Source organism: Euleptes europaea, chromosome 6 (assembly GCF_029931775.1).
Source record: "Euleptes europaea isolate rEulEur1 chromosome 6, rEulEur1.hap1, whole genome shotgun sequence".
Lineage (NCBI taxonomy): Eukaryota > Metazoa > Chordata > Lepidosauria > Squamata > Sphaerodactylidae > Euleptes > Euleptes europaea.
The window spans coordinates 89480421-89549020 of record NC_079317.1 but is presented as its reverse complement, the minus strand read 5'-3'; the positions used below and the strand labels follow the sequence as shown (position 1 = coordinate 89549020).

The window sequence follows — 68600 nt, the reverse complement described above, 5'->3', positions numbered from 1 at the left end:
TAGTCTGCCTAGTAAATGTCGGGATGTGACATCACCCCATGGGTCTTGCACAGGGGACTACCTTTACCTAATAGAGTTGCACTGTACTAAATGATTCACAATGTTATTTGGAAATATTATCGGGCTGTGGTCTATACTACTGTGTATGGCTTGCTGAAACCAGGATTGTACCTGATTCCGTATTTTGCATCATTTAATGTGTCATGTTAATACTTATGCTGTACTTCAGTTCTTAGGCTACTGGTTGGTTCTACAACCCTAACCCTGTTAACATTGTTTATTGAATCCGTTAATTGTGTTGACTCTGTGTAATCTGTCTTGAGTCCAAGTGAGAAAGGCAGAGTATAAATAACCTAATAAATAATAAAAAAATAAATAGTAAAAAGTTAGAAGGAATACCACAGTAGCTGTTGCTAGGCAATCACTGCATTCCAGGCTTCATGTCTGTCAGTAAAAGGTGTGTGTGTGGGGGGGGGAAGGTCCTTTCCAGGGCTGTTAATGACCTTTGAGGGAGGGCTCGTTGGGACCAGGTTTGGCTAGGGTTGCCAGCGTTAGGTTGGAAAATTTCTGAAGATTTTGGGGTGGAGCCTGGGAAGGGTGGCATTTGGGGGAGGGGAAGGGCCTCAGTCAACTATAATGCCATAGAGTCCACCCTCCAAAGCAGCCATTTGCTCCAACAGATCTCCAGTTGCCTGGAGATCATTTGTCATTCTGGGAGATCTCCAGGTCCTGCCCATTCTTGTCCTGCCCATTCACAGCTCCAGTCACCAGATCTTCTGATTTGGCTGACTTTACTCTTAGAATATAAGATGTATACCTTTCTGAGTGCACAGTGTTCTTTAATCAGTGGAACATTTTACCTGCCTTTGTTATTTGATCATATGACTATGTCTTTCTCGCTCTGGATAGGAGGGCATCTTCATCACGGGTTATTTCCGTTCACGTGATCAGGGAGGCAGAAACAAAAACTAGATTGACACTTCCTGTCCCTTGGGGGAAATGACCCCTCCTCCTTCTTCATCTCCATTCTGTTTCCTGCCTTGTTCACTTTTTCCAAGAGCTTTTGCTTACAGCCCAATTCATGTATATTTACTTGGAAGATCCACTTTGATCAGTAGGTCTTACTCCTGAGTAAATATCCATAGAATTGCAGCCTTAGGAAATTAAAAATCTCCTCTCTTTATTGTCCTCCCTCTTTCTTCCCTAGGAGGCTTTTAGTCATTACTTTTTAATGGGAAATAAAAAGGCAATGATCCTGTAAAGCAATGATCTATGCATAGGATAATGACAACTGTACCACCCTTTGTTATTCAACTGCAGCTGAACCGTGGGACAATTTTAACTGCATATGGTTGTTCCCATTTTCCAGTAATAGAGTGTTGACACACATGTTTTAGGACTGTTTTTATGGTTCTTGGAGGATCAGTAATTGCCTGAATGGCTATCAGTAGCCCTCCCAATTTTTCCTGGGGAAAGGTTTCTTATCTCTAGTTGTGACCAAGTCCACTTCTGTGCTCTTTAATTGAACTGGCTTATAACTAAGTTTTACTGGGTTGTATCTTTTGTGTGAAACTGTTGCCCTTATTTAAATGTCTTAGTAGATAAAGTGATCAGTTTAATCCTGACACACTGGAGTTCAGTTGGGTTCAAGAGTCATGTTTTAGTAGTTATAATAAAGCATATAAAGTCTCCACCTTGCCCATAAAGTTTTCCTACTGATTTAACTGTGGGAGCCAAGCACTGTGCACAATCTCTGTACATGTTGACCAGGTCTCTGTATAGAAATAAATTAAGATGTCCATGTATACTGGAACTCTGCGCGAGCAACGAATAGCATGCACCATAGGCTTCTGGAGTGGGGCAGGAGAATACTGTGGCTCAGATTACTATGACAAAGTTCAGAAATGTCAAAGGGTCTTTTCATCTTCTGTGCTAAATAACTATAAACCTAGTGTAGCAGAGTGTACATTAATGAATTTTTAAAAAATAAGAACTGTAATGGGGAAACATTAGCTTTTGCAAAGACAGTACAGTCACGACATGGCTGGTAAAAACATCTCTACTAAATAGCAAGCTATCTTTGGGGATGAGTCATATCCTCTAATTTTCAATACATTTTCTAAGTGATTGGAAATTTGGGTATCTTAACCCATTACCCAGGCCTCACCAAATTGTTTCCCCCTAGCATTTAAAGGTGTGAAGACAGGAGTACCAACATTAACTGATACAGTCCTCTTGCATACTGTAACACAAACCATCTGCTGCCTTAAAATAGGAAGGATACTACGGTATGCTGATAGCAAACTCCATACATATGATTTTCAATGATCGGCCAGGTTTGGAAGAGACGAGCCACCCTGCGTTCTTCCATTCCCTGATGACTCAGGGCAGAAAAGCGAAGCCACACTACAGACATGCGCACTTGAATTCCAGGCTGAAGCTCCCGCCCCACCCGAGCGCGGCTAAAAGTAAAAACAACGTGGTTGTAGCGGCCTCAAGGGGGACCACCCTCTTCTCCTCCGAGACCTGAACTGGCCGAGCCAGGGAACTTCCTTGGCCTCCCACACATCCTGCCGCATCATCCGCCCGGCGCAGGTGCGACCGCGCCCAGGGCTGGCCCGCCCGCCTCTCAGCTGGGCAGCGGGGCTACAGCTGGTATGCGGCGGCACCCTGCCACGTCTCTGCAGCCCGGCTCCTTCTGGCTGTCAGTCAGCCAGTTCCTCACCTCTCTGCTTGGGGTCTTCCCTGCCCTCGCGGACTGATCAGGGTTACAGGGCGTCTGGGTTAGTCCTGGACAGCCCGGGATGGGGGCTGTCCCAGGACAGTGGCGGCGACCCCCCAGAAAACACTTTGCAACCCCCTTGGGGGTCCCGACCCCCAGATTGAAAACCACTGGGCTAGAGGGTTACACCGCATTCTCACACCCCCTGTCTAAATGTTTTTTGAAGGGACTCAATAACTTGTTCTCTCCTATACCTAGAATTGTACCACAATGGTCCCTATCCCTGGTGCTAGCCAAGCTTATGCAGTCACCCTTTGAACCCTTGGCTACTGCGCACCTGTCACTACTTATAGCCAAGGTGGCCTTTTTGATAGCCATTACGTCTACCAGAAGGGTAGGGGAACTAGCGGCCCTTAGGGTGGACAAGCCCTTTCTGAAAATACTCAATGAAAGAGTAGTCCTGCACCCCAGCTTACAGTTTAAACCTAAGGTGGTTTCCAGCTTCCATATGTCTCCGGAACTGGTACTCCCAGTTTTCCACCCGAACCCGACCTCTCCAGCTGAGAAGACCCCTCATACGTTAGACGTCAGAAGGGCCATTTTGTATTACATATATAGGACAAGACATTTCAGGAAGTCCAAGACTCTCTTTATTTGTCACCAAGGCCCCAAAAAGGGGAGACCAGCTTCAGCACAGTCCATTGCTAGATAGGTGGTTATCAGCAGTTAGAACTGCTTACAAGGAAGCGGGCAAGACTTCCCCGCTGGACATTAGGGCCCATTCGACCAGGGCCCAGGGTTCGTCAGCCGCTCTCCACAGAAAGGTTCCTCTCCGTGACATCTGTAAGGGGGCGACGTGGTCAAGCGAGGACAGGTTCATCAGCCCCCTCCCAAAAAAAAACCAGCACTTACTCTTGCGAGTGTGGGTGAGTGGGGAGGCCAAATCACCCCTCCTGCCATTGCTATGGCCTCTCAGACTATATTAGAGTAGCCTCCAGAGAGGTGGTGGGAGAGTGTGAAGGGAGTGTGACCGTCCAGTTGGCGCCTTATTTGTCATGGAGTGTCCTCTTTGTTGGGTCCTGGCTATGCAGCTTTGTAACCTGGAACGCCCACTTTTGCGCCAGCCCAGATCCCAGTTAGGTAACAAAAATAAGGAACATGCATACTGGACGGGGGATACACTTCTGGGGAGCAGTGTGTGTGAACAGGAGCTCGGGGTACTGGGGGACCATGAGTTAACCATAAGTTAAATATGAGTAGCCAGTGTGATGCAGCGACAAAAAAGGCTAATGCAGTCTTGGGGTTCATCAACAGAGGTATACCATCCAAATCACAAGAGGTCATAGTTCCACTGTACACTGCATTGGTCAGACCACACCCAGAGTAGTGTGTACAGTTCTAGCACCCGCCAAGTGGTTTTAGAAATTGGGTGAGGCCAGGTAGGGCTTTTGCCAAGCAAGTTTTGATTGTTTAGGTTTTTTTTGAAGCTGTGGCAATCATTTTGTGACTGTCTCCACCTCCTGCGGCAGCCATTTTGTTGCTATGCCCACTATGCCGTGTCAGAATTCCAGATGTTCCCACATGCTCAAAAAAGTTGGGGACCCCAATCTAATGTGTGACTTGGCCTGTCCATGCTAAGGCTGAAGACATGTTCTTGGAAATCTCTTCCAGGAGCATGGTTGTATCTCTGGAGGCGGTGACTGGGTCACACATAAGCTATCTGAGCAAATCTGTGCAAGGGATCAGTTATGTGGCAAGAATTCTGAAACCTTCTGAATCAGCCCATCTTATCTCAGACTTTGATGCGTATCACTTAAATCACCCTTAAATTGGTTCACAGCGTTAGTTGTAAATTAACCCATATGAATAGTTTCCCTAGAAACTGGCCTAAATAATGAGCAGTAGAAATATATAGCAAGTATTTTTTCATTGTATTTTGAAAGGAGAATTGGCTTACCTTGTTTGATTATTATGTGTGGTACATTACTTAAAATCATAACACTATCCCAGCTGGATCTGAGCTAGAGTCCATCTAGCCCAGCATTTTCTTTCTAGCTGTGGCCATAGTACATAAATTGGTTTGCATAGCTAATTCTGCAGCAGTTTCTTTTACCGATAAGTCTTAACAATTCTAATCCAGTGTGCTTACGGTGGACTTCTAAATGCAGTGGGCACTATATACCCGCCCTAATTTATGTGAGAGTTAATAATAATAATAAAAAAAACATTTAAGTAGCTATTTATTTGTTAAAAGCAGGGTAGAGATGAATTACTCCATGGTTCCTAGTAAAATTATTTTGGTATATAAAAGGGCTTTGGTATATCCAGATATAGTATTAGTAGAACGCCTATAGACTTCCTCCATGCAAAAGAGAACGTATCCAGTTATTTTGAACAAAGCTTCTGCCCTTAATTGTATGAGTCACTTTTGAAAGTGTGACTTATTTCTCACCTCCTGAGTCACATATGTGGTTTGGAAATGTTTGCTCTTTCCGTATGGAATACTAATGTGCCTTGCCCCCCCTTTTTTTTGTAAAGCAGTATGTTCTACTGTATGCTTTTGCCTTAGAAGGGTGTCCATGTATTTAGACTAACAAAACTCTAAAGCAGGGGTGGGGAACGTCAGGCCTGGGGGCCATATAAAGCCCGCAAAATCATTTTGTCTGGCCCTTCGTGGGTCCTGGCAGATCTCTAGCTCAGAAGGATCTAAGACTGGTGATCCGCTCAAAAGTGAGTCGCTCTATGTGGCAGACACTCAGAGCCGTCTCCGGTCATGCCTCTTGGCTAAATGTTTGACCAAATATAGCAGGCTAATTTTTAAGTTGATGATTTTGTATGGCCCGCGAATGATGTTATAAATATTCAAATGGCCCTTGGCAGAAAAAAGGTTCCCCACCCCTGCTCTAAAGTGTTCATTATGGGTCTTTGGGGAGGTGCATTGGTCCCTTCTGGATTGTGGCTGCTGCTTCCTAAATTGAATTCCTGGATACTACTAATTATTTTTCAGGAAACAATTGTTTGACCAAAGCATAATTAGGGATGAAAATATTTTCTCAGATTGCATATGGGATGCAATGTGGCCTACATGACCTTCTGGGTTCCCTTTCCTCCTGTCCCACATAGCCCCTTCCACTGACACCCACACTCCAGAGCAGTGATGCATTGGGCAGGTGAAGCATGCACCTTAGCTGGTGCATGTGTCAGACTAGGAAGGCCTGAGACAAGCTCAGCCAGAGAGAAGCCATGTAGGAGCCTGTCGAGGCCTAGAAACCCTAATTAGCTCATCCTCAGCTGGGATCACCAGCAGGTCTGAAGCATAAACAGAGGGCATTGCAGTCCTGGAGCGAATGCACCTCCTCCTGGTCCAGCCAGGTCTGCCCCATAGAGGGGGTGAGTTACCCCCATTCAAGCTCCGGATATGGGGAAATAGTCGCCCTTGTGGGTGCTTGGTGCTCCTTGACTGGGCTGCCACCTAGCCTCTACCTGCTTCCATCGGCTTGGCGGCCGCATCATATGAGCCAGCTGGCATGCAGGGGGGTGGCACATGGTCCCGATTCTCTCTGCATGCCAACCATGCCCCCATTCCTCCCTACAGGAATGTCACTTGTGGCTGTTTTGGTGGTCCAGCGCTTATAGAGGCCTGGCTGGACCACGTGGCAACCATCCTGTGGCATCCGGAGAGGGTGATAGACAGCATGTGGCAACTCCAGTAGGACATGGTGAAGCGCCACTTGTGTGGCCTGTGGATGGCGATCTCAGGCGTGCCACATGGTGGCTGGCCCATGGCCTTGGAAGCTGTCTGAGGGTACTTGCTGGGGCCATAGGCTGGCTGTTGGATGTCCTAGGGCACCACCACGCAAAAGGTGCTGCAGGGGGTGGTAGTTAGCACACACACACAACAGTGAGGGGCAGCTGGATGACCTGGCCCAACCCCCCCGAGACTCCTCCCCTCCCCATGTGGTTATAGGGCTATGCAAAGTTTATTGTTGCGGGTTTCGTTGTTATGTGTTTGTATTAAAGTTTATTTTTGCTACATGGCTTCTACACTACTTCAACTCCATGGTTGTAGGTCTTGTCTGCCTCTGGGGCTTCGGGGCCCCTGAGGGGCCAGGCCTGAGTGGCAAGGCTGTTGCCCCAGGGACTGGCTGGGGGGGGGGGAGACTTTGTGGTCCAGCTGCTAGTTCTGAATGCGAGCTGGTGGGCAGTGAGTGGACAGATCACCTGGGGGGTCTTATGTGGGGGACAAAGAGGCACAATGGTAGCATGGCTGCAGAGATGTGCATGCAACAAACCCTTGTACACCCGCAGGGTCCTATGTTGTGTGGGTCCAACCCGCAGCTTGGAACAGTCCTGGCTGTTCAGAGGGGCAGGGGGCTGTGGGGCTGTGGAGATCACCTGCTGGACCAGAAGTCTTCTAGAGGGTTTCTGCCATCTGAGAGTTGGTTCTCCTGGGGCAGCCCAACCCAAAAGGAGGTTGGTCGCCATAAATCAGCTGTGACTAGACCACAAAGAAAAGGGGGCTATACCACAGGTTCTGCTGGCATAACATTCTTCTAGTTCTAGGGCGCAATCCCAGGCTGGAATGGCTTAGGGAACCAACTAATTTCTACTAAGCCTATGTACCTGCCCCTTCCCTTGCTAGTACTGGGGTTGTATCAATGCTCAAACTCCAGCAGGGTGCTGGAATGGTGTTTCTCCAGCTTACGATGGCATTGCATCCAGTTGAGTGCCTGAGTGCTCTCCCACCCCCACCCCCACTAAGATTGCACTGAGTATTAATTAAGAGATCCCTAGGATGCACTGTTTTCATTCATGGATTCCCCCCCCCCCAGAATTGCATCATCCATTTTGGAAATGGCTTCTAATCTGGATTTTAGACCCATTCCCTCCACTCCATTACTATGAAAAAGGTTTGATTCGTCTGAGTATGAGGTTGTGTTTAACTTTTGAAATACATTGCTAATTCATATTCACCGAAGAATATTGTGTCTTTTTTCTTCTGTGCTTTAGGAGAAGGTGATAGTAACTGATGATTCAGCTTGGGAAATCCTGGAGCTGTGGTAGATAGAATGACTGAACGCTTGGTAAGTATACAATAACTGCCAACACTGTCTATAGAAACCAAGCAAGACATTGGGTTGGATCCAGGGGGAAAGCTCAAATTGGGGTTTGGTGGAGTAGATCTTTCCCTGCCTTTCCCTTCCTTCAGCAAACTGCTGCTTGTCCCAGAAATCTGAAAACTGGGGAACCTTTGTGAACAAAATGCAACACAATACAGGGGCTACAGTGAGGAGAGGAAATTGGGTAAAAATGCCTTTCCCCCTGCCCTCCACTGGCAGCTTGTGCCAGGGAGATAGAGGCGATTCCACTGATTTCCTCTGCTCCTGTAGCCCATTGGGTTGGATCCAGCCAGCTTTTCTGCTGGTGGGAAACGATGGGGGGGGGGGACCTCTTTCACCATGAAAAAGGCTGTGCTGGGGATCATGGGGCCTGCATGAACAAAGGCGAGGTGGAGTGGGGGCTGTGGCAAGGAGGAACTGAGTGACAGAGCTTGCTGAATCCAACCCATCGTTTTTCCAGAGAGGAGCCTTAATTCTGCTATGATATAAAATCCAGCAGATATTCAAGGTTTCTACTGGTTGTTTCAAGTGAAATCCCATACATTGAGTGTAATATTTTGATACCATGAACACATGAAGCTGCCTGATACTGAATCAGACCCTTGGTCCATCAAAGCCAGTATTGTCTGCTCAGACCGGCAGTGGCTCTCCAGGGTCTCAGGCTGAGGTCTTTCACATCTCCTACTTGCCTAGTCCCTTTAACTGGAGATGCCGGGGATTGAACCTGGGACCTGCTGCATGCCAAGCAGATGCTCTACCATTGAGCCACGGCAACTACCATGATTACTTAGTCCATCACACATTGTGATCTCTGCACAAGATGGGTGTGATTTTGTTTTTTCACTGAAGTGAATTTTATTTGAGGTTTTTTTTGAAGGTGTGAAACAGCCTTAGCGGGCTTCCATAGAGTAGACTCTGGTTTCTCTTCAGATCCTACATCCTCAGATCGTATACCGTACCGAGTAGACTCTCTGCCTGTTTCCGCAAGGCATCCTTACTTCTCACAGTCCAGCTACCATACTATTTCCACTAGTACAACAGCTAAATTGTAATGAAGTGTGATGAGAAGATTACTGTCTGACTTTTGCGTAAGGAAAAGTAAAAATAAAATAATTGATCGTCTTTCTTATCATACAATACAGCAAGGGCATGGTGCCAATAAATTATGCACATTAGATGACTAACAAGGCTCCCACACAATCCGTGTAGGCAGGGGATGTGCTGTGTTGCCACATGGGGTGCCACAGGTTCTCACTAAATGCTTTTATTCCCTTAATATTTTTCCTTTAAAAAATTTTTTAGAATTATCTTAAAAGGAGGTTAGTGCATGCTCATGATCAGAAACAATTTTGTTGATGATATCTACAGCCTTGGATTGTCAAGATAAATATCTCTGAAATCAGTAGGATAATCTCATATCTACACATTCTAGTTTAAATCAAGCCGGGGAGCATTCTGTTCATTGCTCCTTAAGAATTTTTCTTAATGTAATAACTAACTTATCTGTTGGTGTGCTATTTTTCTTTCAGTGCAGTGGAGTTTGAAAAAAAAATGCTATATTATGGAGCCCAGTTTTCTCTATTTTCTCTGACATATTCATGCTTATAATGATCTTAGCTAGGGGCATCAAATATAAGGCCCACGGGCCAGATCCAGCCCCTTGAGAGCTCTTATCTGCCTCCCGCAACTCTCAATCTGGGCTGGCGAGGCATGGCCCGACCAAGTGGCATTTATGTCATATCCGGCCCTTGTAACAATTGAGTTCCAGGTTCTTTGCAGGTTCTTCTTCAATTGCAGGTTCTTCTTCAAAAGATTCTTCTTGAAAGGAATCTGTCATCCTTTCATCTCTTTTGTATAGTTCTTCAATGTACTGCTCCCATCTTTTCTTTTTCCTGTTTAGTTAATGTAGCTCCGTGTTGATCTTTCAGCATGCCTGACCATGCTTTAAATTTCCCTTTGATTTCTTTGATCTCGTGGAACAGATTTCTTCTTCCTGTTTTGTTGTTCTCTTCTATTTTGCAATGGTTATTATAATAGTTCTCTTTGTCTCTACGTGCAAGTGACTGGAACGCTGCAGTAAACTTCTGATTCTATTTCGGTCACTTTTTACTTTTGCTTCTCATCTATCTTTAACAATTTTAAGAATTTTGTCAATCATCCATTGAGGTTTTGCATTTCTTTTGACTAAAGGAATAGTCTTTGCACATTCTTCCTTGATAATATCTCTGGTTTCAACCCATAGTTCTTCTTCATATTCACTTGAACTTAGTAATACAAATCTGTTCTTTACATGGTGTTTAAACTCTTCAGGAATGTTGTTTGTATTGAATTTTGGCATTATGAATGTTTTAGTGTTATTCTTCAGCCTTATTCTAATTTTCAGTATTAACAATTCACGGTCTGTGCCACAATCAGCTCCTGGTCTTGTTTTAGCAGAGAGAATAGAGCTTATCCATCTTCTGCTTCCAATAATGTAATGTATTTGATTTCTATATTGGCCATCTGATGGTGTCCACGTATACAATTGTCTGTTTGGTTGCCTGAAATGTGTTTGCAATGAACAACTTGCCATCACAGAATTGGATGAGTTGCTCTCCTGCTTCATTTCATGCTCCTGGCCAAAAATTTCCAACAGTATTTGATTTCACTTTGTTTCCCTCTTTTGTGTTCCAGTCACCTAGGATTATCAGCATGTCTTGTTTAAGTGTGATCAATTTCTTCCTGGACACTGGCATAAAAGCTTTCAATTTCTTCCTCTTCAGCATCTGTAGTTGGGGCATAAACTTGAATGATGGTTATGTTGGCGGGCTTTCCCTAAAGTCTGATTGGTATTATTTGGTCAGACTTTGCATTACAGCTCCTGTTTGCTTGTGCTACATCTTGCCTCAGTATTAGAGCAACTCCGTTTCTTCTGTGTTTGTCATTTCCTGAGTAAAATACTTTATAATTTTCTGATTGAAAGTCTCCTAATCCAGTCCACTTTAGTGCGCTCACTCCCAAGATTGCAGTGCTGAAATGTTCTTTCTCATTTTATGATGTCAAGTTTATCTTTATTCATACTTTCCACATTCCATGTTTTTATTATATGTGTCATCCTTGACAGGTTTGTAATGGCCTATGGCTAAATGCAAATAAAACCATTCATTCATTCAGCTTTAAAACTATTCTTTTAGATCCATTCACATCAACAACTGAATGTCCTTTCAGCTTTAATCCAGTTGCATCATTAAGAATAGCACTACTCGTCCTCTGCACTTCCCCAGTAGCTGAGTGCTATCCGACCTGGGGGTCCTGTTTTCCAGCACTATATCGTTAGTTTTGGATTGTGTCATGATAGGGTTTTCAAGGAATGGGATGATCAGAAGTGGTTTACCATTGCCTTCTTCTGCACAGTACTAGCCAGGGTCATCTGAAGTGTCACTGATGTTGTCTATGTTAGATCCTTCACCTGTATCACTTTCCACTACTGCTGTTGCCCTGTAGCTACCCTTCAAGGATTCCTCCACCCCCATCACCATTGGAACTGTCTGTTCTGCTGATGTGGCTGTTGATCCCTGAAGGGGGTGGATGCTTAGCTGTGACCATTCTGCCTTGAGTGACTAAACTCCTTACAGTATTTCTCTCAGCTTTGCCAGCACACAAAAAAACCCTTACCACATTAAGGTGTGTGTCCAAGGGGGCGGGGGAGGGAGACACTAGATACTGTAATAAACATTTGCAGCAATATCTTAAATATAATCAGTAGCGGTTATTTGAGTAAGTCGTTCTTCCAAATAAATTGATTCAAGATCAGGGTGCCGAAATTGTTTGAAAACTGGTGGTATTAAATACTGGTTATTAATTCTACGTTCTTTTCTTTATTTTATAAGGCCTTTAATGTGTGAAACTTTTGCTGACGCAAAGTATTTATCCGTGAAGATAACATTGCAGCCAAAAGAGTACTGGAGGAAGCTTTGGGAGAATTAACCATGTGACTGAGGAGAATTTGATCTGCTTGTCAGATGGTAAGTAATTGTTAAAAACACATTTTTTGTTATGCTATAAAGAAAATATTTTAGAGGGCTCATTGGCGATAGTCTCTAGATGCTATATGTCGAACTAGGAACATTTTTGGAGCCTTTACCTTTACTTTTGGAGAAAATCCTGTTACTCTACATTCTTAGTGCATGGTTTTGTAATTTTCTACAAATATGTACTTCTATCTATATATCTGTTTCTCAAGTGTGGGTAGATCTACAGATATCTAAATCCACAGACCATGCCCACACCGAGAGAAAAGAGATTTTTCTCCAAATCTCCCAGCTTTGCAGAAAATTTCAAAACGTTAACAAATACATTGTGGGGGAGGTTAATTCCCCCAAACCTAGTAGTGTTGTCTGCACCTGCACAGCTCTTATAATCTTCTTGAGGTGGTAAAAGTGCAGGCAGGTGGGGAAGGAGCTGTTGCTGACATTGAGGCAGTGAAGAGCAGCCAAGGTGTTGAAGAAACGGGGGGCAGAAGATGAGGGACTTCCTTCATTGCCGGCACACTCTGACCCGGAGTGGCTTCTTCTGTCACCAGTGTGGCTTTCCCCATTGTGACTGGGGTGCAGCCATTGCCGTGGACACCGGGAGATTCTCTAGTCTGAAGCCGCTGTGGTGCTGGGGTTGGGAGGCTCTAGGAGATAGGGAAGCTGATCCAGGCCCAGAGCAGCTTCCTGACACCGCAGCTGCCGTAGCTGGTAAGGTAAAGAGGGGAAAGAGGGAAGGATGGGGGGGGGGAGAAGGGAGGGGGTAGAAAAAGGGGGGAGAAATAAAAAGGCAGGTAGGTTGATAGAGGAGAGGAGGGAGAAAGGTGGGGGAGAAATGGGTAAATTAATGGAAAAGGGGAGAGAGGCATTGATAGAGAAGGGGTGGGGGCAAAAGAGGGAGGGGGTAAGTTGATAGATAAGAGGGGGGAGAAAGAGGGGGTAGGTTGCAACAGAAGGGGAGAGGTAGATTGATGGAGAAGAGGAGGGGGTGAAGGAAAGGGGTAGGCTGACTGAGAAGGAGGGGGAAGAAAGAGAAGGAAGTTTGTAGGAGACAGGGGAGAGGAAAGGAAGCAAAAGGGGGGAATGAATACACTCTCCCTACTTGTATGTGACTAATTTCTACAGTAGCCATATTTACATTTGAGCGTAAAGCTCTTATCTAAAAATACTGAGCTTGCAGCATTTCTTCAGTTTAAAGCATTTAAAAAACAAAAAAACAAAGCTAAATATAAAAAGTTCCAGTCGACTTAGAGCAGAAAAAATATTTCTAACTTCTCAATTGTGAACATTGATGGAATTGTACTGAAACCAACTTTTGAATCATGCTAAACTATGAGATCACTATCTATAGTTATATACCTACGAAGTTGTCTGAGTGAATGAAAACAAAGAAGCCCTTTAAAAAAGAATAGATTTCTTATGGCATAAGCAAGATTGCTGTCAACCTTACTGCTCTTGTGAGCTGACCTGGATGGACCAGGATAGCTTAATCGCAGCAGCTAAGTAGGGTCGGCTCTGGTTAGTACTTGAATGGGAGTCAACCAGGAAATCCAGGGTCTCTACTCAGAGGCAGGCAATGGCAAACCACCTCTCTTTGTCTGTTGCTTTGAAAACATTAAGGGGTCACCGCTGTGACTTGGTGGCTCTTCATACACACCGCTGTTGTGAATAGTCATTGTGTTTATCCTTCCATCCATTTGATCTCTGTGTAGAAACGTTATAGCCTGAGCGTTTTGCATTTTGTGGCCTTTTGATTGCCCTTTTTACATTTTTTTTGTTCATACCCATTTCTATATATCTGAAATGCAAGATGTTTAGTTTGTGAGGTTACTATGCAAAGTTCAAATAAGATAAGGATAAAAACATTCACAACAGAGGCGATAACACAATTGTGCTTGATTTGCTAAAATAATTTGAGGGGATAGGTGTTTGAAATCATGCAGAGTTTTTTTGGGGGGGGGAGTTGAGGGAGCGGGAGACAATAATTTCCTGCCACATTTCCAAACATGAGCTTATGAAGTTGTCTTATGGTGAGTGAGACCTTTGGCCTGTTAAGGTCAGTACTGTGTACAGTGATCGGCAGTGGCTCTCCAGGGATTCAGGCAGAGATCTTTCATGTTACCTTCTACCTGATCCTTTAAAGCTGGAGATGCCAGGCATTGAATCTGGGACTCTGCATACAAAGCAGAAGCTGTACCATTTAGCCATGACTCCTCAGCCATCAGAATGTTTTGTTATAAGTCTCTGTGGCAGATTGGGGTGGGGTACAAGGGCATTAATATATATTGCCATGGTCCTTGATTTTGGGATTAACTGAGGACTGCTACTCACACCACATTTCTCCCATCACACCACAAAGCACTGCTGAGAAAGAGACCACGGAAATACTTATTTATTGGCCTGCCAGTGTTTTGTACCATTTACAGGTAGCCACCCCTGAGGTAAATTGTGAGGGAACTTCTGAGGCACATACTCTGCCCACCCTTGGTAAAACCCTTGTCTGTTTTGAATTTACAATAGACAGCAAACTTTATTGTACTGGCAACGGAAAGTAAACTGTGAGTGTTTAAGATCAACTTTATACAAATGTCTGTTGTGGAGAGAGGGGGATATGCAGGTACAGTTTCTTTACAGATTATATAAATATTGTTTTTGAATGGCGAGAACATCAGTAACTGCCAGACTGTTTCTGACTGAACGAGCTGTTAAGTTTTTCCATAGGTCTTCTAACCTTTTAGAGCCCTTTAAATGTAGGAGCCCCGTGGCGCAGAGTGGTAAGCTGCAATACTGCAGTCCAAGCTCTGCTCACGACCTGAGCTCGATCCCGACGGAAGTCAGTTTCAGGTAGCCGGCTCATGGTTGACTCAGCCTTCCATCCTTCCGAGGTCGGAAATGAGGACCCAGCTTGCTGGGGGTAAACCTCTCAAATGATAACAGAAAGCAAAGTATCAGTGCCATGAACAAGACTTCCCTGTTAATAGGGATACTAATCCTACTTGGCCCCCCACCAGTTGAAAAAAGTGTTAATTTTTTAAAAAGGGATCCTGTTAGAGGACTAAATGGTTTGTGGCTATGAAATATATATGGTTCAGGGTGGGACTTTCAGTGATGGGCTACAGAAGAGCTATCCGGGGAGAGCGTGCACAGCTAACTGGAGTTCCCAAGACAGGATTGATCTTTGAGTTTGCTGAAAGGAGTGGTGGGGAAAAGATGTCTTCAGCTAATGTTGTTTTGGCTGGAATCATACTGAGGGGGAAAGGAGCTGTGAGTAAGAAAAGAGAGTATGTAGAAGCAGCTAGGAAAGGGCTGGTGGGATTCATAGACAATTATGATATCTGTCTGAATCTCAAAAGTAGCTGAATGAGATTGTGTGTTGAAGTAGTGAAGGGAGGAGCGTCTACCCAGCGTGGTGTAGTGATTTGGAGCAGTGGACTCTAATCTGGAGAACTGGGTTTGATTCCTACTCCTCTGCGTGAAGCCAGCTGGATGACTTTGGGCTAGTCACAGCTCACTCAGCCCCACCTATCTCACAGGGTGTCAGTTGTGAGGAGGAGAAGGAAAAGGTGATTGTAAGCCGGTTTGATTCTCCCTTACGTGGTAGAAAAAGTCAGCATTTAAAAACCAACTCTTCTTCTTCTACCATAAGTGGTTGTATAATCATGCTGTTCCTGGTTCGATAACCAGATTGGCAAATGCTATAATGCAGTGCATGCAGCTGGCTCCATTTGTGATCAGCTGTTCAGGCACAATTTGATCTTCCTACCACCCAGGCCAGATTGCAAACTGAAGTTAAGTATCACTTGCTTTTGGAATACATTTGTTGAGTAAATAATTCATAAACAGGCATATACCACAATAGCAACAAAAATTAGCTTTAGACATGAGAACTGTTTTAAGGTGCACCATAATTTCTTTATTAAACATCAGCTTTGTTTTAAACATCAGCTTTATTAAACATCAGCTTTCTTTGCCATCTTCTGGGCATGGAGCAGGGGTCACTGGGCATGTGTGGGGGGAGGTAGTTATGAGTTTCCTGCATTGTGCAGGAGGTAGGACTAGATGACCCTGGCGGTCCCTCCCTTCCAACTCTGTGTTTCTATGATTTCCTCTACTTCAGATAAGCATATGGGAGTGATTGCAGTCCTTGTGTGCAGTGGTGCACTCAGCTGCTGTCGAAGATCAGATTCTTGCAAAATAGCTCATTTGTTGATCTTGCTTGAAATGCAGTGCAGGATCAGCTCTTCAGTGCAAAGATTAGATTCCTATCAAATCCGCTGAGTGTGTGCTCTGCTTCAATATGGAAGTGGTCCCAGCCATAGTTTGCAGTACAGAATGTAGCTGTTTTCACAGGCCTTCTCATGATGGCCTTTCTCTGTTACTTCATAAACATTTAATAGGAAGGAGAAACCCATTTATTCAAACATTCATGTTTAGGTCTTCATTCTATGCAATGTACTGGCACAAGGTGAGTTTTGGCTAGATGAAGATAGATGGTTTAAATTTTCACTCAACATACAAAAAGTTTTAATGAAATTTGGATTTTGAGGAGAGTATAAATACCAGTACTTGGGCTATTTGGGTCCCTGATATCATTTTGGGATTTGTAGTTTTCCCCCGGGGATTCTGGAATTATTCGGGTTCCATTATTTCCTATGAGGGACATTTGGAGTGGGGATTTTGGTGCTGCTTTTCAACCAAATTACACCATATTTGCAGGGGATCTAGTGCTGCCAGTCCAGTAAGGACCTCCCCATGTTTCAAGCAAATTGGACCAAGGGGTCCAATACAACTTGATGGCATTTTGCATCTCCATCAAGGGGTCCAATACTATGGGCCCCTGAACAAGGTGACCCCAGCCATCCTGGTGGAGATGCAAAATGCCATCAAGTTGCAACAGACTTACGGTGACCTCATAGGGTTTTCAAGGCAAGAGACATTCAGAGGTGGTTTGCCGTTGCCTTTCTCTGTGTAGTAACCCTGGACTTCACTGATGGTTTCCTATCCAAAAACTACCGTAACCAGGACTGACCCTGCTTAGCTTCCATGATGTGATGAGGGGAGGAGGTAGTTGTGAGTTTCCTGCATTGTGCAGAGGGTTGGAATAGATGACCCTGGTGGTCCCTTCCAACTCTATGATTCTATGAGATTGGGCTAATGTGGTTCATTCAGGTGAGGGCCCATGGTCGCTTTAGCCTCCTTTATTCCCTGTTTCAGCCAGGATTCAGCCAGCATCGAACGCACGTTCGGCGAAACACATGCGTTTGATCCTGGTTGAATCCTGGCTGAAACAGGATATAAAGGAGGCTAAGGCGACCATGCATTTTCGCCCTAATAGCCAAGCATAGAAGAGCAACCATTGGCCAAAAAGCTTCCCAATGCAAACAGAACCAACAAGCCCAACAGAATCAACCTCAAATCACAGAAGCCAAGCAGAACCAATGTGGCAGCCCAACACAACCAATGTCAAACCACAGTATCCAAGCCAAATCAGTCTCACAAGCTAGTACCAAAGCAGCCACCTGGCAAGATATTGACACATGCAGACACACACACACACACACACACACACACCATTGCCCCAAGGAAGATCTCAGGGGTTGGGGGTTTGGGGTACCTGACTTCTCCTCTCTCTGCAGTCTGCAACCTGTACCATCGCTGGCTTGGAGCAGCCTAGAGAGGGAGCTGCAGCTGCCCTTCATCACGGGAGCTCCTGTCCCCCTGACCCCTTTCAAGAAGAAACAAACAGCGATACAGCATGCATGAACTTAATTTTAGGTTCTTCTGTGGGTTCTGCTTATTTTGTCTACTTTCCTAACACCTCTCATTCCAGTTATATTTTTGGTTTCTTCTTTATGGAAGTGGCAACAAAAACTTTTTTGGTACTGTCCTTATTTATTTTCTGCACAGAATTGTGCTGAGAAGTGCTGAACCCCACCAATGTCCTTCCATGCTGTACAGCTGAGGGTTTTGAAAAGTTTCTTTTACTAACACAATTTGGAATGTGGATTTTGTGTAGTGCCAATCAAATTGCTTAACTTTTCTGCTGCTTCTGAGTTTTATGTTTTGTAAAGAGCATTCCCCCAACACAGACTGAGAGGATGCAGTCAAAAGCTTGTGCTCCCTTCACTCACACTCAAAGTCCAGGCCTGGGTGTGAAAAGAGCAGCAAGATGAGCTTCAGGAAGACCAATCGCTTAGCCTTCCAGGGGAGCAGACATAAGTGATGTGGGGCTGACAGCGTCACCTGTCTGGGAAAAACATGTTTCCTCTGCACGCTCATTGGAGGCCCTGAGAGGAGCCTCTGAGCCACAAGAGTCCAGCCAAACCATCTCTTTCCTGGTGCAGTAGCTCAGAGTATTGGTAGAACACAACTTGTAGGGCTGAGATAGATAGTCCTTCACCCTTGTGCTCGCCAAAGCCCGGCTCATGTGCCTCACGCTCCCACGGGGGCTGGCTGCTTTGCTGATGGCCTCCATCTGCATGGAGTGGCTGTGGGGGGGGACCCTGCCTAGAAGGGGAGGCAGTCGGGTTTGTTTTATTTATTTATATCAGTTTATTTTATATTTCCTAGCCTACAAGCAAAGCCTAATCCCCACCCCTCAGTTAAACTGATTTCAACTTTTTAAAGACTAAAAAGGTCAACCTAAACCCTTAAATAAAAAAAAAACACCTCTTGGCTTCAATTGTTTTGAAGCTCAGGTCAGCCTATTAACTTTTTAAAAAGTAAACCCCAGGCTCCAATTATTTTTTAAAACCCATCTGGCTTATTATTTTGGAAGCCTATTTTTGGAGAGCACTGACTGAAACCAATCTGAAATTTATGCTGAGTTTTTTTTAAAAAAAAGTAATCTAGACCCTCACCTACAATTAACTGTCATTAAAACCTAACCTGAAATTTCCTTCAGAACAATTAAATTTTTCAAAACCAACAGGAACTCAGCAAACTTCACAAAACCACTTATCCCAAACAACATAACACAGAACGATTGTTAAAAAACTACAGAAGAACAAGTGTAAAACCAGAACTAGAACAATGCCAGAATATTAAACTTTTAAAAATAGCAACAACCTGGAAAATCCCCCCTCCAATAGCAAAAATCCTTTAAAGATCAAAATGCAAATCAGTTGAATTATAAAACAAACCAAGAGAAGTGACCCCAACAAAACAGCATTTAAAACCCAAAACAGCACAAAGCAAAGCAAAAGAGAAGTATTCTTAAAACAAAACAAAACAGACAGACAGACAGAAAACAAAGGCTCCCTCCCCACTCAACTATAACCCACCATGCAAAAACAAAAAAACACAGAAACTCTTGAAATAATATTTTCAAACAAAATGCAAACCAGTCTTGACATAAAACAAGAAGAGGGTCTTCCCAGGCAGACAGCAGCAGGCAACAGAATTAATCCAAGGCATAGACAGACTGGTGCAGCCAGAGGCACACCGCTCCCAAAAAAATCTCACCCTGAAATGGAGTCAAGCTGCAGTCAGGTGGGCTTTCCCCCCTACCTCTTTGCCAATGTTCAGAATGAGAGAATCGTTGTGATTGGGCAGAGCTCCCCCTAGTGTGTGTGATCCTTTTGGCTGGGAGAGATAACACCTTTGCTCCCTCCTATCGCCTGAGAAACCTGTTAAATAAAAAAAGGCCTGGGGTCCTTAAAATGTCCAAACTTTCCAGAAATATTCAGGACCCATATCCTGGCATTTCTGAGAATCGCAAATATCATACCCAAATATAACTGAAAAATACCAGCAAGGTATTTTTGAGGTATATATTCAGAGAGGATATACCTGAACACGCCTCCTTAGTGGACATGCTAATTCCACTATGAAGATGTTTTAAAAGAGATGCAATATGATCAAACCTGGCAGCTCAGTCAGAAGATGAGCAGCTGCATTTTGCACTAACTGAAGTTTTCATATTGTTTTCCAGGGTAGCTCCATATAGGCCACACTGCAAGTATACATCCTTGTGATTGTAGATGCAGGGATCAGTATGGCCAGGTCATCATTTTTCTAAGTAGTATTTGCAAAAACACTATGAGCCCCCGATGCATACTCTCATCCAAGGAAACAGAACTCTTGTAGTGCTGCCCTGAACTTCTCATTGCTCCAAAATGCTGAGAGCATTTACCAGTTCCGAATGTGGTGTAGAATGTCAAAGACAATTGCAGAAACCAATGCAGTATGTTACAAGAAAAGCAGATGGTGTGGACACACCTTAAGTCTAATTGAAGTCAGTAGCATTTTCAATCTCGCAAATGATTTCACAGCTGCAGTCATAATTTGTACTGATCTAAAAATAACAAATACAACTAAACATTCATGCACAATTATAATACAGTTTATTCTGTCCAGGCAACAGAATCTGAGCGTTCCTGAGAAATTATTATGACGGAGTACTTCAGTGGGACTGAAAAAGAAAAGAAATCAAGCATAAATAGTTTACCATCTTACAGAGTGGACAAGTAATATACTAAAGTGTAACGAAATCAAAAGTATAAATACTGCATGTATTTTAAATATCACAGTGGAACACCCCCCCCCCAGCTGACACACACTCTCCATGCTTTGACAGTTTTGAAGAAATAAAGCCCCCAAACAAGTTGAAATGTCTTGTGGAAAGTTATGAATGCACATTGGAATGTGAACGGCATTCAAAACAAGATTCTGGATAGGCTACATCTTCCCTAGGATATAGCTTCCAATCCAGGTAGCAAACAGTACACAGACCTGTTTATGTATGTGTATCTGTGTAGTAGAATTATGGCAGTGACCTACCCATGCTGGAAAGCTGTTTAGAAAAGAGATAGACAATCACTGTGTAGGTATATTTCAGCAGAGCTCAATGCTTGTTGTGGGCTTTGGAGTTTTCCTCAGCTTTGTGCTTTTTAAACATAAGCTGCTTTTCAAACACGAAAGCTATGTTCATTTAAAAAATAGAATCGCATTTTTAATTTTTTTTCTTTTCAACTATAAAGAAGAAGTGCGGTGCTAGAGAGGAGAAAATAATTAACAAAATTAAATGAGTTATCCAAAATCACTTCTCTTTTAGCTGTTTGTTTGAACAGTGTAAACACAGCATGACCTTCAAGCTTTAAGTCCACTGTTCTTCCTACATTTATTTAGTGTTTTTCTCTTAATGCCATTATCCTGTTTGGAACAATAAGGTCTCCTACCCACATGAACTAGAGAGCTCCGTAGGAGAAAATTAAATCGTTTAAGAGTCAGCAGGCAATTGTGTTGGCATCAGCTATGCACCTGCCTTTTTTTTCTACATAGTGCATTAACCCCTCCCCTCCTCAGTAAAACAAATAGGTATTATGGAATGTTGTGCAAGAACTTTGCAGAGAAAAACAAGAGTTGGTACATGTAGGCTAACTGAGGGGCTGTGGGCGATGGAAAAAAAAAACAAGGGTGGAGTGACAATAGAGAAAGACTTGGGACCCAACCAACAGGACTTGGGCTCCAGCTCATTTTAAATCTCACCCCAATGGTGGTAATGGTGGCAAAGCAACAGTACTTTTCCCCCCACAATTGAGTCTTACACAGTGTCCTGGTGGAGCTGTTCTATATCGTCAGAGGCCTCTTGAAATCTGGCCTGCAGGAGGAGGTGGATTACTTGGTGGTCTGCTGTGACCATTTTGCTCAATGCACTGCAGATAAAATCTCTTTCACACATATCCATTTGTACTCTACATTGGCATTGACAGGGTCAGGGGGTACCTGGTTGCCAACTTATTCAGTTTGGGATGCTTTTCAGTTTATTCAGTCTGAAGATGGTGATAGTACCCTTAGTTGTTTGAAACCAACCACCTGAATGTATGACCTTTGCCCTTTCTGGCTGCTTAAATCTGCCGGGGGGCTGGCTGACAGCCTGAGAGGTAGTTAATGCTTCCTTGAGAGTGGTGGTGGTGGTTGCCCCAGTGTTGAAACTGGCTGTGGTTTGTCCACTACTAAGGAAACCTACCCTGAACCCAGTAGATCTGAATTATTATTGACCAGTCTCAAATGTACCATTCTTGAGCAAGTTGATTAAAAAATTGGCGACTGAACAACTCCAGGATAAAGTGAATTACTTGGATCCTTTCCAGTCTGGCTTCAGGGCTGGCTGGATATGGGACAAACAGCCTTGGTTGCCCCGGTGGATGACCTGTGCTGAGAGATGGATAGGGAGAGTGTGACCCTGTTGATTTTTCAGGACCTCTCAGAGGCTTTCAATACCTCTGGCTGTGGTATCCTTCTGGATCTCCTTTCGGTTTTTGGACAGGGAGACTCCAATTTGTGATGGTTTCAGTCTTACCCGGAAAGTAAGTTTCAAAAAGTGGTATTAGGTGAATGTTCCTTACCTCATTGGCCTTTGGCCTCCAGAGTCCTGCAAAATCCCATCCTACACCTTGTGCTCTTTCACATCTATATGAAACTGCTGGGTGAGGTCATCCAGATATTTGCCTGGGCTGTCACCAATATGTGGATGACACTCACATCTATCTTGTACTTCCAGCTGATCCTAGAGACGCTGTGGAAACTTTGAAGTGGTGCCTGGCAGCAGTAATGTGGTGGATGTGGGCTACGGTAATAAATGGAAACTTAATCCCAACAAGACAGAAGTCCTGCTGATGGACTGACCAGGGATTTGAGCTGTCTCCTGCACTCTGCTTGAAGGAGCAGGTCCATAATTTGGGAGTGCTGTTGGATCTGGGCCTGGATAAGCAGGTAGCAGCTGTGGCCAGGAGTGCCTTTTACCGGCTTCAACAGGTTAACTAGTTGCAGCCTTTCCTGGGAGAAAAGATCTGGCCACTGTGGCGCCATGCCCTGGTAACATCTAGATTAGATTACAGCAATGCTTCTATGTAGGGCTGCCCTTGAAAAGAGTTCAGAAACATCAACTGGTACAGAATGCTGCAGCTAGGATGTTGCTTGGAGTGGGGTATAGGGTTCATATCCAGTCTTGGCTCATCTACATGGGCTCCAGTCTATTTCTGGGCACAATGCTGGGTGCTGATTTTTGCCTTTAAAGCCCTATATAGTTTGGGACTGGCATACCTTAAGGACCACCTACTCCCATACGTACAGAACTACTAGGGTCATCTTCTGAGGCCCTGAGAACCTGACCTTCTGAGGTTAGATGAGTGGAAACTCCAGAGAGGGCCTTCTTGGTTGTAGCACCAAAATTATGGAACTCTCCTCTAGGATATTTGTCCCTTACTTGTGGGCGAAGACATTTTGTTTTGTCTGGAATCCTCTGCCTTACTTTTAATTGCTCTCCTTATGATGCATTGTTTTTAATTATTGGTGGCCTTGATTGGGCAGAAAGGCAGGGTGTAAAGTTTGAGAATAATCAGTAAATAAAAGGTACAGGACTGTCTTTATGGGAAGCATGGTATAACGGTAGTTGGGATTTGAACTGTAATTTCTGTTAAGTGTTTCAGCTCTGTGATTAAGCTAGATCTTTTGCACTACTACCACAGACCTGCTTGGGGAGTCATCACTAGGAGGAGGGGACAGAAAGGGAAAGGGAGGGGATGTTTCTTGACAGAGCACCATTGGTGGATGGCCACTGTTGCAGTGGCTAGGTATCTCTGCTGTAGCCAGCTCTACATCAAAAGCCTTGCCAAGAGAAGTACTAATGAATAAACAGTTGCCAAATCTGAACACATCAAGAAACGTAAGAAACTGTATTCAGTACAGTTAACGTGCCAGGAACAAACTGCGATTTGGAATCCTGGTTTAGGACCCACAGGTAAACTATTTGTTGTACAAACTATATTCAGATATTTTAATCAGGGAGATAAAATACACCTTTGCCATTTGGAAACCATTGTTTCTTTATATTATCTCCTAACAGTAACCTCTTGTCCAGAGTACAGGTTGCACATCAAAACAATCAGATGCTCTGGCAACCTATTTCTTCTAAAAATGAACCATCACTGTTCATAATCCACACAGTGAAATGCTTTGCTATAATCTATGGAACACAAGCTGATTTTCTTCTGAAATTCGTATACTCCAGGAACCAGCATAAATTTGCAAAACGATCTCTAGTGCCCCATCCTTTTCTGAATCCAGTTTGAACATCTGGCATTTCTCATTCTATATATGGTTACAGTCTTTGTTGTAAGATTTTGAGCATCACTTTACTCGCATGAGAAATTAATGTGATGGTCTGATAGATGGTGCAGTCTTTGACATCTCCTTTGCTCAGTACTTGGGAGATTATTGAGGAATTACTATTGTGGATTCTTTAGAAGCAGTGTGGTTAGAGCGATGTACTAGCATCTGGGAGACCAAGGTTGAACTCTCCACTCTGCCATAGAAGCTTGCTGGGTGACTTTAGGCCAGTCACAAACTCTCAGCCTAACCTATCTCATAGGATTGTTGTAATAAGATAAAATGGAGGAAAGGAGAACAAAGTAATCTGCTTTAGGTCCCCTTTAGGGAGAAAGGCAAGGTATAAAATAAAATGAGTGAAAACAAGTAGTTTAAGGAAGTGATGAAAATGGCATACTTTCACTGTAGCAGAGGTATACCCTGGAGCAAGCTACTGTAGATCTTTGGCCCAGTGGCTCCTCACCTTTTGCTTGTTCCAGTTCTGTTCTCTGTGGCATACCTTGAAAATGTGCTGACCATCTATGGGATGAGTTCTCTGTTTCATTGCTATGTTTTGGATTCTTCAGCCAAACACTGCAATCTCTTCTAAAACTGTTCCCAATGCCTGTTGAGTAAGGAGACATTTTAGAGTTGAACCATACCCCTAAAATAGAAATGGCATTTTTCATTTCACGTACACCCTCTGCCAAATGAAATGAAGTGTAGCACATATTGTTTGAGGCCCCCTGCCCCCAAAGAAAGAGCATGCCAAGGACCTGCCCAACTGCAAAAGCAAACCCACTTGAGGCTAGCAGTATTTGTAATGGTGTCAGTGAAGCAGCTCATGATCTAAGAAGTAAGCTCCAAATCTCTTGTAATGTTGCAGAGAAAGCTGAAACATGACTTTTGAATTATATAGGGATGCTGCTTGAGGCAGCAAAAAGTACCTATCAGTTTTGGGGAAACTACAGGCTTTCCTCTGTTTGTCTAGGGAACTTTGGGGTATGCCCTCACATTGTACAGGGTACAGTGACACTCTCAGACAACTGTGGAGTGTCTAGCTCTGCAAAACAATGTAGGATTAATGTTTATAGCCTCTTATGACTGGGAATCTGGCATCCCTCCTCTAAATAATGCTAACTTGTGTTGGAATTAATGGGCCATTTCTTATTGGCAAGTGTTTGAATTGAAATTTCCCTTGAGAACAGTGCTGAAAATAATGGCTTCATTTAATCCTTCTTTTAGGTGATGAACACAAGCAATCAACCATAAGTTACACTATGAACAGGTTGCACAACACTATTTACAAACTGACAAATGGTGAATTATTAATTATTAATAACAGATTACACAATGAGAAATAAAACAGCAGCACCTATACTGCATTTAGCAGTTTAATTCACAATCATAATAAGAGATTTGCGTCCACTAATTGTGAACTGGTGAGATTTAAATTTGAGATCCATTTGTGTGTTTCATTTGAGTAATAATAAAAAGAACATGGAAATAAATGTGATATATAAGACCCAATATAACTGTTTTCATAAGAGTACATTTTGTTCTTTAAGGTCCATTCTGTTTCTCAGAAGACTATAAAAGTATAGTGAAAGCATGAAATGTCATGTTTTCCTTCAGTATTTGCCAGCATTCAAAATAAAGAGTAGGGTAATTGGTTTTGGGGCATGACTTATATTACTAAATGTACAGAGGTTCTGTGCTGGAGAAGATAGATAGAATACCCTTCAAAATGTGATACTATGAACAAAATCTCTCAGTGGTTTGAACTGTGGTATTTTGGATATCCTCATTTTTTTCTGGGTATTTTTTTTTCTTGTTGATGCGCTATGCTTAGATGAACCACTTAGACAGCTATATTCTCCAAATTGAAGGAGGGAGTGGTAAAGTTCTTCTAAAGAAGCCCTCTTTGGATCCAGGGGACTTAAGCAACCAGAAATAGCTTATAGCAGATACCTCCTTCAGGGGCAAGTTGCTTGAGTGGGAAGTGGCAGACAAGCTCATTTGGTTCAGGCTGGTTATCTGGACCCTTTTCAGTCTTCATGTATGGTTTTGGTATGGAAAATGCTTTGACAACTACCTATGGGAAAGAGACATGGGGCATGTCCCTACTAAGAACATAAGGCCATACTGGATCAGACCAAGGTCCATCAAGTCCAGTAGTCTGTTCACACCGTGGCCAGCCAGGAGTACTGATACTCCTGGGCTTCTCAGCAGCCTTCCATTCCATCAACCATGTTACCTTTATGGTTTGACTGGCTAAAATGGGGATGGGGTTACTGCTCTGCAGTGGTTCCCTTCAGCTCTCTCAGATAATTACCGGAAGGATGTACAGTCAATACTGATGTGTTTGTGCTGTGATGTTCTGCAGGGTTTCATCTTATTCTCCATGTTTTTAATGTCTACAAGAAGCTGCTGTAAGAGAACTTGTTTGGGGACTTGGAGTGTGATGTCATAACTATGAAAAAGACACTCAGGTTTATTTACCCTCATAATCTGAGTAAGGTGAAGTAGGAGATATCCTAGACCAGTGTTTGGAGGCAGTAATGACCTGTAGAGGACCACTAAATTGAAATTCAGTCCCGACAAAATGAGGTTCAGTTGGCTGAGTTAAAAAAAGAGCACAGGAATGTGGGACAGCATGTTCTAGATGAACTTACACTCCCTTTGAAGGAATAAGTTCATGCATTTATGGGGCACATTGCAATCTTGAGATGCAGATGTGTAGATCCCCTCTCTGACACATAGTGCCTCACCCAGTTTAGGCTGGAATGTCTTTTTTCAGTTGCATGATTTCACCATAGTATCCATGCTTTGATTGCATCCATGTAAGATTATTGCAGTGTACTCTGCACGGGGCTCCCCTTGAAAACTTTTCAGAAGCTTCAGTTGGTACAAAATGCTTTAGCTAAGTTACTGTGATAGGCTACAGAGAATACACCATGTCAGTTTTGAAAGGACTCAGTTGGCTGCCTGATCTAGGCCCAGTTCATGGTGCTGGCCCTTAAAACCCTAAATGGTTTGGGTTCAATGGTTTGGAAACTTAAAGGATCACTTTCTCCCATTTGTTCCTACATAAAAAAGATCTTCGAGGTGCCTTTCTCCTTGTACCCTACCTGCTGAAGTAATGTGGCCATGAAGAAAAGGTCTTCTTTATCTACACAAACATACACACTTATAGTCTTTGTTGGATTGCATTTTTATGTTTTATAATTGTGAGCTGCCCAGTGACCCTGTAGGGGTTGACTGTACACAATACATATTTTAAAAAATAAATAAATGGGTTGGGGACTGAAGCCCAAATTAAGGTCATCTGAAAGTACATAATTCAACTTGTGCCTTTTTTGCGGGGGGGGGGGTAAGTCAATTCCCTCAGTGGCTACTTTTCCTCTGTGTACTTTCAGAAGTAAAGTTTACCACATGAATTTTTACTTGCCATATAACTGTCAAAAGCACCGAAGCTATGCCAGAAATAAGAGATGGAAACCCTGTTTTCTAGTCTTGCATTGTTTTTAGAGAAATTCCCTCCTTAATTTAGAGGAGACTTTAGACTTAGAAGATGTGATAATATTCTCTTTCAGTGGGTGAAAGAAAAGTGTTTACCAATTCGAGGGGCACTTCTGTTTTCCTTAGGAAAGGTAAGGAAAAGGGAAAGTTGGTATGCCAAGATTTTCACCAATACCTCTTTAAATATCCTGTGCGGTTAAAAAAAGTTCTATCGGGGGCGGGGGGGAGAGAGAAAAAAGTTCTTCCACCCAAAGGGCTCCCAGTGCTAAAGGAATCACTAGCAGATTTCTGCCTCATTTCCTGAGACAGAAGCAAAAGAGTTACCTAATAAATGCTTGTGTAGCAAATGCTGAACCTCCTTCAGGAAGGGGCAATTTGAAGTCAACAAACTTTCTTTGTCTGTCTCCGGGCCCTGATTACAAGAGCAGACATATTAACTGCCTTGAACATATTTTCTGATGAAGACCTCGGGTCGAAACTGGGCGTTAATCCGGACCCTTGTTATACACCTTGGACTGTGAAATTTGTATGACCCCAACTTCATATTGTCAGTGCAATCAACAGGATACAACTCCGTGATGCACTTTAACAACAAGGCACCCAAATGTGGCAACCTTGAAAGGATTACTGATGGACAATGACTCCAAAGACACTGGTTCTAAAAAAACGTTTAACTTTTGTATATAGTTCTATTTGTCTAGCTAACATCACTGTATATATTTATTCACTGTATTTGACTACTGCACATAGAATATAGCACTCTTTGCATAGTATAATTTATGTGTTTTGTTGTCTTATGCTGCTGTGTTTATAAGTTTGTAACTAACATTACAGCAGGCTGATTACTTATTTGCCATAACCTCCTGGTACTAGCTGGAGATCTCCTGCTATTACAACTGATCTGCAGCCAATAGCGATCAGTTCACCTGGAGAAAATGGCCGCTTTGGCAATTGGCCTCTATGGCATTGAAGTCCCTCCCCTCCCCAAACCCTGCCCCCCTCAGGCTCCACCCCCAAAACTCCTGCCGGTGGTAAAAAGGGATCTGGCAACCCTACCTTAGGTACCAGTGCTTCAGTCTAAGTTCAACTGCATAGTCCCAAAGATAGAAGAAAAACTGCCCACCGTAGACAAATAGAATGGGAGGAGAACAGAACTTCAGCCTCTCCATCTCTCTTTCCATACGAAATGACAGGTGCACTGAGTGGGCGCAATGTGAAAATTAATGTGGCAAGGATTGGTGACTCAGCAATGACTGTAAAGTCAAGCAGTCTCCTCAAACATTTTGGCACACAGCTCCAGTTCCGTTGGCCCAGAGATTGCAGTAGGCCATTGTGGGTGGGACTGGGTAGGAGAGAGGGCAAGAGAAAGAAGCTGTTGTTCACATCACAGAGGAGAGTTCTAGTGCAAGTTAACTTGTGAATTTATTCGGAAGCCAACAGCAGAGGAGAAAAGCTGTGTTTGTGCCAAAAATAAATAAGGTTCCTTTGAAAATCTTTTTAAAAAATAATAAATGACTATTTTGACAATTACTGTCCAGTTCTCCATACAACAGTTCACACATGCTTTAGTTGTGGAGGCTTATTTTCACTACAGCAGGAAGGGGGCATAGCTCAGTGGTAGAACACATTCGTTGCATGCCAAAGGTTCAAGCCCTGACATTTTCATTTAAAGGAAGTCTGGTAAGGGGTGCTGGGAAAGACCTTCCTCTACCTCAGATCCTGCAGAGTAGCAGCTAGCTAGAGTCGGGATCACTGAACAAGATGGACTAGTGGTTTTGGACTCTGTGTACCTTCATATATCCATCACATACTGAAGCAGCTAAGGTTAAGGCCCAGATCTACAGTTAAGAACCTAAGAAGATAAGAAAAGCCATGCTGGAACAGACCAAGGCCCATCAAGTCCAGCTGTCCGTTAATGCAGTGGCCAACCAGGTGCCTTTAGGAAGCCACAAACAAGACGACTGCAGCAGCATTATCCTGCCTGTGTTCCACAGCACCTAATATAATAGGCATGCTCCTCTGATACAAGAGAGAATAGGTATGCATCATGACTAGTATTCATTTTGACTAAAAGCCATCCCTATCCTCCATGGACATATCCACCCTCCTCTTAAAGCCTTCCAAGTTGGCAGCGATCACCCTATCCTGGGGTAGGGAGTTCCACAAGTTGTTTTATCTGTGGTCCATTATTATGAACTATATACTTGGTTTTATGTCTAGGATTTTTTGGTGAGTTTGTTAGTTTGTTTACCTAGTGGCCTTACTCCATGACTTGCAGTCAGATCCTGTCAGTGATTACTCAGAAGCAAGTTCTGCTGAATTTAATGGGGCTCAATCTCCAAGAGATATTATATACAGGACACTGGTCTGCAATACTGTGCAGGCCTACCTGGAAACAAATCCTACAGTAGGATGTACTTGTGATTAAGTACGCATATGATTTGGCTGTTAGTAGGCTTAAAATTGCAACTTTCTTGGAATTTCCCAGATCCTAGTCAGTTTCCCAGATCCTAGTCAGACACTCTAATAATATTACTATTAATATGAAGAGCTATGCCTTCTTATTTATGAATTCTGCTCAGTCTGTGCAAAACTACAAGAGCACAATTGGGCTAGGCAACATTTGCATGACAGTTTGGTACTAGGTGGAACTAAGCGCGTTGACTTTTTTGGCTTACTTTGGCACTCTGCCACGTGTGTTGGATCCACTGATTCATCAGCAAAAGGATCCCATCCCACCCCAGGAGAGTTGATTCTCTGGTACCATGGAATCTGTGTGGACACATGGAACAAGGGGCTGAAGTATGGATGAAAAATGGGATGAAATCACTCGTCCTGCCTGTTCTGTCAGTAGCATTGTGAGTCTTCATGAAAGTCAAGCTTCCTGGGGTTGGAAGGGCTCACAAATTGCACCCTGAAGTAGCTGGAGGACAGCTAGGAAAGGTAGGGGAACGCAGGAAAGATCCTTGCACTCATAAAATGGTGGATCCAGCCCACTGCTGGTAAAGGCTCAAAAGCAAAGCACATTATTTCATCCTAATTAATATAGCCAAATGGAGAGAACAGAAAACTGAATAACATAGAAGGCTATCAACCTAAAGCACTAAGCAGTGCAAGATCATAATTGGGAGTGAAATAATTTTCCATTTTTTAAATTTAAATGGCAGCTCATTAGTGAATAACACAACCCAGACTCTGTTCATAAATGAAAAGGTGGGTAATAATGTATCCACCCCACACACTTTTTCAGTAGAAGGCAGAAAGAAATGCAGTACTTTAGTGTGACATTCATATCTCCCAATCTGTTTACTGAGGTGGTTGCTGACAGGTGTACAACTGCATTTTCTATTCATTTACCTATATAATTCCTGCAGCCTCAGCAAGAGTTGTAAGGTGTGCATTGCTGTTGATCTTCTTTCGTTTGCATATTTGGTCTTCCCAAGTCAGCAGTAATGGAACCATTGGATGAAGATGATGGACAGCAGGAACCACGAAAGAGGACCGAAAAATCTCAGAAGGGCTCTGAGGAGACTCAGAGTAACTGGCTGGCCTGGTGGAACGGACTGAGTACAGGAGGTGTCGTTTACCTGTTCGCCCTCTCACAGATATTGGTAAGGATTCAGACTTAACTCAGATGGAGATAGTTTTTTTTTTTTAAAGAAAGGACAACATTGCTTTTGTTTTTTTTAGATTCATACATTTTAGGGGCCAGATTTCCCCACGTCATATATGCTGATATATCTGAAATTAAGTCAAAAGCTGTGCCATTTTACAACCAGGTAACAATCTGTTTGTCTTTCTATTCTAGTTAATGTCTGCAGCGTGCAAAATATCCGACTCTTTAAAACCCAGTGATAAATATGGTTTTTAATTTATTTTTTAAAAAACACCTTCAATGGGCTGTGAAGGTTTGGAAATAAAATGAAAAATCAGTGTAATGACAAAAAAAACCTTCATTATTAATTATTTGATTGACTGCACAGGTTTTCTCCTTTATGTTTTGGAACGATGGCTGTGAGATACTCCCGGCAGTTCAGAATGCTTTTGATGTATTGTCTAAGGTGCTTACTCCATTTGGACAGTTGGTTGCAGATTCCAGCAAGGTACGTTGACTGACTACTCTGTGCTTTAATGGCAATGCTGATATGTTCTTGAATAAAATGCACACAATAGATGCAACGTGTAGCATAGGGCTTACAGTATACTACAGCTGCTAAGAAATGCTGTATTAAGGAGTGGTCGCCTCCATGTGCCACAAAAATAGGCTCAGATTCTGTATGTTATATATGTATGTTATATATTTTCAGCCATCTGGAAAACAGCAAATTTACAGCATATATGAACTGTAGTTGCAATGCATTTTTCACTGTTTACTAGTGAAAGGCTTGTGAGATTTCATGGGTGGGAGCAAAGGGAGGGCCATTGCCTATCACTATTCACTCTAGCCCTTGCCCTTCCCTTTCTTCCTCTTCCCCACAGCGCCTGGCTCATCTCTTGTCTTCCACCACTCCTTCCTCTGACACTACCCAGGGCTGGGAAATTCCTGGCCCTTCTCACCACTCCTCCAGTGTGTCATCACATCTCCAATCTGCTGCTTGCTGGGCCTCTTGCCATTGCAATCACAGATGGGTCATCTCATGTCTCCATGCTATAAAAAGAGTCTTGGCAATGGGAATGCATGTTTAGAGGAGCTGGTTTTCCTTGCCCTTTTTTATCAGCACAGAGAAAGGGCACAGCAGGCCAAACAGCAACACAATGAAGTGTCAGCAGAATGAGAGGGATTCCCCCCCAGACTCCTGAGGGGGAAAGAAACAATGGTATCTTGATGCTCTCCCTCATTCAGCCTTTCATTTCTTTCACACGGAGCCCTCAAAGCATGATGCAAGTGATGTGATATGGCAGGAACGAAAGGGAATGTTGGCAACTGATGTTCATGTCACTCCTCCATTAACAAAGTGGCTGTCCCATGTGTAGACGTACTTAGAATCAAAATGAGAGGAGGAAAGGAAAAGTCTTATTTAACTAATGAGGTGGGTCATTGTCAGGGCTCACCTGCTGTCCTATTGCCTGCTCCGTGTTGCCTGCTCCGCATTGCTTCCTCCCCTGTCCTTACCCTTGCCCGGCAGTCTCCTTGTTGTCTTTCTCTTTGCTTTCGCCCAGCCCTTCTCGTCCTGCTTTGTTTAGCCTCAGACTTTCCGAGTTTAGGGACCGCTCGTCCCTCTCCGCCACTCGGGGTGTCCTTGGAGACAGACCACCTAGTCACCGTGGCCGTATCCTCCTCGGCCAGCAAACTAACTCTCCCTTTTACCCTTTTCCTTGCAGAATCTGTCCCACCCACCAATTAACATCAGTTGCCCGTTTCCCCCCTTTCAGGTGTTGTACAGTCACACCTGTTGGCTTATCTTCTATTCCTGATTCTCCTCTACCCTCCTGATTAACCCCTTGTCTTCCCCTAACCCCGTCGGCTGTCTCTTCCCCTATCTTACTGACTGCCTTTCCTCTGTCTTGAACTCCCTTGTCTTCCCGTCCATCTACTTTCCCCGGCAATTCGCCCCTTCCTCCTCGCGACTCCCTTCCCCGGGAGCCCAGGACGTCCTTGGCTCCCGAAGTGCCGGGAGCGGCACAGTCATAGATACTGTGAGAAAAAAAATCCTTACATTAAAAAAATCCTCTTTCTGCTTAAACCTGAAGCTCCACTGAGCCTGCAGCCTGGGTATGCATGCTGCCTCTGAAAATTTGGCAGCAGAGGGATGCCAGCATTAGCAGTTAGGTGTAAGGAAAGGTATTTTCTTCCCTTCAGCTCTGGGCCTAAATTGAAAGGACTGGTATCATCAGATTTGTACCCTCAGGCATATATTCTCATGTTCCCCTCCCCAAGCATTCTTTAAACTGAACTAGGGAATGAAAGGATGAAAAAAAAAATCCTCTTTGACCTTCTACAACATAGAGTATTTTTTTCTGGGACTCCTGTTGAATAGAGACAATGTGAAAACGAACCATTGGTGAATATTAAGTACACAGTAGAGAACTTGGGGGGTTGCTTTTACTACCTAAATTATCTAGCCACCTTACATTTTAAGGTTGCAACCCAAAGTATGCTCACTTGTAAGTAAATATCATTAAAATAAGTAGGACTTACATCTGAGTAGACATGGTCAGGATCAAGCTGTGTGTTTGTTCACTGTTACAATGGATACAGATCTTTAGAATTAATACATTGACTTCAGTGGACTTAAAAGGATGTAACTCTGCTTAGAATTGCACTGTAAGTTCTATTGAATTATGCTTGCTTTACTTCTTGGTACTTGATGCAGTTCAGTCAGGAAATTAATGAACCCAGATCCCCCAATTCATAGTTTGCCTCTTGGCCTTTCCAGTCTGTTTTCTGTTGTGCGTCACCTAGTTAAAGTAAAGCAAAAACGGCTTCCTTTGTTCATTGAACAATGATTATGAAGCACAAATATTACACATCCTTATGTTTGCTTTAGACAAGTGGGATTTTTCTGTGATCTTTTAAATTAGATTTATTATGCATAATCAAAAGCGTCTTGTGCAGCAGGAGGCATTCAAACTATCTACATGTTGTTTGCAGTGAGTCAGTCCAGGTCAAGTTTTGTCCTTCTCAGTTCTGACTTTACATTAATTTGATTAGAAATAAACCTGTACTTTGGATTGAGTAGAGGGCATAGTAGTTCTTAGACAAACACAATGAAGTGCAAATCTATCCAGGTTCACCTCCCAGTTTCCCATTCCATAAAGAATAAATGTTAACAACTGAAAGTCTAGAAACCTGGAAACATTTTTTAAATCTCCTGAGGACTTTTGCAGGCTCCTAACTCAGCAGTTGGACATATTCCCACAAAGAGATTGTCAATGCCATTGTAAGTTATACCCTTCTAAATCCAGTGAAGTTAATAGGCTTAGAAGAGTGCAACTTTTTTCAGGATTGCACAGTACGACACTTTAAAGATTAATGAGGCCCATCCTTTTGCTTTAAGCATGGCTGTCTTTGTAAACTCCCATTCGCTTACTTCTCTGCCTCTCACCATTTGCTGTACTACGACAGCAGGAAAATGCTCAAGTACACATTTTCCTAGCAGGTATCGTTAAGCCTTGGAATCATATGTTAGTGGAGGAGTTGTTATCTCTGAAAATCCAGAGTCTAGGTTAACGTGGTGATTTAAAGCTTGACAGATCCTCAGACTTCACCAGACAAGTACTAGTGTCCCTTCATTCATCATGGAGCACACAGATTAGCTCTGGATCCCCAACTTGTTTCACCCTTAACAACAATCATACATGAGTCCTGGCATGCTTTGGGCATCTGGCGAAGCGTGGATTCGTCTGCAGTGCTGTTCCTCTCCCCCCCCCTTCCCCGTTTTGCAGAGAGTCGAATAAAGGGTCAGATCTTCACGATCTGAGAATGCAAGGCTGGAGAAAAATCGGCTTGGCCTTTCTTTAGAGAGCTGCAGGAGGAATGCACAAGCCTAGGCCTGAAGGTCATTCAGTCTTGCTTGCTTGGCATGCAGAAGGGTCCCAGGTTCAATCCCCGGCAGCTCCAGTTAAAGGAACCAGGCAAGTAGGTGATGTGAAAGACCCCTGCCTGAGACCCTGGAGAGCCGCTGCCAGTCTGAGTAGACAGTACTGACCTTGATGGACCAAGGGTCTGATTCAGTACAAGGCAGCTTCATGTGTGTTCATGAGTTGTGGGTTCTTCTCAGTTCTTGTGGCCAATTCAGATCAAGACCATAGTACACATGGAGAAGAGGCATCAGCCTTTCTCCCTGCATCATTTTTCCAGCCCGAAACAATCCAAGGGGTGCCACTGGGGGAAACCCAGATGTTCCCTGGGGTATACCTGGATTTTCCCAATAGGCTCAATAGTGCCCTACCCCGTACTGTTTCACACTGGAAAAATGGTGTAGGGGAAATGGATGAAGTCTCTTCTCCAGGTGCATCACATTCCCGATCCTAATCAGGCATCACAGGTGGAGTTGCAAACTGCCTGGGAAAAGTGCCCTGTCCCATTCATAGAGGTTTAGGTGATGCGATTTATCTCCATCCCATGAAAAGCTTCAGATGCCCATTTCCATGCATTAAAAAGGTAAAGGTCCCCTGTGCAAGCACCGGGTCATTCCTGACCCATGGGGAGATGTCACATCCCGACGTTTACTAGGCAGACTTTGTTTACGGGGTGGTTTGCCAGTGCCTTCCCCAGTCATCTTCTTTTTACCCCCAGCAAGCTGGGTACTCATTTTACCGACCACAGAGGGATGGAAGGCTGAGTCAACCTTGAGCCGGCTACCTGAAACCAACTTCCGTTGGGATCGAACTCAGGTCGTGAGCAGAGCTTGGACTGCAGTACTGCAGCTTACCACTCTGCGCCACGGGGCTCCTTTCCACGCATTAAGCATGTATTAAAGGAACAGGACATTTTTCTCCAGTCCTGTTGGTAACCCTGTCTGACACAAGATGAGGACTGAGACCAGACCTGTGTGGTCTACAATGTGTAAATAAGCTCTTAGGTGACGGAGACAACCAAGAAGGTCATGTTTGCTGTCTCCACTCTAGTTCTTGGTGAATTTTAACTTGAAAAGATATTTGATAGGGGTTTTTCCAGCAGGATTGATGATAGCAACTGTAAAATTTGGATAAGGATCTGAGTTTCAGTTACTGAACTTACTGCAGTTTAAGAAGTCTGTATATAAAGAATGCATTTATTTCCGACTGAAGGGAAAATTGGAATTAATTTGTTTGCGAAACTGTTAATTTTCCATCAAAGCCAAGAAAATTCTCTAAAGCATCACTCTAGCCCTTTAAATACCTTCTGAGTTAACTATAGGTTTCTGTTGCTCCTTAGGATCTGATCAGAATTGGGGGCATCACAATGTCATACGTCCTGCTGTCTTTGTTTTCCTTTAGCTTGCTGCTCGTGGGAACACTGGTAAGATGACCTCTATATTCAACTACGATTAAGGAATTTGCTAACTAAATTGACACCTTTGAAGTCCCCACAGTGTTCTGCCAGTGCTTTTGATGAAAAAATGCTTTCTAATATCCTGGTACTAGCAATTCACATGAACATAGTTGGAGCTAATAAACATTGTTATTTACATATTGTGGTTAGGCACATTTGAGGACATTGGGCAACTGCAGGGTTTTCTCTGGTATCTTGGCATTAAGTGTACTTAAAAGTCATTCACTAAGGATAGTAATTAGCATTAATACCTCTGTGAATAAAAATGCTGTTGTGGGTTGTGAGATTAGCTTTGCCATGCAATTGCCTCGCTCTTTGCGCAGGCTTTCCTTAGCTAGATATATTGTGCGATCAAATAGTAAACTTATAGAAAGTGGTGCAATTGTGAATATTGTGGTGCAATGAATGCATTTCTAAACTGACAGTGAGCTTTATAAAATCCAAGGCCCTTATACAATTAGCCATTCCAAGCTTTAGAACAAGCCAAATCAGAATAAGCGCAGTGTGGGTTTCTTGTTGTTATGGGCTCTCCTGCCTGTTTTCCCTTCCATCTCGGATTTAATTAAGAACGGCAACAAAGAAACAAAATAGTAGTGGAAAATGTTTCCTTGGTGTGTTGTAGGTGCACAGCACTAGTAGTTTCTTGTTGTGAAGTCGTTTTTGTTAATCAGGTTCACATGAGGTAGCCAAGTCATCAGAAGGCTCTGTGGCAAAAACAAGAGAAGGTCAAGGTTGTTCCTATGCAAAACCATTCTAATAGAAACCACCCTTATCTATAGTAATCCAGTTACTTTTAAAATGTTTTTTGTATTGACAAGAACCCAGATTTGCAATGCTACAGTAATCTAAATAGGTTGCATTTATTAGCAATGCAATTCTACAGAGTTACTCCCTTCTAAGCTCATTGATTCTAGTGCAGGGGCGGGGAACCTTTTTTCTGCCAAGGGACATTTGGATATTTATAACATAATTCACAGGCTATACAAAATTATCAACTTAAAAATTAGCCCACTATATTTGGTCAAACATTTAGCCAAGAGGCACGACCGGAGACTGCTTCGAGTGTCTGCCACGTAGAGCAACTTGCTTTTAAGCTCTGCTGTCCCCAGCTGGGCCCAAGAGATTCAGGCAGGGCAGCAAACACAAGACAGAGTGAGCAACAAGCCTCTCGGGGCTTGTAGGCGAAGGAGCCCGGTCCAGTAATGCCCCCATCCGGCACTTTCCAGCCCTACACGTCTTTTGCAGGACTTAGAGGGGAAAGAACCAGAAGGGAGAGGGGGTACCAACCAAGCCCCAAGCAGGCAGCTGCCCAGATAACACCCCCCGGGTGCGGGCAAGCAGGCAGGCATCCAACCGGTGGTGCACTCGTCCACCTGGTGGCACAGGATGGTCTCTTGCACCAGCCGGGTGTAGTCATCCAGCCCCATGCCGGAGTTGCTCCTGCTCCACATGGCTGGTGCCGGATTCTACAGCTGGCTCCTGCTACCTCCACCTGCAGGGATGAAATGAGGACACACTGGCTAAGAACTCGCCCTGCTCGTGGCTATCGCCCTGCCCCCTTTAACCCCTCCATTGTCGCCACTTCCGCCCCCAGCCCTCTTGTAGTACAGAGGGAATATGTTTCTCCACGGCCCAGGTGGGAAAGGGTTAACACAGTTTCTTGGGCGATCATAGCAGCTCCATAGCTAATTACTCTTTTGCAAGGGGGAAAGAAAGTTGCTTTTCTTAGCAAAACAAACTCACATCCACCTTGAATAGAGGCTATTCCTGTCCGCTGGAGGGGGCAGATCGCCAGTCTTAGATCCTTCTGAGCTAGAGATCTGCCAGGACCCACAAAGGTCCAGACCAAATGATTTCGTGGGCTTTATAAGGCCCCCGGATTTGATATTCTCCACCCCTTTCTAGTGGACTGGAAGGCTGTAACTCTTCTTAGAATTGCACTGTGTAAATGCTTTACATTTCAGATAACAGGCTTCTTATAAGATATGTAAGGCAGAACATTGTATTGGACTGGCCAAAAGATAGCTCTACAAATAAGGGGTTAAGAAGTAGGCTAGCAATCACATGCCGTGCTTCCTCCGCACCTCCTGTACCTGGGCTCAGCGTTGTGTGTCACTGTTGTGACACTAAGGTTGTTTATGCATGGTTGGTTTGTCTCATGATTCTCCGTGATTGTCTCTATTCTCTGTGGAGGTTATACATGATGTTCTCCTTCCTTGGGGCTCAGCTCGCTTCCATTCCGCAGCTTCCCTGGGTTTTCCGATCCCTGTTTTATCCTGGGAGTAATTTTTATTCTGAGCTTATCTCAGTAACTGGAAGGTGCATAGTCAACTCGCGGTCGATCTTTCCATGCCCCCCCACACCCCCATTCTCCTATCCCTCCTCCAACTCCTCCTCCAGCCAGCCTTCAGCCATCCCCTCCGCAATGCCCTGGGAAGCCTCCTGGAGATGGAGGCAGCCATGTTGCCACCTCCTTCTCTGGTCGCCTTTCCCCCCCTCCTGGTCTGATGGCATATCGATAGATCATAAAAAATATTACTGGTAATCAAAAGCACAGAGAGAGGTAGCGGAGGCGAGGATTTTTTGCTCACTCACCCCCCCCCGCCCGGTTGGTAATTTCTCACCCAAATGCACGAGGGGGGGGGGAGAGCGCCCAATCCCAGGCTCTACTGCCTCTCAAACCCAACACAAACCAACTTGCACAAAGAATTCAATGCTGCAAGACCAAGGAAAAAGTCTGGACACTTCCCACAGCAACAATGTTTGAGAAAAATAGTGCTGTTCTTGCACTTTTAAAAATCTCAAACCAGCGTTAAGAGCTCCAGGTTTTCATTTAACCCAGGACCAAATTCTTGAGTCTCAAAATCCACTTAACTTCTTCTTTAATTAGCACACTATAATTGTAGTGATCAGATTTGTATATAGCACAAAACCAGAAATCTATGGGACCACAATTATGTTCTGTGAAATGTTGTACTAAAGGAGTACCTGTTTTTTTCTGGTGAATAGTGCTTTCATGATCAGAGATGCATGTTCTTAGTTTCCTTGAAGTTTGGCCAACATAAATATGATCACAAGGGCATTTTATGATGTAAACTAACCATTTGGAACTGCTTGTGATACAATTGTTAGGGAATTACTTTTGTTTTCATAAGGATTAATTAAATTTTCATACTACTAGTAAGTTTGCAAAAAAAAAAAGTTTCCACAACAGCCTCGTTCCTTTTGGTTTTTATATCCCCCATTTGATTTTTATATTATTATGGGAATTAGGTGCTTTTACCAAAAGAGACCTCATGATTGGAAAACTGTGCACCTCTGTGTGTGTGTAAAAAATTAAACAGAGCTCCGCAGGCATCATATGTTGGAGACAGACAAACGTTTTTAAGAGTATTAAAAGTGGTTTGGAAAAAGCATTGGTTTTTCATAGTATTCACACATATTTACTTTTGTCCCACTTTCACATCTGGTCAAACAGGCAATGCATGTTTTTGAAACAATACAACAACCTATTTATCAGAGGTGAAAGTTGAATAAGTACATGTCTCCAATCTTTGTGTAAATTGGATTCAAGAAATTCGCAACCTGTAACCATGTAACCCAACCTGTAACCCTAAACTGAGGCTGTTGCACTTTGGACATATTATGAGAAGACAAAGAGTCACTGGAAAAAATCATGCTAGGAAAAGTTGAAGGCAGCAGGAAAAGAGGAAGACCCAACAAGAGATGGATTGACTCAATAAAGGAAGCCACAGCCCTCAATTTGCAAGATCTGAGCAAGGCTGTTAAGGATAGGACACATTGGAGGACATTGATTCATAGGGTCACCGTGAGTCGGAAACGACTTGACCGCACTTAACACACACACACACAACCTAATATGTGATTTTTGTGAGCCAGTGCAGCTGACCACTATACAAAGGAGCAAAAGAGAATTCACATTTGGCGACTAAACAAACTTCCCAAGCACGAGGTGCTTCCACTGTGTTTAGAAGCTTAGCCTAGCAGGTTCCATAAAGCCATCTGCCTGAATAAAGTAATATAATAGGCATTTCTCTTATGACAGTCACAAGAAAGAGTTGGCTGTGTAGCATGTTTCTGTTCCCTTTAGAGCTATTTTTATTGTGCAGAGGTATAATGAAGCCATTGATCACCCCAAAAGGGCAAATCTTCTTTCAAAAAAGCAGAGTGGTTTTTAGCTTTAAATGCTGTGTATCTCCCTGTAGGTTTGGTATCTTCTGAAGACTCCTCCAGATCACCCATTCCCTCTCCAAGAGGACAGGAGACAGTCTGTAAGCCGCCAGCCTTCATTTACCTACTCTGAATGGACAGAGGATAAAAATGAAGATGACTTCCTTGATCTGGACCCAGTGCCAGAGACACCCGTTTTTGACTGTGTGATGGATATGAAAGTAGAGACTGATCCAGCAACACTGACAGTGAAATCTGTGGGACTGCAAGAAAGGTAGGATGGTACTTAAAGACATGGAAGTAGTTTAGAAAAGGAACGTATAGGTTTAGGAATTCTGTGGAAGTCAACTTGATAAGAACTTGCTTGGTTTTGTTCCAAGATTGCTTGCTTTTTTCATGTATTCTGTGATCTTATTATTGATGGCTGGATGATTTTGCTGGTCCCTCCACCCCATAATGATAGCAGCTTCCATCCTTTTTGTTATCTGTTCCTTGTGCTTTCTGCTCATAGTCTGTAGGGTTTTTTAAATAGTTATTTTAATGATACTGACAGTTAATTTTGATAGGTATTTTAAGGCTGCTTAATTTATTACCTGATCTTTATAAAGTTGAAAGCAGTTTCAGGTTTCAAATTAGGCCTCCTCCCCTGTTATCCTTTTGATTGCCCTCTCAGGAACCCTGTTTAGGAGAAATTCCTGTGTGCCTTTTTAAAAATTGGATTTTGAACTAACCAACAAAATAATGTTCTGCTGAGAAGCAGTGCTCAATCTGACACCTCAGTTACCTCCAACTGTTGTTTCTAGCAAAATCAAGCAAGGTTTTGATGTGGACAATATTGACTGTTACAATGCTGACAACTGATGCAGCTGTGCAAAGTGTGATATTATAACACAATTTCAGGTTTGACTCATTTTAGGTTTTCATGGTAATTTTTGTACTGATATGTTCTGAAGGCGTTTTGTGTAAATAGAACCCAAATTATAAAAATTATAACAGTAACGTACATTATTAGTGGGACAGAACATATTAAATTTAAATGTTATATATTCAGATAGACTGGATTTCAGGTTGCCACTTTTTTGTATGCATTACCTCAAATAAAAAAGAGCAGTAAGCAGCGAATGTTGGGTTATTTCCCAGTCATTAATAAATGCCTCTGTATGCCACTGTTTTGTGCAGGAGGGGTTCCAATGTTTCACTCACACTGGACATGTGCACTCCAGGCTGTTCTGAGCAAGGGTTTGGTTATATCATGTCTCCAAGGGAAGAATCAGCTCGAGAATACCTCCAGACAGCATCAAATGTTCTCACTGCGGAGGAGCTGCACACAAAAGCATTAGATTCTCTTACACTTCAGACAGAGTTTTTTGTGAGTATTTTAACCTTACAGTTTTGAAGACAAAAAACTATATAGCATTGTTTCACTTCCTGGTCACAGTCCAGGCTACTGTGTTTTGCTGAGCATTTACCATGCGTAAATGAAAAGTGGCATTAGTGGTCTCTCCTTGCTGATAGCAATTGGATTTTCTGACTCATTACCAGTTAACAGATCCTTCCAGCTATTTGTACAGTCACTGACACACGGTAGTGAAGACACTTGTGGTAGCATGCAAAACAAGCAGCTTCTGCTTGTGATGAATGAATCAGATGATGCTGTCCAGGTAAGCAGGAAGCCACTGTAGGAAAAATCAGGGAACAAAAATCCTGGCAATGGTGTGAATATGTTCCGACGGATAGTAGCTCTCTTTACGTACTTCACAATGTGGGTCTGAGGTTATACAACAGCAACGTAACATTCATTTTGCTTAGAATCAGTTTGATTTGATGGGATCTTCTGTCAAGTTCTGACAAGCTGAAAAGATGGATTGAGAGCTAAAAGGAGAAGCGTGACTGGTTGGGGTAGCAGGAGCAGGCACTAAAATATTTTTGGCTAGAAAACCTCCACTCAGCCCAGTACCACTGTCCTTGTGATGATAATGTGTCTTGATTCTGGGATTATTTGAGGACTACTGCCCAGACTACAAAATAACCCATCACACCACCAAGCACAGTGGTGAAAGAGGCCAGAGGAATATTTATTTACTAGTGCTTGGCAGCATTTACCACTAGCCATCTCTGAAATAAATTGTAATGGTATTTCTGAGGTACCCTCTCCTTTGGTAAAGCCTGGTTATAACTTTTTCTCCCTTAATACCAAGGAGGGAAACAGAGATTTAATGAAACAAGAAAAAGGTTATTTTACAGTGAGGGGGAAGTAAACCGTGGATGTTCAGGACCAACTTAATACAAATAAAACTTGCTGAGATATAGTAATATGGGGATACAGTTGCTTTATAGATTAAATATATTGTGTCTGAGTGGAGAGAATGCCAGTAACTAACAGACTACTTTAGACTTTCAAAACTGTCACTTTATCCTCAGGATTCCTAACCTTTGAGATTCTTAGAGTCTTTATAAACCACATATCTCTGTCTGGCCAATAGCTTTCAAATATCACTGAAAGATAATGGGATAAAACTCATGGGAGGTTTTGTCTTGGATTTGCCACTCTAGATGCACATTTCCCCCATCCGAATTCTCAAAACTCTGCACGGGGGCTTATTGTTGAGTTTTGAGAATTTGGAAGGGGGAAATGTGCATTTAGAGAGTGGCAAATCCAAGGCAAAACCTCCCATGCGTTTTCGCCATATGTGCGAGAACTATACATCAGTGTGTGCGCTAAACTAGGCCACCACACTAAGCAGCCCATTTCCAACTGAAGTGACTCCCCCTTCCTTCAAGTGTTCTGGGGGCCCTGATTGGCTGTTGCTGGCTTTTGCTCCAGACCATCAGGGTACAAAGGGGATTGGCATATATAAAGACGGAGACTGACTTGGCTCTGTCTGTCACAAGGAGGTTCAGAGATTTCCTGGGGAGTGTGATTCACTTTAAGACTGGATGGTAGTTGTCTGATTATATCCTTTCCTTTAAAGGCTTTGGTAACATATCATTTTTAAAAATAATAGTTCTCCTTCAAGAGCATTTGAGTGACTTGTTCCATTATATAATATGCCGTAGTGTTAGATTTTGAGAGCAATCCTAAACAGGTCTGCTCAGAATTCTACTCAAGTCTGTTTAATGGGGCTTCCTCCCAGGAAAATGTTCTTAGGATAAATTATTGGACTACACATTCTTAGGCACCACTCACATATTTCACCCTGAAATTGTTGAAGGTGAGCTAGGATAGGTTAGCTGGCAGCAGCTACAGTCAGCTGCAATCTTCCTCACCCACCACACATGGGGTCTACATATAGTGGATATGTAAGAATGCCTTTGTTTTGTAAAATTTGTTTTAATTATGTATCGTGCATGAATTGGACTTCTCACACCATATCCCTGAACATTGTAGTAGTGAATGTATGAGAAGTCTCACTATTTGCCCTAGGGTTTAAATTACCTGCTGCCCCTATAACTAAAGGGCTGCAGCTGTGATCCTAGACACAGAGGCTCATTAAATGCCATGGATTTCCATTGTACTTAAGCAGCCTAACTCTGCAGGAGAGCTAGCCTAGCAGGAGTGCTACATATAATACTATAGCGTAAAACTAAAAGTTAGATTTAATTCTATCCGTGTATTAGTCAAAAAACTATTCTTCGGTTTTTTTACATTTACAACTTCAAAACAAAATTACTAATCCAAAATTAAGGAATCAGACTTACTAAGTAAAAACAAACAAACCCTAATGCCTCAATCATGTGTTACAACTAATCAGGATATAACAGGGTTTTGTTTCATTCAGCCCCTTATGCATCTGTTAATGATTTCTGTTGTATATTTCCAACAGGAAATCCCAATGAACTTTGTTGACCCAAAGGAATATGATATTCCAGGTTTGGTGCGAAAGAATCGCTACAAAACTATTCTCCCAAGTAAGCACCAGATCTGTATTTCAGCCACTGTCGTGGCTGAGATTTACAACAGCATTTTAAAGTGTTTGCTTTTCTTTGACAATTGCAAGATTCTGCAAGAAGTGTTTTAAACATGTCAGAATAGTTATTAGTCGTACTTGATATCCACATGTAAGTTTAATGTATGGCTTCTCCAAAATAGAAAGTAGAGAAACCTCTGAAAAATTCAAGATTTGTCTTTGTGGGCTGTCCATATAAACAATGACATAATTGGCCTGCTGCCCCACAAATCATGCATTACTGTGGTTTATGACAGGGGTTTCCTAATGGCCATTTAGGACCAGTGAGTGACGGGAATCTTATAGCTTGGTCATAAGGCTCCCAGTAATCAATGTAGAGGATGATGGGGAAAGAAAGTGATTCCTGAAATGTATTTTTAATGGAAGCTTCTGTGAACAGAATTGTTGACTCTGTCCTGTTGGCCATTAACCTTGCTATCGTAAGCAGAGTTACATCCTTCTAAGGCTATTGAAGTCAGAGAGTTTAGAAGAATGTTAACTCTGCTTAGGATGGCTTTGTGAAACTTCACCAGTTTCCACTAACTCCCAAAACAGAGTCCCCAGGAAAGGAGCTTTGCAGCCTTTCAGTAGATTTGTTTAAAGAGTAGCAGCATTTTGCTACTCTTGAGCACTGAGGAGTTTAACCCCTGTGAATTGAAATTTGGGTACCGTGGTTAGAGGGTGGAACAGCCCCTAACAGCAGCATGAAGCAAGGCTCCAGTTCTACTGCACAGTCAGCAGGGGAGGTGGGGTGAGATGGCAGTGCAGTAACACCGGAGCAGAAGATACCCCTATATTCTTGTCTCTTTGTTGGCTACGAACAGTGTAGGGGAGGGGGAAAGCGGAATGTGACAGCACCAGGACAGGAGACCTCTTTCACACAACAGCAATGATATTTCCTGGTATGGAACTCCTACATTCCTGAATAACTGAACTTGCATTAAGATAGTCTGGAACAGCTAGCATGCTGCCTTTGCTGAAAAGATAACATTATGGAATTGCTAGAGACAACAAGTAGTGCTATTGGACCCTTGTTGTGACAGTAATAGTTGTGCATACGAGACCATGGATACCTATACAGTTATACATCAAATTAAATAAAGTTCTGACCTTCAGATGATTGTGCAGCTGTACATTAATTACTCCTTAAGATGATTCAGGATTCTGAACATCTGAGGCTGCCTTATGCTCCTTTTAGAGAATGCATTGATCTAGCACAGTATTGTCTGCTTTGAAGGGCAATAGCTCTCCAAGGCCTCAAGCAGAAATCCAGCTTTGCTACCTCAACTGCTTCTTAAATGGAGATGCTAGGACTTGAACTGGGCGCATCCTTTTGTGTACAAAGAATGTGCCTCATCACTGAACTGTGCCTAACATCCTGACCAGATAAAGCATAGAATCGTAGAGTTGGAAGGAACCACCAGGGTCATCTAGTCCGACCCCCTGCACAATTTAGGAATTTCACAACTACCTCCCCCACACACACACCCAGTGATCCCTACTCCATGCCCAGAAGATGGCCAAGATGCCCTCCCTCCCATGAACTGCTAAGGTCATAGAATCAGCATTGCTGACAGATGGCCATCTAGCCTCTGCTTAAATACCTCCGGGGAAGGAGCACTTACCACCTCCCAAGGAAGCTTGTTCCACTGAGGAACTTCTCTAACTGTTAGAAAATTCTTCCTAATGTCTAGATGGAAACTCTTTTGATTTAATTTCATCCTGTTGGTTCTGGTCCAACCTTCTGGGGCAACAGAAAACAACTTGGCACCATCCTGTAGCTGAGGTCCACCCAGAGCAGAGTAAAGCAGCATCATATTGAATTACGACAATAGTCCTCTTAGACCTGTATCGTGTTTTCTGGATAGCAGCCACTTTTCAGGGTTGCAAGGAGATGGCTTTTGCAGTTATGCTAACTAGAGGCTGGACCAGGGATCCTATATAGGCAAAAAGCTTATGCTCTTTGCCACTGAGCTGTGTGGACCTTTCGTTGTTCTTTTACTAGACAGTTATGGCTCCTTTTCACATAGCAGTCTCGATATAGCCTGCGGGCTCGACATAGTCTCAGCTTCAACAAGTTACAAGTCCCTTTTGAGTTATGTACAGGTTTAGGCTAAAATTTGCAGACCTCCCATATGTTTGTTAATGAAGCCCTACCTGCATAAGTGATCCTTATTTATTTAATTTCTCCCTCAATATATATATAATATAACAGATTACGAAGTGGTTATGTGAGTTTTATTTTGTTTAGTCAAGCACTAATCAGATGAGGGTTCGGGGGTCAGAAGAGGGATGACCAGGAATTTTATCAGAAGTATTGTAGTGGTGCATTGTTATAATAAAGACTGGATTTTAAAAAATCACTTTGGTGGGAAAATCTTGCATGTGTACATGGGCAGGTCTTGAAGCCACCATAATGTACCATGATCCTGTTGGCTATGTGGGTAGATCTTTGCAGGACCTGCAGTTTTGTAGGCAGGTTGACAAAGGGGCACCTTGCTGAGCACTTTACGAAACAAGAAAAACAGATATCTGCCTTAACAAGTCTAGACTCTGTAAATGTTTATATTTCACAGAATCAGAGAATACAGTCATAGAATCACAGTGTTTGAAGGGGCCATATAGGCCATCTCTGGTCCAACCCTCTGCTCAATGCAGTAGGGGTTACCGCATTATGTATTCCCTGCGATGTATTAAGAGTTTGAAAATGTTATTAAAAACATCACTTTAAAAGGGCTTTTGGATGCTACGGCTAAAAAATGGTTGGAAGACATCTTCACAGCTAAAGGGGCCAAACAAAGTGCGAACAGTATTTTTTATAACAGTTTCAAACTCTTAATACATCGCTGGAAATACATAGAAAGTGCGAACAGTATTTTTTATAACATTTTCAAACTCTTAATACATCGCTGGGAATACATAATGCGGTAACCCCCAGTATCAGCTCCTAAAGCATCCCTGAGAAGTGTTCGTCCGACCGCTGCTTGAAGACTGCCTGTGAAGGGGAGCTCACCACCTCCCTAGGCAGCCAATTCCACTGCTGAACTACTCTCACTGTAAAAAAATGTTTTTCCTAATGTCCAGCTGATACCTTTTCACCCGTAATTTATACCCATTATTGCGAGTCCTATTGTCTGCTCCCAAAAGGAACAGCTCCCTGCCCTCCTCTAAGTGACAGCCCTTCAAATACTTAAAGAGAGCAATCATGTCCCCCCTCAACCTCCTCTTCTCCAGACTGAAGTCCCTCAGCCTTTTCTCGTTGGGCTTGGTCTCCAGGCCCCTGATTGTCCATTTCAGAACACAACAGAGAGAAGAGGGGATAGCAAGGGTAGGAGGGGGTGATAGTTGTCCAAGGATGCTGTTCTTGAAAGAATGAAGACAGGCTTAAATGACAGATGTAACTTGGATGTTATTTTATTTATTTATTTATTTTTAAAGTTATTTAAGACTTGAACTATAAACCTTTGTCTGTAAGACTAGTTTAGTCCATGTATTTTGTTTTATCTGTCCAAGGGCCGAAAATAAACAGTCTATCTAAGACAGGCTTAATCCCTAGCTGCTGCTGGGACAAACCGCAATTACCCTCTGCCTGCATACATGTCAATGCACCACAATGTCAGTTATATGTCATAACTGGGGGAAAGGGAGAGGCTATATACTGCAACTTGAAGGTCATATATATGGCTTTGTGGACTTGGTTATTTCACTAACGTCGTTTACCCTAAAGCATTTTGTTGCTGCAGCTTCATGCTTAAAAGCAGCAAGTATTTGAATTGAAACTTGCCTGCAAGCAGAATGTTTTGCTGTGAATTTTTTTTAAATATCTAAGGTTGTCTAAAACAGATGTTCACTCCAGTTAGAACGGAAAGGTAAACAGGCACTTAGCTTAATGATCAGTTGCTTTCAGCTCTATACTTAATTGCAGTTAGTGAGAGAAATGATAATAGTCTTTAATTCAGCTAATTTATATTTCTTTTGTGGGAAATATCTTCTCCAGATTTACATATTTGTTGTGGGCAATTTTTTTTTAAAGGAGTGTTGTTGTTGTTGTTTTGGTGCAGAATTTGGTTTTTTTATGTGTGTTTTTCCTCTCTTCCAAACTGCCAGCTTAACCAGATGAGAATGGCTGACTTCAGGTTATCCAAAACCATGAGCTAATGTTCTATGGCAGCAAAATATAGAATTCAGAACTAGATGCCAGAAGTGGTACAAGTTGCACTGATACAGGAAACAGAGCTGACTCCCATCTCTACTGACACATCAGTGTTCAGTCAAAGCCCTGCGCATTGCAGCATTGCTGTGGAAGGGTTTTGTTCTTTTAAAGACTATAATGGATCCTGGAGCACCCTGTTTCCCCACCACTGGCACAGTGTTGCTATCTATTTAGCCAGAGCAAGAGATTTAAGATTTCAAGTGAGTTTAAAGTATCATTGGGTTGGTTCGTATTATTATCCCCCCTTACTTTTCTGCTGTTATGTATAGTGTGCTGAGAAAAGTGAAAATGGATCTCATGTTTCCTTGCAGTACTTGACTTAAGTATTACTTCATGCTTTCCAGATCCTCACAGCAGAGTGTGCCTTACCTCAGATGATCAAGATGATCCCCTGAGCTCTTACATCAATGCCAACTACATCAGGGTAAGAACTAAGCAATCCCGTAGGGGGTGATTCGCAGATTTTTTGAAGTGAGACCTGCTTCTAAACGAAGCTGCCTTATACTGAATCTGACCCTTGGTCCATCAAAGTCAGTATTGGCTTCTCAGACCAGCAGCGGCTCTCCAGGGTCTCAGGCAGAGGTCTTTCACATCACCTACTTGCCTAGTCCCTTTAACTGGAGATGCCTGGGATTGAACCTGGGACCTTCTGCATGCCAAGCAGATGCTCTACCACTGAGCCACAGCCCCTCACCATACTTTTCAGGACCCAGCAGCAAAGTAACTCCGTGCTACTTTTCTCCTCCTCAATGTAAAATGCAGGAATCTCACACCATTTAATTGTTTATATTTTTTTCATGCATAATATTTGTAAATATATAGCACTACGTATTTTATGGCCATTTTGTTTATTATGTAGAGGCAACCTCAAATCTGCCATTAAGGCTCCCAAAGGCGCCTCTTTCTGCCTTGCAGCTCACCTGTCAAAGACTTGCAGCCCACTTTTGGGTCCAGACTTACAGTTCAAGAACCAGTGCTTTGTGGTTTTCTGTGTGGCCCATTGTGTGTGTGTAAAGTGCCATCAAGTCCCTGATGACTTGCGGTGACCCAGAAGGATTTTCAAGGCAAGAGACTACCAGAGGTGGTTTGCCATTGCCTTCCTCTGCCCAACAACCCTGGCATGCCTTGGTGGTCTCCCATCCAATTACTAACCAGGGCTGACCTTCCTTAGCATCTATCTGACAAGATCAGGCTATCCTAGGCCATCCAGGTTAGGGCATGTGGGCAGTTAGGCATCATTAATTTATGAGCAGTGGCAAAATTCCATTAATGACCAGGCATAGACAGACACAAACACACACCCTTATATCTGGAAGTTAAAATGTGTTTTAAATAGTTTTGGAAACCAGCTTTTGACCGTTGAAAATTAATCATCCATACTGACTCTTTCCACACTACTTGGACTCAGCCAAGACCAAAATGAATGTTATGCTAGACTAAATCTTGCAGAACCCTGCCTGGATTAGCCATGCATCTTGCATAGCATAAATTGCTCCTATTGCCATAGCAACTGTTGATGCTGGTAGTAACTGAAGCTGTGCCTTCTGTCCTTGTCCTATGCATATCTCGCTGTGTATGTGCATATGTATGTATGCAAGAGAGAGAGAGAACTCAAGTGCATTTATTTCTATTGTAGCAACATTTGCTGTGTGAATACTGGCCGACTGAGGCTTGTGTGCAATTTAATACTAATGAACCCTTGTTGCTTTGTTGGCAGGGCTATGGAGGAGAAGAAAAGGTGTACGTTGCTACTCAGGGACCCATAGTTAATACTGTCAGTGATTTCTGGAGAATGGTGTGGCAAGAACATTCGCCAATTGTCGTCATGATTACCAATATAGAAGAAATGAATGAGGTAACGCTACATCTGTCCTGTGTTGCACCTGATGTTCCGACAGTGGACATCTGAACCATTGGAAATGATCGAATACAACATACCTCCACTTGTGGAGTTACTCTGCTGTGCAGCTAACTTCAGTAGTCCGTGTTTGGGATATGTTATAAAGGCTTCACAAACAACACATCCTCCAAAGCATAAGCTCTGCTCCACTACTGAAGAGAATAAATACACTCTTCTTAGACATTGCTTGTGAGATACAAGTGGCTTCCCGGTAGATAATGCTTCCAACAGACCATAGAAACTGAATTTTTCTAACATTTTGCCATTCAGAAAGCTGAATTTCTGCTCAAAATGCTCAAACCAGTTACAGGAATGAATACTAATTTGAATGACTACACTAGAGCTCAGGTCAGCCGTTCGTTTTTCTGGGCAACCTTTTTCGCAAGGTAGGAAGGGATAGTGTGCCAGCACCTCAACTCTGCTGTTGGAAGTGCTTATATTGGGCACTTTCACACGTGCTGAATAATGCACTTTCAGTCCACTTTAACGATCATTTGCAAGTGGGTTTTGCCATTTCACACAGTAAAATCCAGCTTCAAAGTGGATTGAAAATGCATTATTTGGCATGTGTGAAAGTGCCCATATAGAAGAGAAAAGGGGAATGAAACCCAACCTAGAAAACAGAAGCTGGGTACCCAAGGTTGGGTGGGATAAATAAATATATAGATAATGAAAATATAATTTATTTAAGGCACTATGTTTAATTATTTAAAAACATTAAAACAGCACAATGGCATTTCCTAAGGTTGCTATACTATGACCACATGCCAGACACGTTTTGGCCTGTTTGGCCTTCTTCAGTGGTCAATTGAAACCCATGTAAAACATACACACATATTTACAGGTATATGTACAAATACAGACAATGTATATCAGACCAGGCATGTATATAGGTTGTATGGTAATCAGGTTGATAATTGCACACATTTTTTATGGGAGACATATACAGCCCAGTATAACAATTTGAGACAATCTTACCAGATGTTTATAATTGGTAATATATCATGCAACCTAATATATCATACAACCTAATAATTTTCATCTTGACATAGCACCTTAAAGAAATTATATTTTCATTATCTGTATATTTTATTTATCCCACCCAACCTTGGGTACCCAGCAGTTGGAAGTGCTCATCCATGAACTCTGTTGCTACTGTCTCTACTTTCTTCACACCTGTTTTAATTCACGGTTGGCACTCTTGGCATCTTTTCGGGGATTGGAATTGGTTCAAGTACCTTACGTTTTTGACTTCTACACTAGAGTCATAGGCATACAGCATAATATTGGGATTGGCTTGCAAAAATGAATATGTAGCACCATTGTTCAACTAGTTGTCTGGATAAACCTTGTAAATAATCTGACTGGAAGAGTTGAGTGGATTATGGTCAGCTGCCATTGTTATTCCAGCTTGTCCCTCCCAACATGCATCTGTGGCTCTATTTAGATGTTACCAAGGAGATAGGGAAGCGGCCCATTTATACACATTCACGTTTCTCTAAAAGACATATTTGGCTAGAAGTCCTCATTCATGCCCAAATGCCTAGCACATTTTAGCAGTCTCTGTATTAACAAAAGATCTGATTAAGTCTAGTTTCCCCCCCCCCCTGTTATCTCTTATTTCACAAATTAAATTGTACTGTGAGACTAAGATGTAAATATAGGCTACAGCTCCTTCTCACTAACACCGAAGTTCTGATATTCCACTTTCCCCCTATTTCAGATTAATATAGGAATATTGCATCTTAAAAATTGTGCCAGTGCATAGCTGAAACCTTTGTTCTGCCACAGTGCTAGAAGAAGAGGCTTTGTGTTTTTGCTATGTACATTAACTCTAACAATGCAAGGATTAGTGGCTTAGTACCCCAGTACTCTTATCAAGTCAAATCGAAATTGACAGACAACCCACAGAAATGTGTGGGTGTCCTTACTCTATTTCAGCTCCTAAGAGCCTGAGCTATAGATAGCTACTAGCACATTTGACTTTTTTACAATGGATGCTGTTGTAGTGGAGGAAGCACAGAACAGTGAAATAACAGTGAAATAATCAGAAATGATAGTGACAAGCTTTCCCATTGGCATAAACTGGTGGTGCAGCATTGGTTTCAAGGAGAAGAAGGAGGTTAGTTTTTATATGCCGACTTTCTCTACCACTTAAGGCAGAATCAAACTGGCTTACAATCACCTTCCCTTCCCCTCCCCACAACAGATACCCTGTGAGGTAAGTGGGGCTGAGAGAGCTCTAAGAGAGCTATGACTAACCCAAGGTCACCCAGCTGGCTTCATGTGTAGGAGTGGGGAAACAAATCCAGTTCACCAGATTAGTGTCCGCCGCTCATGTGGAGGAGTCAAACCCTGTTCTCCAGATCAGAGTCCACCACTTCAAACCACCGCTCTTAACCACTACACCACACTGTCTCTAAAAGCTACACTCAAGAAAAATTTGGATCTTCAAAGTAGATATCCTCTAGCTGAATTTTATCTAACTTCAGATCATTAGGTTTAGGCAGACAAAACAATCTTTTAAACAATCTTGCTTTTAAACAATCTTGCAAGAAACTGGTCCAGCAAGAAACAGGTCTAGATTACTTTGATTTGTGCTGAAGACAGATGCAACCCGTGGAGTGTTTTGCAATAAGTGTTACACTTCTTAGGGCAGAAAAAAAATGCTTTTATGTCTACATGGAGAGGTTTGAACATCACCGGGTTGAGGAAGGGTACATGTGGCTGAAGCGAGTGGTGTCAGAAGGAAGATTCCTCCTGATGTGACTTCTTCCATCACCTGTAATACTGTTGCTGGAAGAACTTAAATGTTTTGTATGATAGATTGTGATGGCCTTTGGCCACAAACAATAACCTTATCACTGTCTCTGCAACAAGTGGCATTTTCCTTTTTATGCATAAAATATAAATTAAGTCTGGATCTGGTAAACAGGGAATTTCAAAAGTAGTTCCTAATGTAAGGGTTTGCTGTTCAAAGAAAAATGTGAAAAATTCTACTGAGAACCTATGGACTGGTCTCAGGAAACAATTTGCATTCATTACTCAGTTGCAGTGTATCAAAGTAACTTTTGCTTTATATTTATTGTTTATATATTTTCTTAGAAATGTACAGAATACTGGCCAGAACATCAGGTGACCTATGAAGGAATTGAAATCACAATTAACAGAGTGATACAAGCTGATGATTACCGGCTAAGGCTTATTACCCTAAAGGTAAAACCACACAGATGTATGTGCAGCTGCATGAAAATCCTATCCAAGGTTGTTCATGTGCCAGTTATGCCCAGTGCGCATAGCACAGTCGATATACATTATTATTTCTGCATTGATTTCTCCTCCCAATTTCCTAACATGTAAGCAATATAATAATTCAAGCATTCAGGCGTTTTTGACAGAGTATGTGAAATCTGAAGGCTTTCTGGTCACTTGTAAACCAAATGTCCTCATATAGCAGAATAATCCATTGAATCAGTCTACGAAAGTGCCTACTGGTCATTTATTACATCTTGCTGGCTCCATAATAGGGGTGTGCATTCGGATACACCTGAGCCAAAAATATACCTGAAAATAGCTTATCGGAATTTGTCGGGTATATTCGGCATCCCAAACATATCTGGGAATTTTTCAGGAAACCAGATTAGGAAGCCAGGAAGATCGGGAAGGCAGCATTTGCAGGCTCCTGGAAACTGGGTTTATTTCCTTTTCTTCCCTTTGTTTTTGAACCTGGGGGGGGGATTTCTATGGGCTTCCCATGATGCTTCTGTCAGTTTCAAGGTTTTTTTTGTCAGTTTCAAGAGGGTTTTATTTTCTTTGCAAGAGTTCTTGGTGTTCCCTTTGCAGTTTTTACAGTGTTGCTCACTCCTCAGTGCTTGGGTTTGTTCTTCTGTGGATTCGCATCAGTTTTGTTGAGCTTGTACTGCCAGAGCGGCACTGGGTTCTGCTGGGCATTGGGTAAATTGCCGTTTGTTCTGTTGGGCTTGCAAAATCCCCTCCCCCAGCATGGGTTTGTTTCTCTGTGATTCTCTGGGTGCACTTGATCTTGTGCTACTGTGGTCTCGCTGGGTTCTCCTGCTGGGCATTCCGTACATTGCGGTTTGTTCTGCTGGGCTTGCAAAAGTGCCCCCCCTTGAGTTTCTACTCCAGAGATTCTCTGGTTTGACATTAGTCTGTTGAGCTTCCACTGCTACAGTGGTAATGGGTTCTGCTGGGCTTGTGTTTCTGTTGCTGTTTCTTTTGGGCTTTGCCGTTGTTTCTGTTGGGCTTACAAAAGTGCCCCCCCCCAAACCTGGAGTTTCCACTGCAGAGATTCTCTGGTTCAATTTTGATTCTGTTTGGCTTGGCACATTGGCTTATGGTTCTTCTGGGATTACTGGGTTCTGCAGTGATTCTGTTGGGCTTGTTCTGTTGATTCTTCCATGGAAGGCATGATTTGACCAGTGATTGCTGCTTAGCAGCTTGGAAGGGATTCCCCCCCCCCAATAGGAAATAACGGAGGATGGCTGGGGGCACCCTGTTCAGGGACCCATAGAATTGGACCCCTTCATCCAATCTACTTGAAATTTGGTGATTATTTAAAGGACATGTACAAGCAGCTCTGCAGTAATTTTGGTAAGTATAAATACAATACCCCCAGCCACCTGGAAAGTTTCCCCATAGGGAACTGCCCTTGCCGCCAGCATAAGTGCGTCTTGTCCCGTGATAAGATGCACTTAGGCTGGCGGCGAGGTCACGCTGCCTCCTGAGAGGATTTCCCCCCCCCCAGGAATGCACGGTAAGTTTTTAAGCAAACTCTTGTGATATCTTAAAGACTAACAATTTTATTGTGGCATAAGTTTTCATGAGCCAGATGTTTGGTGTTATATCCATTTGGTAAAAATATTTCATACATCTGACAGTGGAATCTGTCTTATGCAAGTCTGTGCCATAATACGTTGGTTACAATTTAAATTGCCACAAGACTGTCTTTGTGGTTTTGGCTACAGCAGACTGATGTAATTTGTAAGGTTGCTGAGAAGCCTGGGGGGAAATGTCTTGTGTGGAAACGGGCATCTGAAGCTTTTTATGACCTAGAGCTAAATAACATCACTTGGTAAATAACATCCCATTAAGCCTGCTCTTTTAAAGGGACAAGACTTTTTTTTTTCCTTCAAGCTGTTGGCAACCCTAATTTCCCTTCTGGAATTTGTCATCCTAAATGCTGGAGAGTAAAATAAAATTTAAAAAAGTAAAATAAAAGGCTTTCCCTCTATTGCCTCTGATTCTTTTTCTTAATGGCTCACAGAAGGGTGAAGAAATAAGGAATCTGAAGCACTACTGGTATACATCTTGGCCAGACCAAAAGACCCCTGACCAAGCACCTCCCCTGTTGCAGCTGGTTCAGGAAGTAGAAGAAGCTGTGCAGTCTGCAGAAGACAAAAACGCTCCAGTCATTGTTCACTGCAGGTAGGTTATTTGTGCATCATTCATGATTCTTCATGATTCTCTTTGAAGAGAAAGGAGAGGGAAAGGGGGATATTTACATAATTTCTGTTTTCTTCTAACTTTAGGAACATAAAAAAGCCATGCTGGATCAGGTCAAGGCCCATCAAGCCCAGCACTTTGTTCACACAGTGGCCAACGAGGCCTTAGAACAGGGATGGGGAACCTCAGGCCCTGGGGCCGTATGCGGCCCCCGAGGACATTTTTTGTGGCCCTCGGGAGCTCCGGGGCCCCGCCGTGGAGGCTCAGTACAGGGCGGCCCTCCCTGAGGGTGTTCCTGGGGCCGATCGGCTTCGGGGGGCCTTTTGTGGACTCTGGGGGTGGGAAGGCATGGAGCCTGGGGCCAGGTCACGTGGGGCCGGCAGGTGTGTGTGTGTGGGGGGGAAGGCTTATCTCTCTCCCTCTCTTTCTGTCTCTTTCTTTGTCTGTCTCCCTCTGTCCTTTTCTTTCTCCCCCTCTTTCCATTTCTTTCTCCCTCTCTCCCTTTTCCTCTTTCTCTGTTTTCCTTCCTTCCTCCCTTGCTGATTGACTGCGGGCTGCACCCCCCTGGTGCCTCGTTTGCTTGCCCCCCCCGCTGGCTGCCCTCGCGCTTGGGGGGGAGTGGGGGCGCCCTTTAGGCCTTCTCTGCGTGGCCTCACCTGGGGTTGCCAACCTCCAGGTGGTGGCCGGAGACCTGGCAACCCTAGCCTCTCCCCCCCACCAGGAGTTCTACACCTGGTATGGCCCCCGAAAGATGTTATAAATGTGCAAATGGCCCTTGGCAGGAAAAAGGTTCCCCACCCCTGCCTTAGAATCATAGAACCACAGAGTTGGAAGGGGCCATACAGGCCATGTATCCCAACCCCCTGCTTAATGCAGGATCAGCGTAGAGCGTCCCTGACAAGTGGTTGTCCAACCTCTGTTTAAAGACTGCCAATGAGCGGGAGCTCACCACTTCCCTAGGAAGCTGATTCCTCTGTTGAACAACTCTTACTGTAAAAAAAAAAAAATCCTAATATCCAACTGGTATCTTTCCGCCCGCAATTTAAACCCATTATTGTGAGTCCTATCCCCTGCTGCCAACAGGAACAGCTCCCTGCCCTCCTCTAAGTGACAGCCCTTTAAATACTTAAAGAGAGCAATCATGTCCCCCACCCTCAACCTCCTCTTCTCCAGACTAAACATTCCCAACTCCCTTAGCCTTTTTTCATAGGGCTTCATAGGGCCTTCTTTGAACCTTTCCTAACATTTTGTGCTGAGCTGCATCCCCTGGACAAGTAGTTATCCATTTGGAATGATCTGATTGCCCTGGGTTTTCCTCCTGTAGCCTTAAAGATTCACATATTTGGTATCTCAACCTTTGTATCTGGGCCTTCTTAGGCGTGCTGGATGGTTGCAACATTCAAAACCTGATTTAAACATCTCTCATACTCAGCCTACTAAGTGCTAAGGGAGGAAGAGAACAACAATGAGTTCTTTTTAAATCAAAAATGAGAATGTAATAGGTTGGGTCAATGCATTAGTTACCACATTTCTAACATTTATTTTAAAAGTGTATTTGCCTAGACGAACAGAATGGTTTTTTTTTTTTTTAAAAGATTGCATTTGCATTCTTTGTTTTGCTCATGCAGCTATTATGTCAATTTAAATGTATCTGAGAGAACACCTGTTTTATCCAGACCTCTCAATGTCCAAATGGTCTGGATTATTTTCTCTTTTCTCTCTCCTAATAACAAAAGGTATGCGTTGCAACGTTTATGTTTGTTTGAATGAGGAAAGAGCTGCCCAAAAAGGGAATGAGCAACTGCCCTTAAAATTACTCCCCTGTGAAACAAGATGCAGGAGGTTGGTTCAGTTTTCATTAAGATAATGACTGGAGGTGCCACCCATAAAGGCAATGCAAAATCAAATTCCATGTTGGCCATAATTAGACAAAGAATTGAGAATAAAACTGCTGATATCATACTGCCCTTGTACAAATCTATGGTGAGACCACACTTAAAATACTGTGTACAGTTCTGGTCACCACACCTAAAAAAGGATATTACAGAGATTGAGAAGGTGCAGAAAAGAGCAGCCAAAATGATTAGGGGACTAGAGCAAGTGCCCTATGAGGAGCCGTTAAAATGCTTAGGGCTGTTTAGCTTGGAAAGAAAGTGGCTGAGAGGAGACATGATAGAGGTCTATACAATTTTGCATGGTTTGGAAAGAGTGGACAGGGAGAAGTTTTTCTCCCTCTCCCATAGTACTAGAACACGGGGTCATCTGCTGAAGCTGGAGGGTAAGAGATTCAAAACAGATAAAAGGAAGTATTTTTTCACACAACGCATAGTTAAACTGTGGAAGTCCCTGCCCCAAAATGTGATGATGGCTGCCAACTTGGAAAGCTTTAAGAGGGGAGTAGACATGTTCATGGAGGAAAGGGGTATTCATGGCTACTAGTTAAAATGGATGCTAGTCATGATCCATACCTATTATCTCCAGGATCAGAGGAGCATGCCTGTTGTCTTGGGTGCAGTGGAACACAGGCAGGATGGTGCTGCTGCCGTCGTCTTGTTTGGGGGCTTCCTAGAGACACCTGGTTGGCCACTGTGTGAACAGACTGCTAGACCTGATGGGCCTTGGCCTTATCCAGCAGGGCTTTTCTTATGTTCTTAACTGTGGTTAATAAGAAAAGATTAATAAACATTTCTACGTGAGCTTAGCGATTTTTGAAAAGCCAGTCATATCATGTATCCTGTATACATCCATAGATTTGGATGAAAAGGCTTTGCACAACTAGCATTTATTTTTCCCTAGGGTCCTAGCTGCTAGCCCAAATTATTGAAGCAATGAAAACTCATCTGAGAAGCTGCTAGCTCTGCTTGAGACCTACAGTTTGGGGTTGTCTCTTGGACCAAGGAGTAATTGTTACTCACTACATTTGTTATTTATAAGTGGCATGCTGACATACCAGGCCTGACATAAGGTAGATGGCTCACTGAACATCTTTTTGGCGTACCGCTAACGTTTTCTCCCAAACTAAGGGCTAGTCTTTCATTGGAAAAAAACATACTAGGCTGATGATTGCAGTATTTTTTTCCTTCTTTCTTTCTTTGTCTCACGTAAATGGGAGCTGCATATTCTGGTCAGAAAAAAACTTCTCACTAAACGGCCTTCTGTGTAATGGAATGCTGCTGCCCCCGCACAGAGCACACCACACAAAAGATTCCACACATTTATTGAACAGTCAGACATAGAGTTCTGGAGGCAAGGCTGGTGAATGGGGTTGCCAAGTATCTTGATCACAGGACTCCTGTGGCTTTGGAGTCTAGTGGAAGACTGGAGAATCACAGGTACGGCTGTCCCTATTACTCCATGCAAGTGATAGAGACAACTGTGCTGGTCATATGGCAAGCAGTCTGCCGTGGTGTCACATGAACACATGAAGCTGCCTTCTACTGAATCAGACCCTTGGTCCATCCAAGTCAGTATTGTCTACTCAGACAGGCAGCAGCTCTTCAGGGTCTCAGGCAGAGGTCTTTCATATCACCTACCTGCCTAGTCCCTTTAACTGGAGATGCCGGGGATTGAGCCTGGGGCCTTCTGCATGCCAAGCAGATGCTCTACCACTGAGCCACGCCCCCTCCCAAATTATTAACCATAACCAGGTTAGAACAAGGGAGCTGGTAACCTCACAGCAGAGTAGCTAGATGTAATCTAGTCATTGCAGCCATTGGTAGGGATGGCGGGAGCTTGTGGGGCAGGGCAAGGGTAGGACATAATGTCACATGATGCGTCAGTGTCACATCCAAGCCTCAGCCAATGTTCTGGCAACTCTATGGTATTACCGCGGAGGTTCCAGAGAGTTGGCTGATGCCTAGCCACCATGTCCACCTGCTCCCCCTGCCAACAGTTTCTCCTACTGACTTGGTGGGTGGGTGAGAAGAATGGACTGCTGGGAAAGCGCCCGCCTGAAGCAGGCAAATGGCTTGCCTGGCTCTTTGGGCATGTTGCAGGCTCAGCTGATGGTGGGTTGGCATTGTACTATGAATGGCGATCATTCTGGCCTCTACCTCTGTGGGGGTATTGCTTGTAAAGTTGTAATGAAGGTGCAATCACAACAATTAATAATGTTCCACAGTAGAAGCAAATAGCAACTGGGCTCCACCAAGGCCCCCTTCCTCTTGGGAGTTCCTACATATAGGGATATGGTGTACTATGGAGGCAATATTTACCTATCCCTTGTAGGGAACTGCATTGCGTGTGCCTGCTGAGAATGCTCCATGGGGTTCTGATCCTACAAGTAAATAGGCATGGTAATGTTTGTCTGGCAGTAGAAGAAAAAGAGTTGGTTTTTATACCCTGCTTTTCTCTACCGAAAGGAGTCTCAAAGCATCTTACAATTGCCTTGCCTTCCCCCCCACAGCAGGCACCTTGTGAGGTAGGTGGGGCTGAGAGAGTTCTGAAAGAACTGTGACTAGCCCAAGTTCACCCAGCTGGTTTCATGTGTAGGAGTAGGGCATCAAACCCAGTTCTCCAGATTAGAGCCTGTCGCACTTAACCACTACACCATGCTGGCTCTTGTTGAAAGTGGAACGGCTTTGAAGTTCAAGCACGTCAGTGTTGTGTGTCCCACATGCAGGGGTCGGTGAGTTACCCCAATATAATATTGAGGTGGCAGCATGGTCCTATGCTGTCATCATTTCTACAAGGGTTGGGGCTCTTTTTCTGCAGTGTACATGTTTATGCTAGCGTCTGGGGCAGGGAGGAGTCGAGGCAATACACAGAGTTGGTACAGTGGAGGGGAATGGGGTAGCAACTGAAGCAGCCATAACTTGACAGAAGCTCCCTCCCATACTTACCTGTGTGAAGCACATTGTTCCTGCATCCTCAGTTGGAAGAGTGGAGGCTGTGCTTTAGTGTTTTGTCTCGGTAAGGAGTATGCATAAAATGTATGAGCAGAGCAGTGTTATGGTAAAAAGGTAAAGGTAGTCCCCCGTGCAAGCACCAGGTCATTAATGTCACATCCCGACTTTTACTAGGCAGATTATGCTTACGGGGTGGTTTGCCATTGCCTTCCCCAGTCGTCTACACTTTACCCCCAGCAAGTTGGGTACTTATTTTACCAACCTCAGAAGGATGGAAGGCTGAGCCAACCTTGAGCCGGCTACCTGAAACCGACTTCCGTCGGGATCGAACTCAGGTCATGAGCAGAGCTTGGACTGCAGTACTGCAGCTTACCACTCTGCGCCACGGGGCTCAAGCTGCAGTACTGTTGTCAAAAGTTCTGCTCACGACCTGAGTTCAATCCCAACAGAAGTCGGTTTCAGGTAGCCGGCTCAAGGTTGACTCAGCCTTCCATCCTTCCGAGGTCTGTCAAATGAGGACCCAGCTTGCTGGGGGTAAAGGGAAGACGACTGGGGAAGGCACTGGCGAACCACCCCGTAAAAAAAGTCTGCCTAGGAAATGTCGGGATGTGACGTCACCCCATGGGTCAGGAGTGACCCGGTGCTTTCACAGGGGACCTTTACCTGTACCTTTTTTTACTGCAGCTTACCACTCTGCGCCATGGGGTTTCCTCGTTTATATGGTACAACATTGGTTTTCTTCTTTGCTGCTGCTGTTCACAATGCTCTCTTGTTGTGCAAAGTGCCCTTTTTCGTTACTAAAGAAATGTGAATGCTCCTTCTGGAGACTTTCCCTTCACAATCTCTTGGTCTCTCTTGCTAGTGCAGGGATTGGGAGGACCGGCTGCTTTATCGCCACAAGCATTTGCTGCAAGCAGTTGAAAAATGAGGGTGTTGTTGACATACTACGAACAACCTCCCAGCTACGGCTAGACAGGTAAGAGACATTTCTCCTTCCTTCTAAGAAACAATTCTGGTTAACCCAGCATTCTGTAAGGTTGGTACTGTGGATAAAGATCATTATCATCCAAGTTATTTATATGGAAAGTTTTTAGGGAGTAGGTGCTAGATGAATGGCAGAGAGAGACTTTCCGTTTGTCCTCTGTGTGGCTATGTCATTCTTACCTTTTGAAATGTACTCAAACAAATTTTATTCATTTTTCTTATTGTTCTGACAACTAATATTGAAATCAGATGTATTTAGGAGGACGGTTTTGGAAATTTCCGAGAAAATTATGCAGCGGCATCTTCACTGCAATTTCCCCAGCACTTTCCTTGCCTCAACTTTCCATGGCCACCACCACCCATGCAACCAGAGGGCTTTTTAAAAACATCAGTAATAGGTAGATCACTAGAATTGTAACAATGCATTGCAACTGTCCTAGTTCTGCACGCCCAGCATTTTATTCCTTGGTGGTCTCCCATCCAAGTACCAGCCAGGGCCGACCCTGCTTAGCTTCTGAGATCTGACGAGATCAAACTAGCTTGGGCCATTCAGGCCAGGGCAATGTGTTGTTAGGTAAGGAGAATGACAACTCAGACATCAAATACTTTTAACCAAGTATGTGGAGAGAGAGACTTATAGCTTTGTGAAAGCATTTTAATTGATGTATAGTTATGAGTACAGAGACCTCATGGGGTTCACTTATATGTTTCAGTTGTAACATGAGGTGGCCTCAAGCCTTGATTTGAAGGATATTCATTCTATAGCTACTGTAGCCACAACACCACCTAGTGGTTGTGTGCTTCCTCTTTCTTGGAAAACAGGAATGTTGTGGAAGGAAAGCTGAAGCATGTGTGCTGTTTCCCAATGAGGCAAGATGCAGAAAGAATAGCTAATGAGGTACTTCAGGGGCAGAGGTACTCCTAGCACTACTGCTGTGCCCTAGGGGTTCAGGTCTTCTAATGATGCACCTTTCAAGCCAGTGTATAGTATATATCCCACAGGCTGGTTGTGCACAGATGTTATACCTATGCAGTGTTCACCCGATGCCAACAATGTTTCCGTTGATAGCTCTGAAATCTGAAAAATGCTATCTTTGCCTTTGAGAAGAAATTTAATTACCCGGAGGAAATGGGGAGGGGAGGCTACTCAGTGTCCTATTCCTTTGTCCTAGGGACAGAGTCCAGGCACGTAGCACCCTTTGGCTTCCTCTTTTTCCCCTGGTAGGCCTTGAGAAGGCTTCAGTTACCAGAAGAAGGGTTTTTTTCTCGGACCGTGTTCCTTCTCTTCTGGCTACCATGGTCCTCTCCCTTGTAGCCTGGGGAATGGCTTGGCACTTTTTTCTCTTAATGGGTTTGCAATGGTAATAATGACCAGAAATGATGACTTAGATTCCTTGGGAGTAATGGGCTAGATGCATTTTTCAGTGCCACACTCAGCAGAGCTAAGGGATACATGTCAAATCTGCCTTGAACTGAAATAGTACAAAGGGAAACAAGGCTGCTCTGAATTGCAGTGTGTTCCTCACTTTGCATGTTCCACCTCTAATAACTGGGTCCAGGAGCACTTGGGCTCACTTTGTATCTTGCCTGCTGTGGAATATACATTTCATACTCCAAGGCTTCCAGCGTAATGAAATATGCCTTTCTTTGTTTCAGAAATGTATCCCTTATGTGAATATACTTAAAAGTTACTCCAAATTTTGCACCACAGTAGGCCACATTTTCCCACCTATGGTAACTTGTAGTCCAAAAGAGCAAGAATCTAGTAGCACCTTAAAGACTAACAAAGGTCTTTTATGCATGGGAGTTTTACCTGGGGTTCAATGCTCTCTTAACCCACACTTTTCTGTCCCAAATCCTAAAAATGCTATGCATGTTGTTGTTTATCCTGCAGAAAGTCCTGGGGTTTCTGGAGTAAAGCAGCAAAAATCAAGAAACGTCTGAGTCCCCACCCCTTTAAGACGCTGCTTTGTAATTGACTGTAGTGGTTACCCTAAGAAAAATGTCGCCCCCCCCCAGCTCCTTTCTCCGACGCTCTCCCAAGTGCTGTTTTAACACCCATTTCACAAAATGGAGCTCTTTAAAAGGAAAGGGGTTGGGAAGGGGAGAAACCAAAGCGCCGTTATAAAACCCATTTTTATGTGAGAAAAATGTCTGCTCCGAAAGAAATCCTGGTGGGAAACAAACAAAAAAATAACCAGCACAAATTCAGAAAGCGTCTGAGTCCCTGCCCCTTGAAACACTGCTTTGGAATTGGCTGTAGTGCTTACTGTGAGAAAAAAATCATCCTCCCCTCCCCAGCTCCACACTCCCATGCTTTGGCTTACGCATGGAGATGCGAACGATTTGACCTGGTCTGATCTCAGGAGAGATCAAAGAATCGCATTTTAACAGGATTGGGGAGACCCAGACATTGTATGGGCTGGATGCAAAGTCATCTCTAAGGGACGGAAAACTTATGCATAACCCTAAGGAAAACTGAGTCAGACCAGCCGATAAAGTAGGTCAAAGTACACATGCATAAAAGACCAAAATTTCTGGTAGGGTATGAACTTTCGTGAGTCACAGCTCACGAAAGCTCATACCCTGCCAGAACTTTTGGTATTCTTTAAGGTCCTACTGGACTCTTGCTCTTTTCTACTTTTACAGACAGACTACCATGGCTACCCATCATGATCTGCCACCTAACGTGTGTTAGTTTTCCAGTCATATAGTTTTTTCCTTAACTTATATTCAGCTTCTGCTAGCCATGTGAAAGGAAAAATAAGCTCTGTCTCCTAAATTCAGTTGCCTTCTCCCTCCTAAGATTTTGTCAGGCACTGTGCTCACTCTTTCAGTTTTATCTAAGGACTAGGAACTTGTTCTTTTAATGGGGGGAATTTACCATTCTCAAGCTGCAAAATTCTGGGCCAAATATCAATTTCATATTTGCACAGTACAGTCATAGAAAGGCAGATTATGTATAGCCCACAAATTGCACAAGAGCAGCCCATCACAAGGATGAGCAGTCAGAGGGGAATACTGTTGGCTTTGCTTATAGTTTAATTAGCTTCCCAAGGGCCAGGCTGTTGAAGTCTCCTAGAAGCGATTGTCTACAAGCTTTTACAGTACTTATCCAGGACATCAAGAGCCGTTAGGGAAGTGGTGCTGATTCCATTTACAGTTTGTCTGCCTTCAACACAAATGTGGTTGTAATCTATTTCTGGATTCTTTTCACAAGTCTTGTGCAGGCATCAGCCATTATATGCCCCAAATTATGATTGTGCATTTTGATATATCCTCGTAGCTTCGAGTTATGTTGGTGCATAGGGTGGTGCAAGCAGCCTAAGGGTTAAAAGATTGTGAAAGGCATTTCCTGATGGGAATCAGTTCAAGGATTAGAGGATGCCCCTTCAGTGCTTCAGCTCTGTGTAGTCCAGAACTAGAGGAGAATTGTTTCAGCTGTGAATCGGTACTTTCAGAACTGGAATTAGCAGTGTTTGGGGATTTTTTGGAATGATATGAGCACAAAAAGAAGATATCTGCTTTTTCTGGGATAATTTCCCACATTTCCAGTACTAGTGTACAGCATGGGTTGCTACTTGCTGAGAAGTATCTACCAGTTGATTTGCACATAAAGAGTAATTACATGGCATAGCCCTATTGGAATGTACCATCTCAGACTGTAGATGGGAAATTGTATTTTTGAGAATTCTCCCCTAAGAAAGAAATTTACTACACATAGAATATGAGGTTATTGGGAAGAAGCTTTACTTAGAACTTTTCTTCTTGGTGTATTAGTTTCCTTTGTTCACAGAGGGATTTTTTTTGCAGGGAAGAATTATGCCCTTCTGACAGTCTGAAATGGTTCAGTCTGGACATCTGTACTATTTGATTTCTTCTAAATATATAGGTCAGCCCTAAATTGGTTTGTAAACCCTGATTAAAAATCATCTTTGTTCTTGTCTTTTTGCTTATGTTCTACTTCCAATAACAAAATTAAATTAATATTTTCCAAGCATGTTATTTCTAAATGGTGTTTGGTCTGTTCAGATCAGATTTTACCAAGAAGGGACAACAATATTGCCTTCTCATTTGGACACTTGTATTAGAAGGGTTTGCCCTGATGTGGATGGCCCAGGCTCGCCTGATTTCATCAGATCTCAGAAGCTAAGCAGAGTCAGACCTGGTTAGTAATTGGCCAGGGGACCACCAAGGAAGGACAGGGATACTATGCAGAGGCAGGCAATGGCAAACCACCTCTGAGTGTCTCTTGCCTTGAAAACTCAGTGAGGTCATTATAAGTCAGCTACAACTTGACAGCATGTTCCACCACCGTCTGCAGCTTTACCTGGGCAGAAAAATTCTGGTCACTGTAGTGCACGCCCTGATTACATCTAGATTAGTTTACTGCAATACGCTGTATTCGAGGCTGCCCTTGAAAAGTGTTTTGAAACATCAGTTGGTACAGAGTGATGCAGCCAGGATGCTGACTGGAGTGGGTCTCAGGGATCATATCGTTCCAGTCTTAGCCTATCTACACTGGCTCCCAATCTGTTTCTGGGCCCAGTTCAAAGTGCTGGTCTTGAACGTCAACATACCTGGTCTTGAACATTAACATACCAACATACCTGAAGGACCACCTAATCCCTTACAAACCCGCTTGGCCGTTGCAGTCATCTTTGGAGGCCCTGCTTCTGGTGCCTCTACATTCTGAGATCAGGTGAGTGGCAGCCCAGGAGAGGGCCTTCTTGATCATGGCACCAAACCACTGGAACTCTCTCCCCTGGGAGATTGATCTGCCCCCTTGTGTTGCCATCTTCCACCAGCAGGTGAAGACTTTTGTTTTGTTTGGCATTCCCTCAGTAACCCCTCCTTTGTAACCAATGTTATTATTTTTCGTATGTATTTTAACGGTTTCGTATGCATTTAACTCTGTTATAAACTCTTTTAAAAGTTGTTTTAATTATGTGTGTGTTTGGTAGGGTAATGGTTTTATAATGTAGTTTTAACTTGTGCATTTTAAATTGTTAGCCACCTTGGCAACCCTTTTAAGGGCAGAAAGGCGGGATATAAACTTTGTAAATAAATAAAATAAATAAGGGTCTAGTACAGATGCTGAGGCCCGAGCTCAGGTTTGTTTGCAGACTGGATCTTGGATGACGTTCTGGCTCTGATAGCAAGGTTTTGAAGCAGCCGAAGGATTCATCAGAAGCAAGGGGTTCTCCTAGTAGTAGTCTTGTCTTCTGAAGAACACTGAGATCAGGGTTGCAGTCCTGGTAGCTCTGTGCTCCGTCCAGGCTCACAGGTAGCACAGAAGTATGCTAGCCATACAAACTATTTGAACCATCAAGACTCTCTGTTTATCCCAGGGCTTAAATATTCTAGAGAGCAAGAGGCCCCATCTGTTTCCAGGCTTCAATTTGGCCAGGGCTTGATTGGATCCTAATCCTGGAAAACAGTATATGCACGTAGGCAGTCATCGGTGAGCTGCCTCCTCACAAGCCCACCATCTCTGTTGCTCCAGCTGGATGGGGGGAGAACCTGGGGAATAGGAGTCTGGGATCTGGCCCTACAAGGTAGGGGGTAGGCTGCCCTGGCATGTTGGCAGCAGCATCTCTAAGTAAACCTTCAGGGACACATTCTTCAGCTGAGGCCTCAGGATCCAGGGGGGTCCAGTGGTGTTGGGTGTCCCCTGAATCTCCTGGTCTGGGATCATCCTGGTCATCCTCTGGGGAATCTGTTCCTGAGTCCAAGACCAACCCAGGAGGGGTAGCTCATAAAAGTCTTCTAGTAAAACCACCAAACCACCATCGGTCCCTTTGTATTTGGTCCTGTTTCCACCTGCACTAAGTGGCTTTCATCATTAATGCATATATAGAAATGGGATTTTGGCTCCCAACACTTCCCCCCCTTGCTTTTCTTTCCAGGGGAGGCATGATCCAGACTTCTGAACAGTATCAGTTTGTCCACCATGTCATGAGCTTGTACGAAAAGCAGTTTTCAAGAGCAGCAGCTGGAGAATAAGGATTCAAGATAATTTGTTATAACAAAAACCAACAGAACTCTAACCAGAATCGTATGTATTCCAGAGCTAAGAAGACACACGTGGGAATTTCAAAATAGAAGATATTTATTTATACATATATAAATATATATAGTTTTACTTTCATATTGTTTTGTTTTGCATTTAAGAGCTGATACCACTTGTCTTCAATATGTGACAGGACATCATCTTCCTCACCAAAAAAACAAAACAAAAAAATAGGCCTATTTATACTGTAAATAAGATCAGTAGCTTCATTTGTTACAAAATTTGTCACCGTCAGATTTGCTACTTTAAAAAACAAATTAACATGATTGCTACTAGATCCAAATACAGTGTGAAACTCTTTGATAAATGTCTTGCTAAAATCTGTAGTGTATGTTGACTAAGCTTGAAAGTAACTTTTTGCCTTTTTTCTGATTGTTTTTACATTTTAAACTACCGGATACTGTGTATATCATAAGACCTTCTGAGCCTCTGCATTAAAGGATTCAAGTGGATTCATACTGAAATGATTCTTCAAGCCTTTTGTCTTTGCTTACTGAAAAGAGTCTTTACAAATTAGTTGTGCTGCCAAAATTAGGAGGGG

General features: G+C 43.3%; 1 protein-coding gene across 1 annotated transcript; it reads left to right on the top strand.

Annotated features, from left to right (window-relative positions):
* Nucleotides 1–30910: 30910 nt before the first annotated feature.
* Nucleotides 30911–68283, top strand: PTPN5 (protein tyrosine phosphatase non-receptor type 5). Its single transcript, XM_056850848.1, has 12 exons — nt 30911–31075; nt 31448–31567; nt 36325–36408; nt 40668–40906; nt 41812–42001; nt 44457–44541; nt 49137–49216; nt 50510–50647; nt 53798–53908; nt 55977–56137; nt 61865–61978; nt 67896–68283. The coding sequence occupies exons 1-12, from the start codon at nt 30917–30919 to the stop codon at nt 67990–67992; spliced, it is 1578 nt and encodes a 525-aa protein (XP_056706826.1). The 5' UTR covers nt 30911–30916; the 3' UTR covers nt 67993–68283.
* Nucleotides 68284–68600: the final 317 nt, after the last annotated feature.

Coding starts and splice junctions, on each gene's coding strand:
- PTPN5 (XM_056850848.1), top strand. CDS start 30,917: ATGGAACCATTGGATGAAGATGATGGACAGCAGGAACCACGAAAGAGG. Junction 42,002..44,456: donor CACTTCAGACAGAGTTTTTT/GTGAGTATTTTA, acceptor TATTTCCAACAG/GAAATCCCAATGAACTTTGT. Junction 44,542..49,136: donor CTACAAAACTATTCTCCCAA/GTAAGCACCAGA, acceptor CATGCTTTCCAG/ATCCTCACAGCAGAGTGTGC.